Genomic DNA, 63,384 nt, shown 5'->3' on the forward strand with positions numbered 1-63,384 from the left:
CGTCATGGGAAGAATCTAATTTCCCAATCAACATCCTGGAGCTATGGGTGAATTGGCTGTCCCTTCAACATTAAACCACCCTCAAAGTCATCCTGTCTGGAATTAGCGGGACAAAACATCAGGGAGAAACTATAAGTCTTGCTGCAGCAAAAGAGAGGTTAAAGTGAATCCTGCCGCTTGCATTTCCGCCTTGTCGTCCATGCACACTCTAGGTGTGGACAATTGGCAGGCAGATTTCCTCAGCTGGCAGTGCCTGGACATTGGAAAGTGGTCCCTATACCCAGAGGTGTTCCAGGACCTGTCACAGCTGGGGGGATGCCAGATTGTGGATCTAGCTTTCAGGTTCAACAACAAATTGCACAGGTTTGTATCCAGGTACAGGGTCACTTGGTGAAAGCAGAGGATGATCTGGTGGCTCGGTGGGATCAGTACATGATTTCATGCTTCCCCTGAAACTACTTCCTCATCTGCTCCACAGGATCGAGATGCAGGGTATTCCAGTGATCTGTATTGCTCCAGACTTGCCAGAGAAATGTGGTATATCAACCTGGTAAAACTCCTGGCAGACGCTCCATAGGCGCTGCAGGATGGGCAGGATCTAATGTCCCAAAGGCCAGTTAACCATCCTGCTTCTCATTCACTGGCTTTATCGGCATGGCTGTTGAAGTCCAAGTTCTAAGGGACAGGAACATTTCTGAATCTTTTATTCCTGCGATGCTTAAAGTGTAGTTCCACTTTTGCAGTCATATTTGAAAAAAGAAACCCACTATATATTTAGGTATTTGTATTTACACAGCATACATAAAAATAATTTCAAAAAATATATGTGTCTTTAGAGGTTTTCATTTGGTGAAGGCCTTTGTGCAGATTCCAAGCTACTCTGATCTGATCCCTCTACTTACACTTTCCGATTGAGCTTCTTTTTAATAACATACAATGTGTCTTTAACCCTTTGTTAGGAAGGTATTTATATCTAATTTACAAATGATAATAAAATCTGCCAGCACAGTATAGATAGGGTTAATTAGAGTAAACATAACTTTCCCCTGCCCCCTTCTTAAAATTACATAGGGGGGAAGCTAGGTAGAATTTATAAGCAAGCAAAAGCATTTAAAAGGTGAGCAGCAAGTTTTAAATATATTTTAAAAGATATACAACGTGGATAAGGATGTATAACAAATATTTAAAAAAAAGTTATCTCAATGTGGCTGCAAAATTGGAAATACCAAGTCTTCGCTCCACAAGGTCTATCATAGGATGTGGAAAGTATACTTTACTAGGTATAATTCTCAGGTCTTCTGCCCCAGGGGCTTCTCTGTGAGACAAATCCTGTCATTCCTGAAACTGAGTTTGGATCAGCTTTTGGCTCTCAGTGCTATCAAGAGTGAAGTGTCTGCCCTGTCTATTTTTTGGAGAACATTGGCCTCTCACTCTTTGATTAGGTCCTTTTTACAGGGGATCTCCTATGTAACCCTCTTCATTCATTCCACAGTGGATCCGAATCTGGTTTCCTCTGGGCTTCAAAAACCACCGTCTGAGTCCATTAGAGACTCTGTACTCTGAACCATAAAGGGATTTTCCTTGTAGCCAACACTTCCGCGAGGTGAGTTGCCTAAGGTAGTTTCTGCCTTTCACATCAACTAGGATATTGTTCTTCTGTCCCTCTGTCTGCTCTGTGTTATCAAAATAAAATTCTTCTTTCAGAAATATGTTTTTCTTTTTGATCATCTCTGATTGGCCCTGCAAAGGTGCATCGGCTTCTTTTTTCACCATCTCTAGATGACCTAAACAGACCATCAATCACAATGCAATGTCAGGATGCAGCTACACACTGGTAAATGCCAATCTAAACTTGAACATCGGTACAGATATGGATGCATGCCCCTGGATGAAAACTTCTGTGCCTGGTTGTACAGGCAACTGAACACAACAGCCGTCACCAGCTTCAGTTTTCTGCACAGACATGCATGCTGTATGGCTCTGCATTTCCATGTGAATGAGGCCATAAGCTCATTACAATACTGATATTTTTTTTAAACAAAGATGCAATTCTCCTTTAACATACAGTACTCTCTCAATGCAACCAAATTATAAAACAGACAAATAATTGAATTAGTGTTTTGTATATAATGGTAATGCTTAAAAAAATTCTGGTATGTTACTGAAGATAACACTATTTGATAAAAATGTAGTTTGTTTCTGTGTATCTGAATTATTGTACTACAGTTGTTGATTTGAATTCAGCCAACGCTTTTTATGTTCCTTTAAATCTTCACCTAACGTTCTATTTTACTGATGCTTTCTAGTAAAGGCAAGAGAATGAAGAAAATGTACAGGAAAAAAACATATACACACACTTCTGTAACTAACTATCATTGTATTACAAATGGTTTAGCTTTAATCACAGAGCACCAAGAAAAGGAAAACAAGATAGATACATAAAAAACAGATACATTAAACGTAGAAAGCTGAGCACTGATTCATTATAAAAACAGTTCACAGTATAAGTAATAGTAATAGTAAAGGTAATTAGTATTAATAGGAATATACAATTGTGCTCAAAAGTTTGCATACCCTTGGGCAATTGGTAATATTTGTAACATTTTAAGCAGGCAAACACATTTTTTTTATTTCTTATGGGATTCATATTCATCTGTAGGTCATAACAGAATTGCACAATCAGAAAACAAAACCTGGCAACAAATACAAAAAATGAAATGACCCCTGTTCAAAAGTCTACATACCCTTAGTTCTTAATACTGTGTATTGCCCCCTTTAGCATCAATGACAGCATGCAGTCTTTTGTAATAGTTGTCTATGAGGCCCCGAATTCTTGCAGGTGGTATAGCTGCCCATTCATCTTGGCAAAATTCCTCTAGGTCATGCAAAGTCTTTCATCATCTTGCATGAACCGCGTTTGGGATCTCCCCAGAGTGGCTCAATGATACTAAGGTCAGGAGACTGTGATGGCCACTCCAGAACCTTCACCTTTTTCTGCTGTAACCACTGGAGGGTCAACTTGGCCTTGTGCTTAGGGTCATTGTAGTGCTGGAAAGTCCAAGAGCGTCCCATACGCAACGTTCACGCAGAACAATGCAAATTGTCTGCCAGTATTGTATGGTAACATCCTGCATTCATCTTGCCATCAATTATCACAAGATTCCCCTTGCCTTTAGAGCTCACACACCCCCAAAACATCAGCGAGCCACCACCATGCTTCACAGTGGGTATGGTATTCTTGTTGCTATAGGCTTTGTTGAACCCAGTGTATGCTATAGGCTTTGTTGAACCCCTTTAAACATAGTGCTTATGGTTGTGACTATAAAGCTCTATTTTGGTCTCGTCACTCCAAATTATAGTGTGCCAGAAGCTGTAAGGAGTGTCAAGGTGTTGTCGGATATATTGTAACCGGCCTTTTTGTGACATTTGCGCAGTAAAAGCTTCTTTCTGGCAACTCGACCATGCAGCTAATTTTTGTTCAAGTATCGTCGTATTGTGCTCCTTGAAACAACCACACCGTCTTTTTCCAGAGCAGCCTGTGTTCTCCTGAGGTTACCCGTGTTATTTTCTTTGTATCCCGAACAATTCTTCTGGCAGTTGTGGCTGCAATCTTTCTTGGTCTACCTGACCTTGGTTTGGTATCAAGAGATCCCTAAATTTTCAATTTCTTAATAAGTGATTGATAGTACTGACTGGCATTTTCAAGGCTTTGGATATCTTTTTATATCCTTTTCCATCTTAATAAAGTTCCATTACCTTGTTACGCAGGTCTTTTGACGGTTCTTTTCTTCTGCTCCCCATGACGCAGTATCTAGCCCGCTCAGTGCATGCACATGAGAGCTAACAAACACATTGACTATTTATACACAGGCACTAATTGCAATTTAAAAAGCCACAGATGAGGGAAATTAACCTTTAATTGCCATTTTAAAATTGTGTGTGTCTGCAACAAGGCCAAACATTCCAGAGTATGTAAACTTTTGATCAGGGCCATTTGGGTGATTCCTGTTATTATGATTGATTTAAAAAGGAGCCTAACAACTATGTGATAATAAATGGCTTCATACGATCACTACCCTTAAATAAAAGACAGGTGTTTTTTTTGGCATGATCAGTCATATTTTCAATATCAATGCCAAAATTTAATGATTTCTGCCAGGGTATGCAAACTTTTGCGCACAACTGTTCCTGGGTCTCATAATGTCAAGCGGATAAAACTGTAAATGAATAGGAACATGTAATGGTGGTTGCTTAATTTTAATTTTGAGACTATAGGCAAAATAAAAAAATCACATATATTATATAGTCTGTCCCTAGAATTACCACAGAACACTGCAACATGGAGTACTTACCTGTTGATCCTGCCAGCAGATTTATTCTTCCCCTTCCATGACGCCATTTGTCCTGCTGTGAAATGGCCAAATAGCATTGTCACCCTGTAGACAGGATAATATTATATGAACGTGTACAGTAGTTTAAATGGACTTTAAGTAAGTGTCAAATATATCAAAGCCCAACTCCAGCTAACACTTTTTAATCACAATAGTTTTTTTTTAACTAAGTAAAATATTTTTAAACCATATGAATAAAAGCTGACTATTGTAAGTACCCCCCACAGTGTTAAATGATTTGTCAAAATCCCTGTCAATCAACTGTAAATTTTGATGGACAGTTTGGCCTGCATGTAAATATGAAGAAAATATTTTAAAACAGGCATGTAACATAAATATGGGAATCCTTATAATGAATATTATCATTGCAGTTATTAACCACATTTATTTCAGAATGAAGGGTGACATCAGCAGTACTGCCATTAGTACTGAGATCCTGTGATAGATGTCAGTTGTTGGATCTTTGAAAGAGGGTAGAATGCATTTAGATACCCTTTTCATTCCAGTGTATGCACTACCAAAACAACTTGTTGGCTACTGTGCGCAGGAAGAGAAGATATTTTCCAATTCGCCACTAGTTTTACGCACTAATGAGAATTCAAAATAGATACTTCTTTGGCCGGCATAGGGCATGCATAGGACATGTAAGGAGTTGATTCGCAGAATACTTTTCTTTTTTTTTCTATTCTTGCGCCACTTACATTTAAAGGTTTTAGTGGCTGCGCTTTTTTTGTTGTTTGTTCACAGCATCACCGTTTAGTTTTTGACTAAAAATATTGTCTCTTATGATGGATAAATATGCATTCTTGCATGTATACAAGTGTGTATTGTGCTGATACCCCTGGTGTTGGCCATTAGGGCACAGTAGTTAAAGGCCAGGAAAATCCAAAGCAGATGATCTGCTTTCCCCTAATGAGAGCAATCGTCAATGGCTTATGTTGACGGAAAATGGCCAGATCAGGCAATGGTGGGAAAACAGCCTAGAGCTAGGGATTAACGTACAAACTATAACAAAAACACACAAACATTGAAAGCTGCCCCATAGATACCACCTACCAATCTCTGAAGAATCACTCTTTATCTCCCCCCAAAAAAACGTGAAATACCCAGTTCAGTACACTCACACAAAAATCTAATGAAATTTTTCCAAAAATGTTGGGGATTTCAACAGGATCTTTGCTCAATTAAACAGGCATCGAGGAAATTTTACGCATCATGATATTTTCCTTTCAAGAGGGTGCAGCAGGATGCTGTGTGAATCTATAGTCTCAGTGTTGTGAAGTTGGTGGAATCACATGGAGAACCCATGGTTTTTATCAATTTTCCAAAAGTGGGAAAAGGAGCAGGCAGAAAAGAGGAAGAAACGGATAGGATAAGAAGAGAGTTCAATTGAAGAGGGAGAAAGGAGTAAAAAAAAAAAAAAAAAAAAAGGGTTGGGGGGTTTAAACTTGTAAATAACAAAAAAAATAATAATAGCATAATGGTGGATGAGGTGTGATATAGTGTCTAAAGAGATGGGAGTAAGAGAGGGGGTGATGTTAGGTTAGGTTGTTTTAAACTGCATTCTGGAGTCATTACACAGGTGTGGCTGGTGCATTTGAGAGGTATCCTGTAGCCTGGGTTAATGTACCCAGTGAAACCAAGTTCCAATTAAATTCTCTGTTTTGCTTTTTATCAAGACTCTGAGGTTTTCCATTTGCATGGCGTCATTTACCCTTGCAAACTATTGTCCCCAGTGATGGGGGAGCAGTCTGTGAGATGATAAATGTTCCAAAATTGAATTATGTTGCACTAAGGTAAAAAAGAATTCATAGATTCCACAATGCAGCAACTGTGGAAATAGGCAGACTTTACCTCCTTTTTAAAGAACGATTGATGATTTTATTTTTCAACCGGTATGACAACAACAATCAATGATAATTGTGAGCTCAAACGCAGAACCTGACATTGCTGCAGAACTTGATGTTGCCAAAGGTCAGCTCTATAAAAAGCAGTCAGCTAGGAAAAAATTTACTATCAAAGTTAAAAGCAATGATCAGCGAACCATTAGTGTGTGTATTGTGACAAAGTAATTGCTACATCTAATACGTTTTATCGATGGAGAGAGAGAGAAACTAGGCTTGGGGAGACCAAATGAGTACAGCACTATCAATTTGGTTTAGGCTGTTTAGAGTCCAGCAGAGCTAAATTTAAGGATTAATACAATACCATTGTATGTGCAATAAACTGCATTAAGAGTACAGTTCTTCATGGGTATATTTTTTGTATACTATCTATTGCAGTCATTATAGCAGGTCATAAAAATATTTTGCATTTCTCTTAAAGTAGTGTTAAACACTCAAACGTTTTTTTCAGTAATTAATCCAGCTCAAACAAATATACATTGCCCAGCAAATCATTGCGTTACATTTTTACCTAAACACTAACAATCATCATCTTTCTGAACAGCTGCTTCCTAGTCTTTCAGCTCAACTTTCCTGTCCAGTAGTAGATCACAAAGGACAGAGCAGACTCAAGCAACTGTTCATCTAGTGGCTTGGAGGAGAGAGGAGAGAACGCAAGGGGGGAAGTAAGTAGGTTGATTTGCTGTGTTTGTAGAGACACACAGATTACTAGCACACACAAGGGTGACTGCATTGCACTCTGCTTGAGAAAGGAGTCATTCTAAAACAAAGTCAGGACCAGTGCTCAAGGAACCAGCTGATTCTGCAGGAAACTAAAACTTTTAAACATCAAGTAGTAAGTGATTTCATCAGCATTTAGTTACATAGTTAGTCAGGTCAAAAAAAAGACACATGTCCACCGAGTTCAACCTACAGGAGATGAGAAAAAAAAGAAAAGCCTAAACAGAACGCTATGCCCACAATCACCCCCTGTTGATCCAGAGGAAGGCAAAAAAACCCTAGAAAGCATGGTTCTATTTGCTCCAGTGGAAAAAAAAAATCCTTCTTGATTCCATAAGGCAATCAGATATCCCCTGGATCAACAATCTCTGATGCTTAATATACCTATAATAACTCAATATCCAGTAATATTCTGAGGAATTCAGGAATACATCCAGATTTTTTCTAAACAATTAACTGAGCTAGCTAGAACTAGCTTCTGGGGGAGTCTATTCCACATATTCACAGCTCTAACTGTGAAGAATCCTTTCCGTATGCAAAGGTTAAACCTCTTTTCCTCCAGACACAAAGCATGCCCCTTTGTCCTTTGCAATGACCTTAAAGTGAATCATTTGGCGCCAAGCTCACTATATGGACCATTTATGTATTTATACATGTTGATCATGTCCCCCATTAGTCGCCTCTTCTGCAGAGAGAGCAAATTTAGGTCAGTTAATCTTTCCTCATAGCTGAGCTCCTCCATGCTTCTTATGAGTTTAGTCGTCCTTCGCTGCACTTTCTTCCTTTACACAACATCCTTTTTGTGAACTGGTCCCCAAAACTGAACTGCATATTCCAGATGAGGTCTTACTGATGCTTTGTACAGGGGCAGGATTATGTCTCTATCTCTGGAGTCTAGACCCCGTATAATACAAGAAAGTATTTTGCTTGCTTTAGAAACTGCAGCTTGACATTGTATTCTATTACTTAGTCTATGATCTACCAGACACCCAGATCTTTCTCCATCATTGATTGCCCCAAACATATTCCCCTTAGAGTGTATGACGCATGCATGTTTTAGTCCCCAAGTGCAGAACTTTACATTTCTCAACATTAAACCTCATTTGCCAAATAGATGCCCAATCACACAGTGCATTCAGGTCTGCTTGTAGGTTGGAGACATCCTGTAAGGACTGTATTCCACTACAAAACTTGGAATTCGTTTTAAATCCTTTTCACTTTAATATCATTTAAATATTCGGCTCTTTTAAAGGAGTTGAGAACTCTGTTTGTTATTTTATTGAGCTTTAAAGTGTGCCAGTGGCCTTTTGTAATTTCTGGTAATTCTCTAGATCAACTACCCCAACATTTTTTTGTCAAGATGATGAGCAAGCTATAAATAGCTCAGTTCCTGGAAGCGGCATTCAGTTATAGTTGAGTGGTTGTCTAGGTGATAAAAAAGCTCTCCACTGATTGAGGGCGGATTCTAAGTAGAGTATAGTTAAGTTTGATTTTAAATGTAATTTATGCAATGGAAATAAATGTAACTGTGAAGCACAGTAATTTAAAATTCTACATGGGTTTGTGTAGAGATCTTGAATAGAGGTTTTTGTATACTTACATGGAGGGATGCACCGATACCATTTTTTCCAGACCAAGTACAAGTACTGATACTTTTCCTCAAGTACTCGCTGATACTAATTTCCAGCACCTATTTATTAGTGTCATGTGACAGTTTTTTCTCAAACAATGCAGACTAATTATTTTAGGACAGTGGTGGAGCACCAGGGCACAGTCGCAGCTGCAACAGCCGCGACCCTGGTGTTTCTGCCACTGATGCCAAGCTGTAGAGGGACTACAAATCCCAGCAATACATTATACAGCAATGCAGAATACCACCAGCTATAGACGACTTTAAATCCCACGCATTAAGAATAATATGAAGCTACATACTCTGTTGCTCCGGGGTGGTGGCCTGATGTCTCCAGGGTATCAGGTGGGCTATGTAGTGTCACAGGTGGGCTGTGCAGGGTCTCAGGAAGGCTGTGCAGGGTCTCAGGAAGCCTGTGCAGGGTCTCAGGTGGCTGTGCGGGCTCTTAAGTGGGCTGTGCGGGATCTCAGGTGGACTGTGTGGGATCTCAGGTGGACTGTGTGGACTCTTAGGTGGGCTGTGCGGGCTCTTAAGTGGGCTGTGTGGGATCTCAGGTGGACTGTGTGTGCTCTTTGGTGGGCTGTTCGGGCTCTTGAGTGATGGAAAGGGAAGGAAGAGGATCAGCCCTGGGGCCGTCTGTTCCGAATCTATGGTTCCCAGATACTGCAGAATTTCGACATACCATCCAAAAGACGCACCAAAAGTTTTTTTATTAATAAATGTACACTCTGACTTAGTTTTCACTTCTGCCAACGAGAGAGATCCAGGCAGCCATGCTTTTGCTCATGTTTGCTTGACCACAGTGAAACAATGTAACAACGGTTTGATTTGTTTCCTCATGAGACCCGCAGAGGAAAATGTGAGAAGTTCCTCCTAGGCCCGGTTGACACCTGGTGAAAACCCATGTTTGACTAAGGGCATGGTTCTCGCCTGCACATTTTACCGTGCGTACGATCGCGCGGTAAAACGCTATACGCCCAAAAAAGTACAGGAGCTTCTTTGGGGCGTATTCGGCTGTATCCATCTGGATACAGCCGGATACCCCCTCGGAAACTCACGTTTGCCGTGCGTTTCTTTTACCGCAAATCCCTTGCAGCGGGGGGGCTTGGGGGTTCCGGCATCCACCTTAGTTGGCAGTGATCAGATGCGCAAGCCTAGACCGGGTAGTGGGGAACGGGGGAGCTCCATTTGAGCCCGCCTGGTTTCCGAAGGGTCTCGCTGCGTTATCCGAAGTACGTGGTGACCTGGGTCGGGTGGCTACTGCTTTGGGGGTAACCGTGTGGCTGGCTGAGTGCACTGTTGGTCCTAGTGACCCCCATGCTGCTTGGAGGTGGTATGTCCGCTGAAACCCGGGCTCCTCAGTGCTGGGGGCATACGCCGCACCAGGTGACGCTGGAGCTAAGCCTTGCAGTTTCCGTACTCACCTGCAGGGGTCTCCAGGCAGCCAGGAACTGCTAGGTACCAGACCTCCACTGGGTGGTGCTGGAAACTGCAACTCCAGTGCTCTCCTGCAGGTGTCTCCCAGCTGCCACCAATCATCCACCACCTGGTGCTCCCTGGGAGGTTTCTTAAGCCCTCCCTGAAATAAGGTCTGTGGCTCAGTATTGTTTCCCGTTTCCTGTTAAGCCTGAATCCCCAGTCCTGTAACCTGCTTCTGTTCCCGAGTCCTGTATCCTGTGTATGTTCCCTGCTTGTTGTCCGGAACCATGACCTGCTTATGTTCCTGAGTCCTGTTAGCTCCCTGTACCCTGACCTTTTGTCCCTTAGTTCCCCTGGTGTTTTGCTTTGCTCCCTGGGTGTGCTTGCCTGTTACTTCTTGCATGTGGTGTTGTTTAGATGTAGTTGGTTGCTAGTACTTGTTTCTGTTTGAATTATTCTGGTTGGCATATTAAAACGGTATATCATACATTCTGCCTTGTCCTGTGTGGTCACATGTGTTTGGTCTGCCTGTGTGGGTACCTGCGCAGGTGTAGGGTCACCTGTGCCGGTATCCCTGACAACATTGCTGCCCTTCCAGTTCTTTCTCACAGTTGCAATATATCCATCTTGTATATATGCATGTTGTTTTCTAAATTACTTCAATTTAGGTTAATGTGGTTTGCTATTGAGTTAAGAATAGTACATGCGCTGCTTTGTATCACAATTCAATTCTACTAATCATACCAAAGTTAGCTCTGAAAAATACATACTTCTTTTTATACATTATATAGGTTGACTTTGTTACTTTTGTGAACTTAGCAATCTACAAAATTAGTTATCAGTTAGATATCAAACTGTCTTAATTAAAACATAGACACTATAAATGGAACTAAACTAAAAAAAAAATGTGTGCTATGTTATAGGGAATATCTATTCATGTTAATTTTATCATACCTAAAAAATATATCTTTGTTATGAATTCCTCCTGAAAATAGCAGGGCAACTCCTAGTATGAGAGTGGGCCTAGTCACTGCGCATACAGCCTCATACTTGTGTTCTGTATCTGCCATGTAACATCTAAGTCACTGCCGACCCTAACTGCTAGTCTCAGTAGATTTGCAGTAATTTTTGGTGATGTCACTACTGTGCTGCTGGCTGTTCTCCTTGCTGGAGGTCCTGACATGAGGAAATAAAGCCTGCCTCTACCAAGATCCAAGATAGCTGTCTCCACCCAGAGAGACAGTGCAGAACAAGACATGGCAAGTCAGTAATTGTCAAAAACCAACTTCATGGAGACCACAGGCGACACTGGTGACTAGTCCATTGCCCTCTGACTGCCTTTTTTTCGTGACACTACTTCCAGAGTTCTGTTCCTCTTTAACTGTATCACTTCTGAGGCATTTGTTCTCATGTTTGCAGCATTACTTCCCCTAAAACAGGGGTCTCAAACTCAATTCCCTCGAGGGCCATTCGACAAAATTGTTTCTCCCATGGGGGCAGCTCGCCAAATTTCAAACTTTAAAGGAGAACTATGAGGTGAGTGATTTTCACTCAGCCTCATAGTTCGAGTCGACATACGACAATTAAACTGTCACACGTCGACTCAATAGATCGAGAAGTGAGCGAACGCATACCGTCGCTCGCTCACTTCTCTACCTTGTCCCTGCAGAGAGCCGTGACTGTCAGTCACGGCCCCCTGCAGAGACCCCCCTCCGATCCTCCAGCACTGACTGGAGGAACGAACGGGGGAGGGGGCGGCTACAGCTGGCTCTGCCTCTAGATAGGCAGAGGCAGCTGTCACTCACGCAGCTGGGGGGATCTCGACAATAATGTCGGGATCCGTACCGGCAGCGGCGGTCTCAGTATACCACGAGCTGTAGCTCCCTATATACTGAGCTTTGGGTCATGGGAGGACGCTAGTTTATGTCCTCCCGTGACCCTGAGGAGAACTATGGGGAAAATAACTTACCCCATAGTTCTCCTTTAAAATAAAATGTAACTATATGCGATATGGTACTACGGACCCCAATACACACAATAAGGCCCCATTCATATCTGTAGGTTTAGGCGCGATTAGGGATTCCTGCGTCAGAAACTTGCGGTTTCCTGCAGCAGTAATCCCTAATCTGATGTTTACACGCGGCCGCTGTCACTCATTCAGGTTATAATATATAAAATTCCCAGTCCCCCCAAACACCCCCCACATATAACAATATAATTCCCAGTCTTAACCCCCACCCCACCGCACACCCATCCACCCGTAAGTTAAATACACAGCCCCCTCTACGGCTTACCTTGTTGAAGGGAGGAGGCTGTGAGCGGCGCCACGATCATCGATCCGTTTATCTAGTGGCGATTAGTAATGTCTGCTGCAGACATTACTAATCTAATCAATCCTTTCGGCCTGCGTTTAGCGAAGACGCTGGCCGAAAGGATCCGAGTGCCGGCACAGAAGCAGCTACAGAGTCTGCATCCGACAGAGATGCAGACCGTGTAGCTGCTCCCGCAAGTCTGGTACATGGTCCGTGGCCGTGTACCAGACTTGTGAGCGGGCTGCCAGGAAGGTGAATCTTAATATTCAATTTGTTCCTTTCCTGGGAATAATCCTCAAAATAGAAAGGCATCAGAAGTTGGCTACTGACATTAGGGACATGTACCAAGCCAAAATAAAAAATAATGTGCAGCAGGGAAGAGAGCCTTTTCAATGGTGCAAGGGTGTCAAGGGGTTACAACCACTTTAAGGGCCTGTTCACATGAGATCAGGTCCTGATCAGCAGACGTGGAGCTGCTGATGCAGTGCGTTTTTGATGCGTTTTCGGTCCGGATGCTGACAGTTCTTTTTTTTTTAGCCACGGGGCTGTCAGTTTGCAGATTCAGCCTCTGAGGTCACTTCCGCCCTCTCGGAACATCTACTTCCATTTGTGTATGTAAAGCTGGTGATCAGACATGTATCACATACTGTTTCCCCCGAAAGTAAGACCTACCCCGAAAATAAGACCTACTATTTTTGGGAATTACTAAAATATAAGCCCTCCCCCGAAAATAAGACCTAGTTGTGACCATTCCCAGGGCCGGTGGTGGCATAAGGGGGAACTTGAAGTGCCGCGGGAGAGGCTGAAGAGAATCAGCGGTGCCAACGAAGCCAGCGCTAGAGGAAGCGAGGCGGCAGCGGAGGGAGCAGAGCCGATGCCTCCTCTATAGCTCCGCCTCCTGTCACATGCGGAGTGATACCAAATGCACTCCGCCTGTGAGAAATCGCTAGTGAAAGTGCGCTTCGGTCATTCTGGTCCAGCGATTGGTTAGCAAATTGCTCTTGGAAAGGTATGGCACCCCTGATTGCCCTGATCACCACATTTTTGTACATGAATACATGTAGACATTTCTACATGAATAAGTGGATTGTTGTACATTAACAAAAAAATAAAATAAGACCTACCCCGAAAATAAGACCCGGTGTGTTTTTTGCAGCCCAAAAAGATATAAGACAGTGTCTTATTTTCGGGGAAACACGGTATTTGCAGGCATGTTGATGGTGCTGGCTACAGCAATCTGCAGAGAATGAGCCCGCAGGAGACGTCGTTATTGGGTACACTCAATCTTGAGGCTCCGGGACTCAAAGGGTCAGTTCTGGAGTTCATATGAGAATTTGCGAGGTCACCCAGATAATTTTTTTCCTTTACTCGTATGTCCATGGCAAGGTAATGGGCATGTTCAAAATGTTTGCAGTTCATGTCGTTACCTCTACCCCAACCTGTCTGTCTATCGTTGATAACATCATAATAAGTGGAGCAAGAATACCATTTTTTTTATCCTTAGCCGCGTTGCGTTTCGTGCGCGTTCGTGCGTTACCGGACCGGACAAAATGTGACATGCAGTATTTTTTCTGTCGTAAGCTGAACGGAATGCGCACGTGAGAACTGTAGCCCATAAAACACATAGGGATACATTGGGATGCATTTTGAGTGCAGCAGCGCACGGATCAGGTCAGCACACAAAACAGACGTCGTGTGAACAGGCCCTAAAGAGGAATTCCACTTTTATTGAGAAAAAAAAGTCAATCCTTTCTGGGTGATCAATGTACATTTCAAGGATTTTACCTAACTTTGTTGCAGTTTTCTACCTGTTTCTGTTCTGATGAAATAGCTGTTTGTTGCATCATGTCCTTTCCAAACGGATCCCTAAATGGAAGGGCCTGGGTTCATTACAATCAGCTGGTGGGTGTCCTGTGTTGTAATAGGGAAAGGTGCAGTGTCTGCATTCCTTTAGTAGTAATTAACCTTTAGGAAGAATCTCACCAAAAATTAAATTCCTATTGCAGAGGATGTTAAAAATTGTACTTGTATCTTATTGCAGACGTCTGGGAAAATCAGTCATTCAATTACAGAAGCAGGAAGTGGCATTTCTGGGGGAGTTCTGTACACCAACTGTTGCCTCCAGGTCACCATATTGCATTTCATTTTTTTGACAGATTTAGAACATTACAGCAGCTACAGCTTTAAATGGAAACATAGTTTTTAATAACATTAAATTACAAAATGGCTTTTGCAAACGTTATATATGCTATATTCATTTTTTAAAGATTTTTTAAAAAGTGGAATTACTTTTTAAGTATTTGGTCTGCAAACAATCAGAATATATGAAGATTTCCTAATCACCCATCACTTCCATTTAATATGCATCATTCTAAAGGATGTGAAAATAAATGCTTGGCTTATCTCTGTATCACAATGGAGAACAGCTGTTAACTGTGTAAAAGTTACCTGTGAATTTCCTAAGATTGTCTCTTTTTTATGGCTCATACACTGAGGGGTTATGTGTGATAGCTACCTTTTTTTCCTCAGTTTTCCTCAGTTTATCACCTATAAAAATTTGAATGGGTAGTCATTTTCCATACTGAAACTGCCAGTGCTCAGACCAATGTGATGTGGAAAGGGTAGTAAAGAATAACAGCCAGTCACAAATGGCATGGTAAAGAAAACCTGTGCCCAGAGTATGCACATTTACATGTTCTTAACAAGCATTAAAAGCACTTTAAAACAAGCCATCATTCACCTCTGTAGCTATAGATATTGTGGAAAAGCTCAGCTTCAAAATTCAGAACAGAGGCACTGAAATCACATCTCCTCACCCCTTTATTTTCTATGGAGAGCAGAATCTTGGCAGCCTGCACGTCCACTAACATAAACACACAGTGGTTAGAAATGGACCACATAAGAGACTCTGTTATGATCTCTGAGGATGATTTGCCTAACAGTACATGCAGCTGGATAGTTCAGCAAAGTGACTATGTCATGAGAGACATATTGGGGCTGTGATGGCAGACCTTCTTGTGAAAATGCTAGATACCTGGCTTTTTTTGGCTTTAGTATGTTTCAATCACAGTCCTGAAACAAGCATTTCATCTAGTTACTGTACATTCTACATTACCTTTGCTGCTGCTACTGCTTTATTGCAGGTATTTGGACTTATAGACAAACTAGGATAGTTCAGGAAAAGTTCTTTATTTTGTCTTTAAAAAAAAATAACAAACATCTATCCACTGACCGATACTAGATATAACTATTCCAGGCAATTGTTAATTTCTACAAGATTAAAAAAATATAATGATGCTTGGTAATAACTGTTTGCTCTGACCCCCTGATCTACACATTTCTTCTCTGGAAATTATGTATTTTCCAGTATCAGTTAACAACTTTCCTTAACGATGTAACAATAATATGAATAATATGAATAATTAATAAGAATTGCCTGAATTAGTCCAACTACTGTGAGATAAATTAATTACTTGCCATATGGGACATTATGGCACCCCTGACCCCAGTTTTATCACCTCGGTGTGTTATTTTTCCACTTTGATGAGACTACACTAAAGGTTCACATCATGGTGACTTTAAAATGTAATTTCAGAAACCTTTCTGAGAATTGAACTTATTGCTCTTGTGTTATACATGTATGTCACCATGAATAAAGAATGAAAAAAAACAATAATAAAAATAGCCCGTATTATATCAGCTGGTGTCACTCAAATTCTATATTTATGCTTCAAAAAATGCCTTTAAGCTATACTGTATATGGTTTTACAGTACAGCATCAGCTACACCATATTCTGGGATCAATTAATTTGTATGTGTAAAACATTTTTTTTACATTTTACACTATTTTTACATATAGTAGCGGCACCCCTATATGGTTAATTTTAACTGGTAAAAAAAAAGTATTTTTAGGTAGTTTTTGCTGCTATGCATTATTTATTTTAACTAGCAGTAGGTTGGAATTGAGCAGCTGAAATAGCAGACAGGAAAAATCTGAAAGCTTTTATAAAGTTTATACTTTAAAAAAAAAAAAAAAGTAAAGATACATTTTGTCAAGAAATACAAAATTACAGTAGATTAGGTCAGAGACAGGAGCAAAAAATATGAATCAACAGAATAGGACGCATTTTGAAATGGACATGCACCATGCAGATTTTCACCCCACAAATCCTAAATGACAGAAAGAAAGCATATTTGTGCACACTGCATTGTTAATATTCCTACCATTTATGATGGGTCTTAGTGTCAAAACTACATCCCAAAAATCAATTCAAAGGTTATTTTATGTTACGATTACAACAGAATTAATACACTATACACAGTACAATCTACAATATAAGGAATATGGAACCCACAATAAGTGTAATATTACATTTACGGGGAAGCCCCATTTAAAAAAAAACACTTCTTGCATGAGTTTTTGAAGATAGAGAACAAATTAAGGTGTTTATTCTTTACTGTTAAAATAAATAAATATTTTAGATAGTAGTGCAACAATACTATCAAAGGCCACATTTTGAAAATGACAGACCACATTCAAGTTTGCAGCCCAAAGGTTCACATTTACAGTAGATGTATGTATGTATATATATATCACAGGAAAAAGGAAGAAAAAGTCCACTTTTGATTAAAAAATCAACCTTAGACTGTTTCCCCCAAAAAACAGCAAAATATTTTTTAAATTTCGGTTTTAGTTTTTAAAATTTTCATTTCGGTGCACCTCTAGTAGATATAGGGGTCTATTCACTAAGCTGCCAAAGGATCTAGCCGTAGCTTCCGCTGATCCTTCGGCCCCAGGACCCCTTCGGTTCAGTAGAGCCAAAGGGCTGGCTGTACGGGCTATTCACTATAGCCCTACAGCTGCTGAAGTCGGCCAAGCGGCTCAGTCGAGCCGAAGGCATATCATTGGTCTGTGATACCTGAACTCTTCTTTAGTTCCACTGACAGGTCTTCTAGCTTCTTAATGGCTAGGGTAACTTTACCATTTGGGCCAGTGTTGTCTGGGATGTACGTGCAGCAGGTTCCTGTGCCTTCAATCATTTTGCATACACCCCCCTTCTCCGCTAGAATCATGTCTAGGGCCATCCTGTTTTGGAATGTCATGTAAGAGGTGGGGCCTAATTGATCAGCAATTCCCTGCAGGGCATCTCTGGTATAATTCACGAACCGCTGCTGGTTGTAATAGATGTAATTTATCCAATCTACGTTCTTATTGACAGTGATCATGGGAATCAAGGACTCAAAACCAGCTTTTACCTGGTCTCGAGCCTTAAACTCGTCTGGGACCCCCCTGGGGACTCCTATGGCATCTATATACACATGTGGGTCAAAACTGCCTGCTGGGGTACTCCTTTTTCTTCTACGACTGGGCGATGGTTCAGGGTGTGGGGTAGACGGGTCGTAGGAGAGAATGTGAAGGGGCATAATAGCCTTTGCCAGAGCACACTCTCCTATCCTAGTCCTCATGCGCATGTCTCCACACAACCAGTACATATCCCCAAAGGACTGAGTTTGATTATGTACTAGGTCGGCGGGGGGCGCTGCTATAAGAGGCGCAATACCCTTTTGAGAAGTTGCCCAGATGCCTTCCCTCCCCTACATGGTGAGCCGAGGTGAAAGCCGAAGTTGGCCGAATGGCCGGCGGTTGGCCGGCCGACAGCCTGCTACTGACTGCTGGGTGGAGCCAGCCGTCATCTCACGGCTGGCTCCGGCCACTTGCACAGACAGATCAGTGTCCCTGGTTACCAGGTAACCAGGGACGCTGATCTCCAGATAGCCCAACTCTCCCGGATGCTTCGGGAGTCTCCCGCTATTAGATAGCGACTCCCGGCCGCCCGGGAGAGAAACACTTTCTCTGGGAAAGTTTTACTCTGCTCGGTCGAGCAGAGTAAACCTTTCCCTGCTCTGTTGTCTTTTTTTTTTTCATCTGACATCGGAGCCGCTGGCTGCCGTCAGAATATATATTTTTTTTAAACACCATAGGAATGCATAGCTACATTCCTATTGGCTATTTCAATTTGCAATAGCAAACTAGCTATTGCACCCGCCCACTGCTGCTGTCAATCAGCAGAGGGGACCTGAAGTTCTCCATCAGGTCACCTCTAGTGATTGACAGCAGCAGAGCTCGGGTGCAATAGCTAGTTTGCTATTGGCTATTGCAAATTGAAATAGCCAATAGGAATGTAGCTATGCATTCCTATGGTGTTTTTTTATTATTATTATTATTCTGACGGCGTACATAACATGGTTATATCCACAGTGCAGCTAGCTCCGCCATATCGTTTGATATTTTATTTTTTCTATTTTTTTAACTGTTTTTCTATTCTGCTCTGTACCACAGAGGTACCAAACAAAATAGCCGAGCCGAATGCAGCTCGGGGGCATTCAGATATTCACTCACTGCTGTTCGGGAAATCTATGAGAATAGACCGAGCAGCAGCGGGTAGCCTGCCGGAGGTTCGGCTTAGCCGATCCAGATGTTGGATCGGCTGAGTCGAACTCCTTCTGCACTTCGGGTCGGCCGAACATGCTGAGCATTTTCTGCCAACTCGATGCCACCCGATGTACAGCTGATTTCTGCCGATATACGGCTGGAATCAGCCGCACAAGCCTGAAGTGAATAGCCGAACGGTTAGTCACTCGGTTGTCTACGGCAGCTTATTGAATAGACCCCATAGTTTTTAATTAAAGGTATTCACTTCATTGGACAATTATTTACTTCTCCTACCATCCAAACTTTCTGGGAAGCTCTAAATAGTTAATGTTACATTTAAAGTGAGGTTTATAAACAAGGTAAGCTAACTTGTGTTTGAGGCCTACTTGTATCAATGTGACACACCTGACATGACATTCTTTCTGTGAAGCAAATGCATTATAAATGTGTTAACCTATGTGTGAGTTTTCATCTTTGCTAGATCTGGATTAAGTCATTGAGCTCATATTCTATAATGAGAAATCTGAGTGTGTTGTGTGGAGTCATCTCTGACCCAGATATGATAGATCATTCTACATGCTTCTTCTGCTTCAGTATTATGCTTCAAGATGATTGCTCTGATCAACTTCAAAGTTGATAATGAGGACCTGTAAGATACCACAAAACTTTCATGCAGGAACTTGAAAGTGCAGGAGGTTAAAAGGCATAGCTGGAGTATGTCAAGTTCTCTTGCTCTAAAGTAAACCATCTTTTGGCCTATGTGTTGCTTCCTACATCTCTTTCGTCTCCATGATGATTGTTACACTACATAAAATGAGCAAGAGTTGAAATACACTGTTAAAGCTGCTCATGTCCACTCTGCTAAGAGGTTTAATAAAGCTTACTGGCAGGTGTTAAGTCATATTCCTAGCATCCTATATTGTAAAGCGCTGCGCAAACTGTTGGCGCTATATAAATCCTGAATAATAATAATAATAATGAATAATGGATATTACAATGATGAGTGTTCCCTTGAATGCATTTTATTCTTTTTCTTTGAGCTATTTATTTGGTAACTTAATTCATCGCTCTGTTTTCAATACAGGTAAAGTGATTAGACTTTCATCAACTGTTTACAATATCCCTATGTGTTCTTCAACTCCCTTTCCAATTATATAAATAATGGACAGAATAGCACACTATACATAATTTTAAATAGGGAACTCTATAAGGTCATTATTACCCAATAGGGTAATGGTGTTAATTTATTTTACTAACACTTAGCACCTAGTGATTATAATCCGCTCTGCACATATACGCCAGTAAATTTAGTGCAACCAATCATATCCAATACAAGATCCCATCCAATGATCAGCAGGCTACAACATATCAGAAGACAGAGCTGTAGCTCCTGACCAGCAGTTTGTTTTCCTTGGCCTTTGCTTAGTTTGTCCCCCTGCTAATGCTGGCCTATACTGCACATCTACTGTATATGTAACATAGAATATAATGTATCTTTTACTTCAGCTGTTTGTGTCATTGCTGTAGGCTGCACTTCGTAATGGGTTTGAAAAAAGATGAAAATGCCAGATGAATGACTGGGATACTTCTAGAATGTTAGCATTGAATTTCTTTCTGAAGGCACTAAAAGAAAAATGAAAAAGAAGCACAATACTTACAAAATACTGTGTCTTTTAATTTAATTTTGCTCACTATAGAGTACATGAACAGTTTACTATAAGTAGCAAAAAGAAAAACAACACAGAACATAATCTCTTTTCTTTTCCCAAGAACAATCGTTTAACAACAAAACCGTTTGTGAATTTATATAATGTCATCTCAAATTACCTTATTTCTCTAGAATATAATTTTAATCTTACAAGTTTTTAGTGTTCAAGTGTAAAAGTCATAGTTTTGCAGTTCTGATTTTGCTGCTATTAAGCCATAGGCAGGGTCAGAATGGAAATAGAGAAAATTACTGTAATATATGGTGAATTGACACTGATACTACTCTTTATACATAGGTGAATGCCTACTATAACTCTATGCCTTACGTTTGACCTGTACGATAATACCTCTGTCATTGTATACCTCCTTTGGGTCTGCGCACCGTGGGGTGCTAGTTTGATACTTGGTGAAAGCTCTGTGTTTTTTGGTGTTTTCTGTTTTTCTTTTATTATGTCTGTATTATGTAATTGTCAGTTTTGGGATCTGTTTGTGCAAAAATGTTTAATAAACACGATCTGATTTTAAAAAAAATATATGGTGAATTGCCCTTGCTTCCAAATAATAAAAGCAAAATAAATGATAAAGAATCATTATCAAAATAAGTAATTTAATAAAGTTCTATAGAGCTTGACCTTAATGATATGTAGAAAATAGTTGGTCACAATAGAAAGATTTGGGTTTAATGCATAACTGTAGACAAAGTGTGGGAAAAACGATCTACATGGACAATGTTTTTCTCCTTCTAGTGAGCTAGTGAGATTTAATATCTTGGAGGCAATAGCATTCAATTAAATGATTAGTAACATGAAATAAAAATTCTACATTAAGTTTAGGTCTTACAATGACTGGTGTCACCCCCCCCCCCCCCCCAAACAGCAGGAATAAATTGCATCAGATGTTTCTGGGAGGGACGACTGTGATTGCCAGAGGCTATATTTGGAAGGGACTACAATGTTCAAAAACCTTATAAATATTCTTAGCATGCATGTCTATTCCTTCCTTGGTATTGAAGGAAGTTCTTCATTCCATTTACAAGTTGACCTGAGGCCTGAATGGGAGTTCCTTTTAAAGCAGCTGTATGGATTACCACTATGTGGTGGTCACTACAGTGGCAAGGGCAGTGAAACTTGTAGCTCTAAAGTAACCCATATTTAAAAAAAACTTCTTATTATTCCAGTGAAAAGTGTCCATTAACCACCCAAAAGGACAAATTGTTCGAAGAAATTGTTTGGATGTTAAATAAACAATTGGCATTGAATATTGAAAGAGTAAAGAATGAAAGATACTCGGTGGAAATTAAAAAGAAAATCAGGAAAAAGTGAGGAAAAATCGACAAGAAGCAATTGTAAAAAGAAACGTTAAAAGTTGGTGTGCAATATGTGTTCAGTGGTATGTTTGTATGTTTGGAGCACAGTACCAGCAGGTTAACAGCATTCTAAAGAGACACTGGCCAATACTGAGAGAAGCTCCTATGTGAAATACACTTACCTGGCATTCTGCCAAAAAATAAGAAAGTAACCAAATTTACATCTGGTAATGTGTAAAAATAGGTCAAAATTGATCAATTAATAACTTTTGACTTAAGAAAGCGTATATACTGTATATAGGTGGGCATGTCCCAGCATCAAGCAGTTTATTGGTAGAACCACAGGAAAACTGAGATTACAAAAAAAGAATATATATTAAGATGATGTAGGAAAAACAAGATTACAGCATCCAGCTCATGTCTTACATTGGCATAACTCTGATTCAAGGGCCTAAAATGCAGTTAATGGAATAAATAAGATCAGCGGACATTGGAGAGCTGTGAACATTAAAAGGGAAATATCATTAAACATTAAAAGGGAAATAAACAGACATGGTTTGAATACAAAAATAGATCACATGGTTTAAATAAAGAAATAGATGAAATGTATTTTTATAACAGATGAATAAAATACAAATAGCTAGGAATCATGCAGGATTACAGGAAATAATATTTAGATACACTTTAAGCATATGGAGAGAGGGTGGAATGTAAAGGTGAATAAAGAGGAGTAACTGTAATGCCTGGAAATCATTTGACTAGAGTTTAATGAAAAGGGAATAGCTATGTGCAAACACAGTGAATTAAAGGAGAACTATGGGGTTAGGGCTTTTACCCATAGTTCTCCTAAGGGTAACGGGAGGACACAAACTAGCATCCTCCCATCACCCAAAGCTCAGTATACCGCGAGCTACAGCTCGCGGTATACTGAGATGCTGCAGCTGAAACGGATCCCGACAATAATGTTTGGATCCGCCCAGCTGCGTGAGTGACAGCTGGCTCTGCCTATCTAGAGGCAGAGCAAGCTGTACCCGCCCCCTCCCCCGGTCATTCCTGCCAGTCAGCGCTGGCAGATCGGAGCGGGGAGGGGGGAATCCAGTCCCTCCCCTGCCACGGCTCTCTGCAGTGACAGGATCGAGAAGTGAGCGAGCGCCGGTATGTGTTCGCTCACTTCCCGATCTAATGAGCCGACCTGTGACAGTCTCATTGTCACAGGTCAGCTAGAACTATGAGGATGAGTGAAAATCACTCATCTCATAATTCTCCTTTAAGGATTAACACATGCAAGGGAGAGGTAATATGAGCATTTGAGGAGCGTCACTGGGCAGTCCCTGTTGAAGTATAATTAAGACAAAATATCAAGTGGAGCCTTGACACTTTCAGAATCTGTGTTGAGCTTTTACTTTGAATTGTTTTAATGTTTTACTTTGAAATTTTGAATGGATAACAATAGTTTTAGTAGTGTTATCCTTTAATAGCTGCCCCAAGACCTCTCCACAAGTGTTATGCCTACTTAACTGTTTTTGCTGTGCGGCTCTATGGATTGGTGAGTACAAATGCTGGAGGGCTGTAACTTTTCCCTGTATGGACAAAGTGAAAGTGTCTCTTTAAGTTCCTAGGGACACCTGAGTACCAACGCACAGATTTAGGCCCCATTTACACAAATCCGTTAGCATCTGATTTTCAGATGTCAAAGATGCCAACGCAAGGCAACCCAAAAAATTTACGGGTGTGAATAGAGCCAGTTCACACCGCTGCACTGTGTTGCAGTGTGCTGAAAGAAAGTAGAGCAGAAGTCCACTCAGGACATGTTAATTAAAATAAAGATTGGCCAAAAAAACGCAACGCAACAGTGCTTGAAATTGCAAGTCAACTGACCTCCATTGACATTGGTTTTCTGATTTTGGTGTGAACGGGTCCTTAAAGCAACCTTAAAATTTAGCTGCTGAAGGTATGCATGCCACAGCAATGTTTATTCTAGTCTCAGCATTTTTTTTTAACTGGAATTCATTTTTCAGATAGAAACAAAGGTTTGCGTTATGTCTAGGCAACTTACATATTTCCATGACTTTCTTATATGGTAGGAAATGTAAGTACCTTTGTATGACCAACACATTCTTACTCAGTGCTCAAGCTTGGGCTGGCCCAAATCTTTTTGGAACTTCAAGCAGTGTCTCCCACAGCTATTTTGACACATTAGGCTTCCCTGGTACCATAACTTTCTATGTGTCTCATTCTGTGGGTTACAGCTAAGCTTAGCAAAGAATAATGAGCTTATTTTCACTACCAAAATAATTATACACAACAAGAAGTACTTTGTGCACTGTAAAAAAAGCAACTAGTTTAAGTAACAGCAAATGACTCACTTTTAAGATTGCTATGCAGCTGGTGTTCTGTTACAGAGCAAACCTTTGCGGAAAAAAAAAAATGTAAATAGTGAAATATTCAGGTTTTCAGTCAATTTAATTTTCAATATAATTACAATTACAGACATGTTTCATATACACTGTATATTAATTATTTGCTTTCATTCTTTATATTACAAATGGCATTTAATGCAGGGTGCAACCATGACACTCTCTTTGAAAATCCCTCTGGCTTTCTAATAAGCTCTGTGTATGTTTTGTAAAATGAATAACTAACAGTTGCATAGTTACATACATGATAGGATGATAATTTTCAACCTGTAAGATGTTTTTTTTTTAATGATGAACCTCAATTGCATCTGTCATTACAACATAGACAATATGACCGTTGCTGACAAGTTCTAATGTATTCAGTAACAAAGATTTAACATTAGGAACATCAGAAAAGCTGGCCGCACACCGGATTTTGACTCGCATAGTGTATTGAAACTTGTACCATGTCACTGGTGTCCCATCTAGGGTCCACCCCTTGACTGGGGATGAGTCGAACACCCCTGTGTTCGGTTCGTATTCGAACCGCCGAAATGTTCGAGTACGAACTCGAACTCACTGCAAGTGTATGGGGGTTGAATGTTCGACCCCCATACAGCTGACGGTACATGTGGCTGCAGCGGCCTGTGTCCCTTCCAATCCCCGCTGTTCTCCCCGCCTGTGTTGGCGGAGGCAGCGGGGACACAGACCGCTGCATTGCTCCGCTGCCCCCGTACCTCTGCTGCTGTCTTCACCTGGTCCGTCGGCTTCTCCGTTCACCTGTCCGGCCGCGGCACCTCTGCCCCCCCCCCCTGCCCCCTCTTCATTGCAGGCTGGGAGCCATACCCAGCCTGCTATTGGATATTGTAAAAGCCAATAGCAAGCTGGCTATTGCACTCGCCCACTGCCTGCTGTCAATCAGCATGGGGGGACCTGATAGAGAACGTTCTCCTTCAGGCCCCTCCTCTGCTGAGCCCTGATTGGGCAAAGTCTTGCACCTGACCTGTGGTCAGGTGCAAGACTTCAACAAATCAGAGCTTCAGTGGGCATTTTGTATTATGGAATGTCCGCGGTCGAACAAACCACCAACATCCCATAAAGTTCGGCGCTCGGCGAGCGCTCGAACTGCCGATGTTCGATTCAAACTCATGTTCGAATCGAACGCTCGGCCCATCCCTACCCTTGACGTGTTTCACCCAATCATGGGCTTCAGTCAGAGTAATTTCTATGACTAAGTCCATGATTGGGTGAAACGCATCAGAGGGTATGGACCTTGAGGTGTGTGGCCATTTTTTCTTCTGTTTGTATGGGCTCCTATTGGAGCGAGGACATGCTCCCAGTGGTAAGCACCCATCTCATTCTTTTCCTGAGCCATGAAGGAGCGGTGCTTCTTTTGTAGTATACAGAAGTTTACTGGGGGATTTGTAAGGTTTTTCGCTGCTGACTTGTTACTTACTGGCTGCTTCTAGTAATCAAGATGGGTCCTGTCTTTCCTAAAAGAAAAGGAGAGGGGTGTGTTGCCTCTCTGAGTCATTCAGCTGTGTGTGTAATCTTGTTTTCTTCTCTTCAGGTCCATTCACAGCATAGACTATTCATGCTAATCACAATTATTCAACATTAGCCACAGGAAAAGTTGTAACAGTAGCTTACTGCTCTTCCTCTGCTGGCCAGGTGCAAATTGTAAATATTACCTATAAATATGCAATATTATTTTCCTGACTACAAAAAAATAAAAAATATTCTCGGGAACATATATGCTTAAATACTGCATACAGTATTCTCTTTAAATAATTATGGATAAGCATAACATTTGGTTGGACATTTGGTTTGAGATTTAAAATTTACACATTTACAATAAACTGTTTCAGTAGTTTATTATTGTGCTAAAGGTACAAATATGTGATGTTTACCATTACGTCTGGAAAAACTGTATAAACATAGTACATTAAAGATCTGTAGAGGACAAACAAAATAGTTTCATTATATTTTAATAACGTTTGAAGCACTTTGCGGTATGGAATGAAGGGCATAAAGGTAATATAATGCATTTGAACAATCTCTTCTAGCAAGGCATACATCACAAACAAGCTCAGAGCTCAAGAACAAAAGACTGCATGAATATGTCAGACCATGGGATACAATGGATGGAGACATTTCGTCCACGGGCCTGGAACACCTTATTCTTACTGAAGTAATCAAGAATTCCTCTTTAGAAAAATGTTAAAAGCTTTCAGTCCACACATTGAAGCTGTAGTATAGCTGCATTATGCAGTATGGCAGTGATTCTGAACATAAAACCAAGTTCACAACAGAAAATAAAAATAATCAATGCTTAAAGTAACACTAAATGTAGGAGTTAAATCTTAAAAATACATTCAAGTACCATGTTTAACAAAAATGTATCTTGTTCATCACTGTTCAACAATTGGCATTGATGCTCAAATCAATGTATACTGACACTGTCCTTCCTTCTGGAGGGTGGCTACTTTTGTAGTCCCTAAGTGTGTTCTCCACTCCAAGCTCTTCTGTGATAAACTACAACCTCATACTGATTTGTATTGAAATTATAGAGCAGGGGTGCCCACAATTTTTGTGTTAAGATCTACTTTTCAAATGACGAGCTACATGAGATCTACCAACAAAAAAACCTCCCCTGGATGTCTCTCCTTGCTCTCTTGGCTGTCTGTCCTTGCTCTCTCTCCTGGCTGTCTCTTTTTGCTCATCCTCCTGGCTGTCTCTCCTCTCTCTCCTGGATGTCTCTCCTCGCTCTCTCTCTCTTGGCTGTATCTCTTTGCTCTCCTGGCTGTCCCTCCTCACGCTCTCTCCTGGCTCACCTTGCTGTATTTTGCAAACAGTGTAGTGCAACAGGCTGTGTAAACTAATATTCTTTGATGTAATACATAGCACTTCAACCACCAGTATCCACCAGAAAGGAGTCAGGGAGCTTGGCTCAGCAGACTCAGGCTAATAGGTAATCATGTGTGCACAGCTAAATAAATATACCAAAATGGAATAAAGGGGGCACCATTCACACCCTTCGTGATCTACCAGCATCAGCTTTGAGAGCTACTGGTAGATCATGATCTACCTAATGGGCACGCCTGTTATAGACCATCACAGGAGTGAGCTTGAAGAGGTGGCTACTTTCCGACACACACAGGGACCATGGGAAACAAAAGTAGCCACCCTCCAGGAGGAAGGACAGCTGAATGATGCACATATAAGATACATTGTGTTAATAGTTAAGGTACTTAAATGCAGTTTTAAGATTCAACTCCTGAGTTTAGTGTTACTTTAAATTACAATGCTGAGGTCAAGGAGCAGTCTAGTGAAAGTTCTCCTCACAGTTATTTGTGGTGAGAAATATTTTGCACAAAGATGTAAGACCTGAATCAGAACCTACAATGAATGTTTAGATCTAAAGTTCCACCTCCCTCCACCGCCCTACTAATCAATAGACATGTTTACTCCCGATGCAATGTTTACATCTGGCAGTGGGCAGAAATAAACAAAGCCTGCTATTATTGGCTGATAAAAATTGAAATACCCATAAGCAGGCTGGTTAATGCTCTGCCCGCTGCCTGATGTCAGTCACAGAGGAACGGGCCTGAGAGAGAACTTTCTCTCTCAGGTCTGATCCTGTGAGTGGGAAATAGCCATACTCTTCTTGGCTATTTTAAATTGCAATAGCCAATAGCAGGCTGGCTATAGCTCCGCCCACTGCCTTCTGTCAATCAGCAGAGGAGCGGACCTCAAAGAAAACTTTCTTTTTCAGGTCCGCTCCTCTGGGACTGACAGAAGGCAATGGGTGGAGCAATAGCCAGCTTGCTTATGGCTATTGCACTTTGAAATAGCCAACAGCAGAATGGCTGCCTCTCACTACCTTATGTTATTCCCAGAGGTGCGGACCTGAGACTGAAAGTTTTCTTTCAGGTCGGCTCCTCTGCTGATTGACAGAAGGCAGTGGGCGGAGCAATAGCCAGCCTGCTATTGGCTATTGCAATTTAAAATAGCCAATAACAGAATGACTATTGCTCATGTAGAGAAAGTGTGACTGACATTAGGCAGTGGGCAGAGCATTAGCCTGCCTGCTATTGGGTATTTTAATTTTAAATAACCAATAGCAGGCTTTGTTTATTTCTGCCCACTACCAGATGTAAACTGTTTTCTTTTTTTCAATTGTCGGCCGACGCTAGAATGACTTTGTGGAACATTTTTTAAAATGTATTTTAAATAAAGGAATTGTTAAAAATTTGTGTTTTGTTTCTTTGTTCAATTAAAGGAATTTTTTTCTAAGGTGTGTGTTTATTTACTTGTTATTTATCCCTTTAGTGAATGAGTAAGGGTACAAGTACATCTTACTCATTCACAAGGGGGGGTGGCATCTGGGTACCCCCTTTATGAAAAGGGGTACCCAGATACAGATGAGCCCCCTTCCCACAAACTACCGGGTCAGCATTGTGGGGAAGAGGATCCCCATAAAATTCCTACCAGGGTCTGGTATTAATTGCCGGGAAACCACATGCTGTTTTTTTTTCTCTTTACTTCAGGGGTCCCCCATAACATTCCTGCCAGACCTAAGGGGTCTGGTATGAATTGAGGGGGGGCTCACACTGTTTTTTTTGGTTTGTAGTAGGGTTGCACAGATACCAAGTACAGTACTCGGTACAAGTACGAGTACATGTACCGATACTTTTGAGCTCCAAGACTACACTAGAGACAAATTCAAAAATTAGGAGGCAACTGTCATTTGTAAGGAGCACACGGAGCTCCTGGGATTTGTACATCTCTGTTTTCATGTACAATTTTGTTTTATAAAAATAAATAAAGGGTACCAGTTTTGCGAGTACAAGAGTTTAGTATGTTTGCTGCCATCTGCATTCTGCATGTTGCATTGAATTTCTGCAACATTCCGGCATCAAAGGAAATAAAAATTATTTGTCAGAAAGAAAGAAGTGATTGCTTATTATCTGCTCCTTTCCTTTGTGGCTCCGGCCACTTACTGCTTTTATAATGTAGTGTAATAGACTTTGTAATGCATTTATCTATCTAATAATGGCAATTTGATCATTCTTAACACAAATTAGGCTCCATTCACAAACCTGATTTGTCCTGAGGTAAGCAGTTTTCTTATAAGGGAAATTAAACTTCTGTTCCTAGCATTTATCTCTCCAATCAATGTGAAGAACAAGGCCATGAGTAATCTTGATGTCCAGCAGTGATGCTTTGCATTCTACATAAAGCTGGGTATGCATGGTTAGAATTCTGTTTGAAAATGGTAATTTTTTGAACATTTGTTTGATTTTTTTTTTAAATGGTTAATGGGGTCAAACGGACAATTGTTTTTGAAGTAATGATAATAATGATGATAATGAAAATAATTGAAAATTTTTCTTTAATGAATGAACTTCTTACAGTGAATGCGGTTTTCATTCAGGAATCTCAATTCATTCCTAAATCAAATGTTAACATCAAATACAATTTTGAATGACATTTATCAAGTCTCTGATGGCATTATCGAATGTTCTGATGAGAATTTTCGTATGAACATATTCTAACCATGTACAGTATACCCTGTGATGTACGCCCAGCCCAAACCCTTTGTATGTCAATCACACGTGACTGCACAGTTCTGAACCGAGCGTGGCGTCACAAGGACGTGGCAATACCACTCACAGCCTCACCCTGCTCAGAGATTTCCCAGCTCGTGGGACACAATCTCAGGCCAGCAGACTGAGAGCGATCATCATCAGGGTTAGTTAACTCCACAGTTAACCCTTTACCCACAAACGTTCTCTGCCACCATGTGTTTTGTACCGGAAACACAGACCGTTCCCAGCAAGTGCTGTGACAATTTAAAACACTTAAACAATGCTTATGATATCGCTGTCCACTCAGACAGGAATATGACAGGATTCACTATAGAGTAGCGCTCTTCACAGAGGCAAGCATACTTTAAGTTTGTATTTAGAGCGTAGAGATAAGTGTAACGATTTTTAAGAATGTCCTTTAATAAAAAAAATGGTGCAGAAAATATACAGAAAAATATATTAATAAAAAGAGACAAAATATAAATACAACAGTAAAATAAAAGGGAATAAAGAGGTGAATACTTAACAGTCCTGGTTTTAGGAGTTCTGACAGAGTTCAGAGTTCAATAAGCAAAAGAGAAGTCTGAAGGGCTCTTCTTCAAGCAAGCTCTCAGCAGATGATGTCCAGAGATTAAAGGAGAACTCTTCTGCGATGTTAAGACTTCTTGATGTTACTGGAGTTCCTTTCTTGATGTTTCAAAACAAGAGCCTCTCTAGATACCTCGGCAGCATCTTTTTGTTAGCCCTCTAGGGGGTGTCACGGAGCTGGCCCATAGGGCAGGGCTGGGGAGGGAAAGCAGGAGGAACAAGCCTTTATTTTACAGTATCATTGTCCAATTCCAAATTATGAAATGGAGCTGATATCAGGTTTATGACTTTCAGGTGAATGCTGGGTCACCTGGGTCATTACCTCTACCAGACCTGCTTGTGTTTATACACTTGTCTACTGGTGACAGATGAATGCCTGCTTGCATGCTTTTAATTAGGGACAGCTATAAAACATTTAAATCGTTGTTTGGCACTCTCACTAGTGCTGGGGCAATAAAGATCACAGGCCAGATAAGCAGATCTCTGTTCTGTGGAATGTGAAGTGACCTGCAAACGATTAAATGAAGGCCTGCATTTGCTCTGAACTGAGGGACAAGAGAATGCTATTTGTAATATTATTAGACTCAAACCCGTTATCGTCGCATACCCCACTTAACTTACCATTAGAGCTCCCTCTCTGATTCTGTTTACATCATTGAGCACCGTGCATTTGCAGTTCTTGCATTGCAAGGTGCTCCAGAGCAGAGGTTGGTGGAACTGTGCGAGTGAGCTATGCAAAATCTCCAGAGCATCTCTGTGAGTATCTGCAAACATGGCTAGCTACTAACTTCATCTCCTGGGAATACTAGTCAGTAAGCTGCATTGCACTGCAACATATATTTTTTGAAATAATTTGTTTCACCAACCTGCTCATGTTGTACAGTTACATATCCTAAAAAGCTAAACCTGGAGAGTGCAGATAAAGCTTGCTTTAGGGATACCCGGTAAGGAGTGCAGCAGGATTCTGGAATACATATCTATTTACTAAACTCTACCACTTCAGACTTTCCTCACTTAACGACCGAGTTCCATTCCTACAACTTGGTCATTAAGCGAATTGGTCGCTAAGGAACAGAGGAAATCAGCTCTAAAATACAGTACATTACTTAGATTTGCAAACTGTAATTACTAATTTATAGTACAGTAGTGAATACTGACCGACTGCGGGAACGAGACTGAGAAAGGGTGATATGAGAGTTTGACCCAAGTTCTCATACAGTGTACAATACCGATTGTTTGGAGAGCTGGTCGTAATGCTGAGCAGTTGTTAAACAGGTAGGTTGTTAAGTGAGGAGTTGCTGTATTATAATGTATTACTTATCTGGTATAGAGCCTCCTCCTATTGTTTCATTGCTTCTTTCTAAAGGGTTTAATTTCACCCCTACCACTGGCCCGTATTTATTTCATCTATTTAAAGACTTGCACAGGTTTATTAGGTTCCTGACTTAAAGGTATAGTGCAGCTTTAGAAGGAAAAAAAAAAAACCCAGTATGCATTTCTTATTGTTTTTGCATTTGAGCCTACAAAGCATTGAAACTGCTTGTCAGTGTATCACGGGTGCCATGTGCAGGCTCCTGTAGACTTTTCCTTTCGACAAGTACCAGGGTACAGACTATTAGTCACGGGCGGGAGGAAGTATTAATGGTGTTGCGGTGACAACGCCACATGTGTACTCCTTAGAAAACCTTCTGCCGCAGTGGCAGATGAAACTTGTAGTCTCTCCTTTGACAGATCCTGTGAATGGATCTGTGATTGGGGGACGCGGCTGTACGGGTGGAGCCATGCATAGCCTCATCAAGTTCAAAAGATGACAGCGACCTGTGGAGAGAAGAACCCTGTGATTCAGGTAATTAGAAGGAGTGTTGGGGGTTGTTTTGCTAGGCACATTTTTACAGCTATTTGTTTGTCTGACTCTTGCAATAAAGCCAAGGAAACTGACCCAATAGTATTTTCTGTTAACGTGCTTTTACTATACAAAAGATGCTATGTGCACAAACTACTTTGTTACAGGAAAAAACAATACATAACAAACAGGCTCCTATAATTACATTTACATATACACACACTTGCCCCCACTAATCTATCCTTTCTAGTACATGCAATGGTTTGTGCAATAGGATACACTGAAGTCACTTAGCTTAGAGTAGCTGGTTTACAAGATTCCACATTGAATTGGACTTCAAAGCTATCAAGCGTTCTCAGGAAAATGTCTTCTGGTTGCAGTCTCTCTCAAAGTGTGGCTGAATGTCCTCTTCTGATCTCTGTGAAGTCCTCCTGTTTCACCTGGACTGCTGGCTTTATATAGCCCACCTGTGGGTGTTGCCCCTATTTTACTCCATCAAATTTCTATAGCAGGTATATCTCTTTTTTCCATCTCTAGATGGCAGCACACCACCACCAATGCCATCTATGGTCAGTTAAATGCCAAAAGACAGGCTATTGTTGACCAGCTTGGGTGTGTTGTTGACACAAAGCTTTCCGAAAACAATATTATGTTGTCACAAAGTTTACTACAAACAATGGAAAAACAATATAGAGCAGCTATAAACAAACAACACCTGTATATCCCATTGTGAGAATCCCCACCCATTGTCAGAAAGCTAGTCAAGAAAGTATGGTTTACCTGAACAATGGAATGAGACCAAACCCTCTATAAAACCTGTTATTTTTAAATTTAAATGATGTTTGTCTACCTGAGATTTGTGTACGTGTCTGAAAGAATCACTAGATTATATACACAGATTATATGTAAATGGGCAAGCTGTATTACTCAAGTAGATGTCAACAAGATGTCAAGAAAAACAAAAACATAGTATGGCAGTATGCAATGTGTATTATTAAGGGCGGATATGACCCCTAGCCAGCCGTATCAGCAAACACACTTTTATTCTTTTCCACAAACAATCAAATAAAGTGGCTTATATTCAGCAGAATGACAAAATCAACAGGGCTTATTGTCAGCAAATACAAGATTCGGCTCAGCACCTGTATACTAAGTCCCACCTCAGAGTTAGAGTCCCAGCCTGCTCACAGAGGGTTCCAGTATGGACACAGGTGCCCCAGCAGTATCTCGGAAGACTGTATTCCACAGCTTAACACACACAGCCATGTGTCCTGCTCCAAACACTCCTCACAGACACTCACTGACTGGCTTCCTGTTCCTTTTTAACACACTCTCTGGCTGGTGGGTTAACCCTTTCATTACCAGAACTGGCTGTAGTCAGGGATGGAGGCTCTGTCCCACCCAAAAATCTCTCTGAGCCTCCAGATTCCGGGACCCATGTATATTTAACAACTCTGGGAAGACTGCCTAGCAGTTTCTCTTACAAGTGAGAACCCTGAATACAAGGTGACCTTAACGGGACCACCACCTAAACAAGGGAGGGATATACCGTCCATCCAGGACCCATTCCCGGCATCCTGTACAAATTATACATTTCTTATTGGACCTACATAATATTTAAAAGACAGGCTTTTGAGAGTTGACCTCTCTTCTTTAGTTTTGAAGCAATACTAAGCAACACAACAGAGTTTATCACTTAAAGCAAGAGAAAGTTGTTAGCGAAGCGGAGGGGAGGTGTCATAAATGTTGGACCTGGGAGTGAAGAATGCATCCTGATAACCAAAGGCCAGTAGAAGTAAACATAGGATGACCAACAAACATCTTAACACACCAGAGATAGGTATAGTAATAAGACATACATAGGACATCATGATGTAGTGTATATTCATATAAAGTTCTGGTCAGGTAACCAGAATCCACATTAGGTCCCTCCTTTATGGTCTTGAAATGTGTAATCGTTTCCATCTCAAATGCTTTCCTTTCATGAGAGTCTTTACAGTTCCCTACTTTAATTTTGAGGTTTTGGATAGAGTGATCCTTCTGGGAGAAATTATGTCCTACTGGGGTGCAATTTTTGTTTTCCTTGTGGTTATTGATCGAGCTCCTGTGTAGGTTCATCCTGAGATGCAGCTTAAGACCAGTTTCCCCAATGTAACAACCTTTTGTCACATGCTGAACATTGTATCATGTACACCACATTAGCAGATGTGCATGCGTATGGTCCCTTAATGGTGTATGTTTTGTTATTGTGACTCGCTGTATTTTTGTCACATATATGTTGGCAAAGTTTGCAGCGGGATTTATTGCATCGTACTGTGCCATTCTGTGTAAGCTCCTGTTCTTTGGTGCAGACCTCAATACCATCTTTATGGGGGATGTTACTATGTAAAGACTCACATGCATGGGTAAGTATAGTATTAGCAGGTAGGTTAGACCCCAGCTATCCCAGGTTGGAGTCCTGGCTATGGAGGAACAAGTGAATTACATGTGGTCAGTGCAATAGATCCCTTAACTAGATCCCTTAACTAGAGGGATCCTGCTGTACGGCCAGTGGTCTTCTCCTTATTTCCCCCGCAGCTCGCCCAGGGGAAGCTGGGGTCTGATGGTTTGCAGCATTGGAATGTTTGATGTTTTGCTTTAGTGGTACAACATGATTTGGCTTGAAAGTCTCTGAAAACTACCTCCTGAGGAAGCCTGGAAGAGGTAAAATGTGTTGAGGCAGTTAAAGACCACAATTCAATCCTATCAATACAGCAGGACTTTCTGATAGCAGTAATCTACTGCAAATTCCAATGGTGTTATACTGTATATACTGTGTGTATGTATATATTATACAGTATAGGGGTGGGGGTTTCGGTTGAGTCCATGCTTCAGGTTATACACTGAATATGGATGAAACATTAAACACAGTCTGAAAAGTAAACTTATCCTTCAAATGGCATTTTGCTAAAAACACCCACTCCTCTTCTCGTCTTTGTAGTTCGAAGAACAAAAAACAAGGGAGTGTTCCAAGTGAGGATCACAGAAAGTGGTTGCTTAAACAGACCGAGACCATTTAAATCTTATAAAAATATAAACTTTATTATGTTTTACAAAACATCAATTATTTGCAACAACAATTCCGCTTCTTACTGATGCAATAAAAAAACAACGTTGTTCGTGACACTCAAAACATTCATTCATACAAGCTATGGACCCCACACACACTGCAACCAAGCTTAATCCCTGCAGAAACTAAACGGGGGAATGCTCCCAGGTAAAGCACCTGATAGTAATCAGTGCTGATCCCCTTGACAGACGATGATTTGGAGTATGGACAAAATAGATCAAGTTGGAAAACTCTTTGAACAGGTATCCCAATACCTAATGGATGCTATCTATCAGTTGGTGATTAATATAGGAAGTCTCTGTGATTCACCATAGATTGAAAGTGACACATTCCTGTATTAGGTAAGATGTAGTCATGGACTTCCATATATCTGTGTTCTTTATGGATCTCTTTAAGGAGAAAAAGTCCTCCACTTGATTTCCTGAATCATCTAAACCTTCCCCAATATCAATAAATTCCTCCCCCAGGACCAAGTATTTTTCGAGGGGGAGACCTGTGATGGACTATTTCAAGTTGTTTCATAGTCAGCCGTACTCACAGTTGGTTGTCTCGTTCCCCTCCTTTGCGAGTCCAGATATCCAGATGGAAGTCCTGTGATTTCAACGTTTGTTGTTGGTGTATGGCTCATTTGTAGGGGGAAGATTTTGTAGGGGTTTTTTTATTTTTTATTAGATTCGTGGTTTAGAGGAAATTATGTCTCTCCATCGTTGATTTTTCGGGGTTGAAGTCAGCAGTTTCTCAGGGAAGCAGTCGTCTGTGCAGGTCACATAGCGTGTGTAACATACATTCACGGGTAGACGCGTTTCGCTCCGCCCACCGGAGCTTCGTCAGTTCCCCTAATATATTTGGAATGAGTGTGATTTGGAGGGTTTAGGTATTCTTAATCCTTTCCTGGAAGAAAACAGACATTGTTCTGCTTCTTGTTATAAACATGACATTGTTCATTAGCAGTTTAAATCACAATCTGTATTCAATCCTATGCACAGTAAACAACCATTTATTTCTTCTAGAAATGTCCCCAAAGATTTTAATTTCACATCTGAAAACACAGCCCTTAAACATAGAAGGATAATTCAGATCTCATTATTGAATAGGCAAATAAACTTGAAGTGATTGTAGTGCAGACTACAGATGATTATATATCAAGCCTTGGTTCTCAACTGGTGGGTCGCGTCCCCATGTTTAGTGGGTCGCCACATGCCTTCCACTTTTCTAGGTGAGAGACTCAGTCTCATCCTAGCACAGCACCGTCAGTTCTCGTGCTGAGCAGCCATTCCAAATATGCTGCCAGGCCCTGCGTGCCAGCTTGAGATGGGGTGGGCTGGAAAACACAAATGGTCACATTCTCAGCAGGACACACTTCAAACCAACAGGTAACAATTGTGCACCTGCACTGGGCTTTTTCTGACTGGCTGACTAGCACATGCCCCACACCTCCTCTGTGGTCATTGGTTGCTAGGACCACTGGTGTCCTAACAACCAATGATGTCAAGTACCACTCCTCTGTACTCATTGGTTGCCATAACCACTGGTGTCCTAACAACCAAGGATGCCATGTACCCCCTCCTCTGCAATCACTGGTTGCTAAGACCACCAGTGTCCTAAAAACCAATGGCATCACATGTGTCTGTTACCCCCAGCATTACAAGAGAGCAGAAGAGTAAGTTCTTTCATCCAGAATTGCACACAGCCACATCTCCGCCCGTTGTCTGCTGAGGAAAGGTATTTCAGAGTGCCCCCTTACATTAGTGTCCCCATCAGAGTGGGCAAGAAGGGTAAGAGGGGCACTCTGATGGGGACACTTAATGCAAGGGGTCATTCTGCTGGACTCAAAGAACAAACATGAGATTCAGACCTCTGCTCAGTGGCGACTCTAGGAACAATATATAGGGGGGGCACAAAAGATACCACTAAAGAAGTATATATGAATAAGATTACAAAATATGAGAGTAATGCGGTATGCGGTGATACCTTTTTATTGTACTAACCTAATACTTAGAAGACGAGCTTTCAAGAGTTTTTCTTTCTTCCTCAGGTATTGCTTCAGACTTGAGAAAGAGGAAAACTCTCAAAAGCTTTTCAATTTCATCAAACACCAGGGCTGTGTAAATAATCACCTATAGCCATAGAGGACTACAAACCGCAGCAATACATTATACAGAAAAGCAGAATACCACCAGCTATAGAGCACTACAAATCCCAGCAATACATTATACAGTAATGCAAAATACCACCAGCTATAGAGGACTACAAATCCCAGCAATACATTATACAGTAATGCAGAATAATACCACCAGCTATAGAGGACTACAAATCCCATCAATACATTATACAGTAATGCAGAATACCACCAGCTATAGAGCACTACAAATCCCATCAATACATTATACAGTAATGCAAAATACCACCAGCTGTAACGGGACTACAAATCCCAGCAATACATTATACAGTAATGCAGAATACAGCTAGCTATAGAGCACTACAAATCCCAGCAAAACATAGAGCAATGCAGAATAATAGTATATATATTTGCCACATACCCTGTGCTGCTGCTCTACTCTGGGGTTCTGGCCTAATGTCTTGGGCAGAGCTTGTCAGGAGGGGTGGGGAGGGTCTTAGTAAGGGGAGATGTGCGGGTGGCAGAAGCGCTGTAAGCAGGCATTGCGTGGCTCCCCAGAAGGCTGTCGCAAGGTCCCCAGCCGGACCTAAGACACCTAAGTCAATTTGAAAAATGTAAGTGCTGGTATCGGTTTTTAGTATTGGGACAGAGGTCCCGGATGACAGCAGTGTATGACAGCAGTGTAACGCAGAGTGCGGATGACAGCATTGTAACGCAGAGTGCGGATGACTGACCTGTGCCTCTGCTGGAAGAAAATTTTACTAACCAGACCTCCCTGAATTTAATTAAATATTTCTGACCTACATATATCACTAACATATAACCTAATAAAGTTAAATCACAAGTTTTAGTTAATTTCTCTTCCTTGTCTTTTCCTAATAATGTATAAAACATCAAATGTGGGAAATGAAATTGTGGTGCGTGTTAATTTATTCTTCATTGGAAAACCACTTATATTACTTGGATTACTATATGACTTATTCTTGTGGTCTTAAAGAGGGACTTTACCCATACCTTTAAAAAAACAACCTTTAGAAATGTTAGGTAATGACAATCTAAAAACAATTGTTTCTAAATAATTGCAGGCTTTTTATTTTTTCCATACATCATTTTTTATTTTCTTCCCCATTTTTCTCACAGTGGCAATTTTTACTAAGGGCAGATTAATCCATCTCCCTTTACTTCCTGGAACTCTGGAACATGTGACTAGGACCTGTGACCGTGCACAACATCTCAGGGGAGGAAAATTACTTTCCCTGAGATTGTTAGGTTACAGATGAGATTTTCCAGCAATGCTCTGATAATGTAAACCTCTCAGGATGTAATGCTTGGGCAGGATTATATAATTTGTGCCAAAGTGGACCAGGAAGAATAAAACAAGAAATTGTAAGTAAAATAAAAATATGTTTGTTTAGCTAATGAATGTAAGATTATTTTATCTTTTAACTATATAGGTTGCACCATCAGGTTTGGAGAACACAAAAGAAACAAAATTAACAAAAGGTTAATCACAGTGTACCCTGCCATTTCCTTGAGTATCATAATAGTGATCCTAAGCATTTATCTGTATTTGGTATCGAAATCAGAAGCCTCTCTAGACTTTGCGAGGCCTTAGACGAAACTTAAACATGAGGCCCCATTCACACCCATAATGGAAAATTGATGGCTGTGTGGGGTTTTAGGAGGTTGTGTGGGGTTTCAGGAGGTTGTGCAGGGTCTCAGGTGGCTGTGTGGTGTATTAGGAGCTTGTGTGGGGTCTCAGGAGGTTGTGTAGGGTCTCAGGAGGTTGTTTGGGGTCTCAGAAGGTTGTTCGGGGTGTCAGGATGTTGTATGGGGTCTTAGTAGGTTGTGTGGGGTCTCAGGAAGTTGTGCAGGGTCTCAGTAGACTGTGCAAGGTCTTAGGAGGTTGTGCAAGGTCTTAGGAGGTTGTGCAGGGTCTTGGCTGTGCAGGGTCCCAGGTGGTCTGTGTGTAGTCTCTGAAGGCCGTGCAGGGTCTCAGGACGGCTGTGCAGGGTCTCGTGGGCAGGTGTGGATAGCACTGTTTCAGGAAGGAAAAGGTGTGTGGCTGGCACTGTAAATTGGCACTGCAGTTCACAGGAAAGCTGTTGAAGTCCTGTGCTTGCTGGGGACCGCAGCAGCCTTCCTGTGAACTGCAGCACCTGTTTAAGGTGCTGGCTCCAGTTTTAAAATGCTTAGCAGCAGATATGCAGAACAAATTAAAACTTTAATTAAAAAATGCAAAAACATTAAAAAATTGTCAAATAGACAATTACTTACCTGTATCTGCACCGCTCATTCCCGGCTGCAGAACACATCTTCCAAACGGCCCGTGTAGCAGAATGTGTAGGTGGGCGTATGCGCAGTAGAGATCACCAGCGCGGAGAAGTGGAAATACTCAGTAGAAGTGAATGCACGCAGCGTGAGCGTGCACGCTGGTTAGACTCTGTGAGACACAGAAGCCTGTGCTGGATCAGAGGCCGGCGCAAGGATTTTTGCCTACACAGGCAAACATTTATTTCTGCCGCCCCCCGGTGCCCTTAGTTGGCTGCCTATACATCCTTACGCTAGCACTAGTCTGGACCACATAGCTAGTGTGTAACATGGTCAAATTGCAACACCCCCCCACCTGAATCGCAGGGTTCTTCTCTGCTTTTTTTAAAAAAGTTGTGCGGCTGTGCGTGGCTCTGCACCTGCCCACTGCATGCTGTCAATCAGCAGAGAGGGACCTGAAGGAGAAAGTTCTTATTGGCTACTGCAATTTAAAAGAGCCAATAGCAGGCTGGCAATAGCTGCCAGCTGCTGGATAGAAGACGGATCGCAGCTGAGAGCAGGAGCGCAGCATAGTGGGAGGGGGTGGAGGGGGGGACTGGCGGCACGGGGAAAGGAAACTCACGGACTGTCAGAGGTTTCTCCTTACAGGCTGTAATCGGCTATCTGTCCCCTCATGCACAGATCGCTGCAACCGATTACAGTCTGTAAAGAGAAACCTCTGACAGTCTGTGAGTCTGCAGCAGGGAGAACAGGACGGGCAGAGTTATCTGCGTGGACAGTGCTACCATTTCTCCACCCCCCCAACTGTACCCTTCGGAGGGGACGGGGACCTTAATGCTGCTGTGCACAGGCAGCATCAGGAGCCCTGTCACATTCAAGCGTGCATCACAGCCGCCGAGCATGTCATGATGAGATGAGATGTTCGGCGGCTGTGATGCACACTTGAATGTGACAGGGCTCCTAATGCTGCCTGCGCAAAGCAGTCTTAAGGTCCCCTGTCACTTCAAAACTGAGGTAATGCAACAGGCAAATTAGGTGGCCGCGAGGCCCTTGTGAGCACGAGGCCTTAGGCGACCGCCTAATTTGCCTAATTAGAGAGCCGCCTCTGATTGAAATTATAAGTAACAAAATACCAGAAGGTGGAATATTTAAACTTATGCTCCTGTGAGACCTTCTGGTATTTTAATATGAATTTTTAGTCCCCTAATGGTTTGATCGAGAATTTGGAGATCTGTACTATCTTTACTTTCTTAGAAACAATTTCTTTGTAAGATTCTTTTAACCTGCATAGTTCATTCATTGTTACAATGTTTTTTTTTAAATTATTATTACTATTATTACACTGAGATCATATCTGTACATCCAGGATCCCTAGTGACATCTAGTGGCTACTGGCTCCCATTTCATATCCTTATTTGTGCAGTAAACCGTATTGCTTTTTATACTGTTTGCTATAGTTTTATTATTTGAAACTGAACTCCAGGATTTTTGTAAAAAAAATAAATAAATACCCTTGCAGTGGGACCCCACACTGCAAGGGTTAACTGCTTGCTAAAGCTGGATATACATGGTTCTATTTTTTTTTTTTCGTTCAACCTGCGGGCTGATCAAAAAACATGAAACATATTCCTCCGCCAATGCATAAGCATTGATTGAGGAATTCCCTGCTGTTTCTTTTATATTCTGACACCAGCCGCCGGTCCCTGTCTGAATACCCAAACGGAGCATGAAGCTAATTGGCTGCTAGCTCCATTCAGCTTAGAATTTTCCACTCTTTGATCAGTAGATCGAGGGATGCCAGGTGGAAGGGTGCCAACATGCAGCGAATTTCAGCCGCTTCATGAAGAACCAACCGAAATTCGCTATGTGCCAAGTGGTAGAGGAATAAGCTGTAATACTTACCTTATTCCTGGTTTTGGCCGGTTTCCAGCAATCTCCTCTTCTCTGTGATGCGCTGGGCTGTAAGAGAAGATGCTTCAGGGACCAGTTACACAGTGTGATGAAAGTTATTCCTCTACCCCTAGACTTAATGAGCATTTAACCCTTGCAGTGCGGGGAGCCACTTTAATTTGTATTACCTAGCCCAGAGGTGGGCAACCTTTGAAGTTTTATATATTGTTATTTTTTTCATATTAACTTTATATATATACATAACAGGTGGCAGTTAATGACAATTAAATAAACAATAAATGTTAAACATATATGGATTAGAATATATAATAATATGATCAATAAAATAAAAATATAGTAAGTACAGTTTTTCTTGATGTGATGTGCCTGTGATCTGGAGGGCTGGTGATAGAGGCAGAGTTGAATTCATTCATTCTTGTGTTTGCAGTCGATGTTTTAGTCTCTCTGCTCATCGTTGGCAGCTCTCATTGTGCATTGCTCAGTGATCTGGAGGGTCATCATCTGTCACTACAGCTCAGTGTTGCCTCCTTTCTTCCCCTCCTTCCTCTGCTGATATTTGCCAGATGCTCCCAGTTCTCCTCTGTGTGCCTATAGGTATTGCTGAAACCTCCTGTCCTCCACTCTGATGAAGGGGCAGGACCCCAAAACATGTAAGTGGTGGGACTGTTTTGCAGGTTGCCAGCTCGGTCCCCATTTAGGATCCACCATTCTGGACTAGTATTGCTGGTTTTACCACAGTTCTATTCTCCTTTTGTTGGCTTTCTGGAAGTGACATTTCTTGCTTCATGTGCTAGTGACCTGACATCCCATGGGAGTTGATCTACTTGGTTATATGCTCTGATCAAGTTGCTTTTTTTGTAAGTGCAATTTATTTACATTTTATTGATTAACTTAACACTTTATCTGCATTCCAGTGTCCTCTGTTTTGTTGGCTGCGCTCTCATTTTTATTTGCCGTAGATAACCTAGGTACCAGTGAGGCACTTTACATTTGAAGATTGAATCCTAAAAACAATATTTAGAGAATATATATTTTGTTTAGCCTTGGGGTATGTGTAAATCTTGTGTTTATAATTTCATTGATAGTCATATTTATGTCATACAGTTGCTTTGATTGTCAGTGTGGAAAGTTGTTTTCCACAATAATACAGTTTATAATTTATTCACAGAGGGAGAAAGATAGAGATATAAAGAGAGGAAGATAGAGAGATAGAAACATATAAAGAGAGAAGGCTGGAAAGTGATATAGACAGATATAAAGAGAGAAAAACAGAAAGATTATAGAGGGAGGGAGGGGGAGAGGGAGAGAGAGAGAGAGAGAGAGAGAGAGAGGGCAGTATGGGGAAAGTTTCCTTACCTTCTATTTGTTTGATGTCACAAATCCATTCTCCTGCGGTTTAGGATTCAATGTCAGAGCAAACCCTATTGTTAATCGCTGTGCTCATCCTTGTGTTAGAAGGAAGATTAAAGTGATTAATGAACTGTTTGTAGCAAACATAACTATGCACCTTATATTGATTTTTGCTAATGCCTGCACTAGATTGTCCAGAAACCGACAGCAGGAACAAATCATTTTTGCTGTATTGATAGATAACAGTTCTTTCATTTATCAGACATAAGCTATTTTCTGTCATGACAAAATACAATTTTATTATTTCTAACCAGAACTACTATAGACTTTGTGGCACCTGAACACTGTTAACTGCAGTAGAAACTAATTACTATCATTTTACAGAAATGAATGACAGAAAGTTCAATTCCTTGAATGAGTGTCATCATGTGGTCTCACCTCAGCAAAATGTTAATATGTATATGATAGAAAGGTTCCCCTTCCTCCATTCCTGAATTTGTGTCCTCTTGCGACAACAACCCCTGCTGGCTTCACCCACTTTACTGAACCCGAACAGCTGATTTACTAGATCTAGTTTTCATTCACGATGACAGTGGTCACATTCTCAGCAGGAAACACTTCAAATCCACATTTAGCAACTCATATCTTCCTGCTAACAGCTACCATCATGCCAAATGGATCAGTAGTTTACCTTATAGGCAGTTTTGCAGTCTTGGCAGAAACTGGTTGAATGATTGACACAAATGTCTATTTTATTCAAGTGAAACCTTATTTGTGCAGACGGAATTGTGGTTGGAATTAACTGCCATTTGTAGATTTACTCTCATATGATATTATATGGGATAACTATTCCACGGTGTAAAATGTATGGTTAAAAGGATTTCACCAGAGGTTCAGTAATTCTATCAATGTACATGACTGTAGGATAGGTTCATTTATAGAGATTACAGATCTCCAAGATAAATCTTATCATTAAACAGTTTACTTCAGGCAGTAGCTTATTCCCTAGACTCCATCAAAACTAATGGAGAATATTTGACATTAGCAGACTGCGTTCTACACAGTTTCAAATGGCAGGTTGACTGAGGTATGCAGTCAGAGCCGTAGCTAAGCGCCCGAGGCAAGAACAGAAAATTGTGCACCCCAAAAGACGTGTGATGTCACCTCACGCCACACACGCGCGGCATCATGTGACATCATGCGCCCCGCCTGCAGGATCTAAAATAGCATAAAAATTTGTTTCGTTTGACAAACTAATGAAAACATTTTAAGTTTCTGTTCATTTTGTCCGAAACAAACTTCTTTGCACATGTCTAATAATATGTGTGCATGAATCTGTGAGTGGGGTGGGGGGACTTTATTTTATTTTTTTGCGATGTCACTTCAGGATGGTCGAGCAGTGAGAAAAGAAAGATCCGCCGGCTGTCAGATCCTGGCCGAGCGGCTCTCTCTCTCCTCACCGCAAGGCTGCCCTGAGTGACAGCTCCCTTCTCCGCTACCCCACTGCCTCTGTCCATACAGGCGGGGGAGAGCAGCTAGGATCCAAGGAGAAGCTGGAGCCTGTGCCACCCCTCTTCTCCCTGCCGAGCCACGGTTGTGTTGGAGCCTGTGCTTGCCATGGCAACAGGGGCGAGGGGGCGCTGCCAGGCCGGCCCCAGCTGTGCCTGAGGTGAGTGCCTCACTCGCCCCATGGTAGCTTCAGCCCTGTGTGCAATGCCAGTTGTTTTCATGGTTTCAAAAGTAGTAAAGTAACAGTCACAAACAGGGCTAGATTGGGACAAAAAATAGTCCTGGGCATTTTCTGGCCCTTGTGTCTCCCCCCAGTCTGGTCCCCGTCTCCTCTTTTTGGAGCCTGTATCCCTCTGGTGTTTCCCTGTGTGTCCAGCATGGGTGGTGGCGCTCCAGTCCTTCCTCAGTGTGTGGTATTGATTCACCGCCCCATCACCTCTCTCAGCTCACTTTCTCTGGGACTCTGGTATTCTGCTACTTCTCTCCAGCACAGCGCGGTGTCCCGCACAGTTCTCCCGACTCTGTCCTGGACAGCAGTCTGAGTCTGTTGGTGAGGGGGGAGAGGCAGACTGTGTTTGTTCTGCCTGGCCACTTTGAGAGCACAGAGCAGGACATCGGGCATAGCGGGCCGGGCCGTGTAGGGCAGAACACAATCAGGCTGGTATGCCCAATGGCCAGTCCAGCCCTGGTTACAAGGTTCAGTTCATCAAGCTATATTGCATGTGTTATTTTTTATCTGCTATTTTGCATACAATACAGTGGTTATTACATGTAACTGAAGCCTATAATAAATTGTAGACACTTTTATTGAATGGGAATTACACTGTACTTATCGGTGGAGAACTGCATTATAAAGTGAGCTGTGAAGATACACAAGGACTCTTGCACATGTGCTTGGGTGAGATGCCTTGGAATTCATGGGGTTGATGCATAAAGGCTTCATCCAACATATTGCTGGGCAAATTAACATGATTCTATTAAAGTGGATTTAATGCCAAAAATTGAAGATTTGCTATGTTATAGGGAACATCTAGAAATGTTAATTGTGCCTAAGCAGTGCCCTGGAAAATCTGCAGCTGTATAGTGTCTTTAGTGTGAGATCATTTAAGGCACTGCTGCCTCTGACTGTGCCTCAGGAGATTTGGAATGAGTGTTGGTGTGGTTACTACTGTGCTGTCCACTGTTCCACTTGCAGGAGAGAAGTCTACACTTAAAGGAGAACTATGGGGTCAGGGCTTCCCCATAGTTCTCCGAAGGTTAACGGGAGGACACAAACTAGCGTCCTCCCGTCACCCTAAGCTCAGCATACCGCGAGCTACAGCACACTCCCTCGCAGCTTCCCAGGCACAGAGTACTGCGGCTGTTACATGAGAAATGTTAGTGGCAAGTGCTGCTGCACTCTGTATTGCTAAGCCAGTCACAGAGAGAGCTTTGTGATCTCTCCACCGGCTCAGTGACTAAAAACATGGTGCCCGATGTTGCAGTTTCAGTGTTGCACTTGCCATAATAGGGTGTGCAAAGGCACACCCCATGTGCATGCCTATGCTGGTGACTAGTCCTTTGCAATCTACTTGACTTTTCTTTGCACAGTTTCCACAGGTCAGGGCCTCTTTATTGCAGACATCGCTACAGCCCTGCCTACTGCTTACTTTATGGACTTCAAGTAAGCATCAGCACAGCAGCTTATAGAATAAAAGCAGCAGCTTTTGCTGCAATACTCACCTTTAATCCAGAACTGTGCCCTGTACTATATTTACTTTCTGACACTAGATATCAGGTTTTGCCACTCAGTCTTCTAGAATGAATAACAGGCATTAACATTCAACCCACTTCCTCTGAGCCCTGACTGTCATAGACCCTTCCTTATCATGTAAAAGAGAAGCAGCAAGGTGATGAGCTTATCTCACTGTCACTCTTCTTTGTCCTCCTATCATCATGCTCCTTGCCAGCACATGATTGCAGTATTGTTCTGTTTCTTTCTCTATCACTTTGAGCACTGCTGTACAGTAGATTGTAAAAGGCTGATACCAAGTCAAATGCAGGTACTGCAGATACTGCTTACTAAAATTCCTTTAGGCCTTGTTCACACCAAGCGCGTTCCAGGAGCAGAGCAGAGCAGTTACAGAGCGGATCAAAACTGCGTCCAATGTATTCCAATGGTATTTTGGGCTCTAGTTCACACCGCAGCGTTCAGTTCCAGAGCAGGTAAAAAAAACTGCAGCATGCCCAATTTTACCTGCTCTGGAACGCATGCAAATGCATCAAAAACACATGCAAACGCCCTGGAACGCACTACAAACCTCCCCAAAAAATTTTAAACCAAAAAACGGCCTGCAACGCATCAAACGAGGCACAACCCACTGCACTGCGTGTGCAGAAACTCATGCAGATCTGCTCTGCATTTGGTGTGAACAAGCCCTTAAGCATGCCACTAACCCACCGAGAATTAGGCCTTGTTCACACACAGCGCATTCCAGGAGCAGAGCAGTTAGGCTGGGTTCACACCTGGGCGCGTTTTTTAGCACATTTTTTTGTTCAGTGAAACGCGTGTTCGACGCTCGTTTTTATACCTCCCTGGCGGTATGATTTTAATTTTTTTTCCCCCTTTATTTTCTCTATCTTTTTTTCGTTTTTTTTTAAAACTTTAAAACTTCCCGCCGGTTCCGTCCTCCTGCGATGCGGCCGCTCGCAAGGGACGGAACCCGGAAGTCGGCAGCGGCCGGAGGACACAGCGGGATCGCGGACAAGGTAAGTCCTACGCTGTATTCCCGAGTGTGGCTCGGGGTTACCGCTTTGTTAACCCCGATCCACACTCGGGAATACCAATGGAAACGCGCGGAAAAACGACCCAAAGAAGCTCCTGTACTTCTTTGGGCATAGGGCGTTTTTCAGCGCGTTTCCACGGGCTGAGATACGCCCAGGTGGGAACCATGCCCATAGGGATTCATTGGATTTCACTTGCTGAGCGTTTTTCAGCGCTTCGATCAGCGCTGAAAAACGCCTAGGTGTGAACCCAGCCTTACATACCGGATCAAAACTGCGTCCAATGTATTCCAATGGTATTTTGGGCTCTAGATCACATGCAAACTCATCAAAAATGCATGCAAATGCCCCGGAACGTACTAAAAGCCCAATTCTAAACTAAATTTTAATTTTTTTAACCAAAAACGGCCCCGAACGCATCAAAAACGCAGCACAACCCACTGCACTGCGTGTGCAGAAACTCATGCAGATCTGGTCTGCATTTGGTGTGAACAAGCCCTTAATGATCTATTAACAAATACAGAAATGCATTCATTGTGTCCTTGATCAGTTTACACTGTGGGTGCTCACCTTAAAGGCTTGAGTCTATCTGTCAACCGGCATCTTTCAACATGGCTTTTCAAGGAATATGTAGGGTAACTCAACAAAATGTTTCCTTGATCTTCTTGAGTGGAGTTATGATTTTAAACAATCAATGATGCCAGAACATAACATCTTATTTGCAGAGACTTGGGCTGCAGCGTTGCTCAGGGCAGAGCAGTCATTTCCGATGACTATAAGTATGGCCTTGGGTATGATTAAATGGATCAATCATGATGTTTCTGTATCTGTAAGAAAGTGTGGGCTCACGTTTGACTTATATGCTCTTGAATAGATGTGTGTTGAAGGTGAAAAGTCTGCTCTTTTCCAGCAATGCACATATGTATCTGATTATACAAAAGAGCAAGCTTAGTATTTGTGCATCCATCATCTCTGCTAACTGAGCTTCCATGACTCACTATTTGAATAGGTAACCTGCATCTGTATGGTCCCTGATTTCTGACAAAAGACTACATTTCTAATCATTACTGTAATTCAGAAATGGCATTGCTCGTTTCCTAAGTTAGAAACAATACTAAGCAAACATATAATAAATTCTCCTGCTGGTATAGGTAAAATTAAATAGGAAGTAGAATGAATTGCTGTTGACGGGGAATACAGGAAAATAAGATAAATGTATCATTTCTATTCTTTTTATGAAACGCTGAACTTTAAAAACTAGGAATGACTCATTGACAGTGTGGTATAAATAGACAAGACAGACTGGCTTAAAACTGACATCACGTCTACAATTTCTCTAACTCTTCCCACCAAATTATGAAAAGAAAAGATCAGTTTAGGGAGCAGTCCTTCCCAAAAGTCATATTTACGTTATGGATGGAACCTGGTGGGCTGAATCCGCCCTTTGAATCTTATAGACCTTGAACATCATAATAGTGAAGTCTCCTTGACAAAGTTTCCAACTGGGGAAGTTTGAGTCCCTGCCAACCTTTTTTCTGTGACTGTGAAATTTCCTTTCACTTCCTGTCCTAAAGACACAAGAGGAAATCACCTCTTGGAGAGCTGTTACTAGACCAAGTATCTCCATTGGATGATTTCCCCTCACATCCTGGCTTGAAGACACAAGAAGAAATCCCCTCTTAGACAGCTGTCACCAGAATAAGTGTCCCCATTGGATGATTTTTTCCCCTCACATCCTGTCCTGAAGACACAAGAGGAAATCCCCTCTTAGACAGCTGTCAGAGAATAAGTGTCCCCACTGGATGAATTTTCCACACTTCCTAACCTGAAGACACAAAGGGAAATGCCCTCTTAGACAGCTGTTACCAGAACAAGCATCTCCATTAGATGGTTTCCCCGCAGTTCCTGTCCTGAAGACACAAGAGGAAATCCCTTAAAGTGACATTAAAAGGATACTTGTTTATCCTTTTTATCCTAATTACATCTTGCATGAAGCTGAAGGATATAATCAAGGATGTACTGCCAAGAATAAGTATCATCATTTACAGGCAGACAGTGACAGTTATAACTGCGTAGAATTTATATTTTTACTAGAAGTTTCATTTAAACTAAACCTGCAGCCAAAACCTTTTTTTTTTAAGTTTTGGAAGGATTACAACAACAGTCAGCATAGGGGAGATTTCCTTTCACTTCCTGACTCACAGTCACAACAGAAACCGAGAGGAAATCCTTTCAAAGTGATGAAAGTCCCTGGTGGTCAGCAGTGTCATCAGAACAGGTGTCCCCATTGAAGGATTTCCTATCTATTCCTGTTCTGATGACATCCCAAAATGCGGGATTCTTTTTCACTTTTTAGTGCTAATGGTCACCAGGATGAAAATACAGGGTGGATCACAGACAGCTATAAAAACCTAACAGGCATTTCAATCTTTCTCCACTCTATACAAAGCTAAAAAAAAAGTTTTGGCTTTAGTTGTAGTTTAATTATTTGTGAGGACCAACCTATTATATTTGGTTCTCGAAGCCTACTCTCATTTTCACTGCTGCTCCCTCCCTATACCTGCTATGCCCTCTGTAAATGTCCTGTCACTTCTTTAATTACTCAGTGGTGAGTATCTCATCCATTGTGGTTTTAATGAAACTAAACGTTCTATAAACCCCTCTTTATAGAATAATGGGGGACATACAGCAGCCTCCACCTACCATTCAACATTTTTCTCTACCCTGTCCTCCTTCCTGGGTATGTACGTCCTGATGAGTATGCTCCCCTACTGCACAGGTGTTTTTTTAATAACTACACAAGGTACCAATTATAGCTCAAATGTCTACAAAGCTTAATAAGAGTAAAAGTGTATCAAACCAAATCTAACCTTTCCAACTGATCTAATGAAATCTTCCAGCAAGCCTCATATAAGGTTTAATAACCTACAACCTCTTTATAAACAAGAGCTCCTTTTTAAAGTGACCCGACTTCAAGGAAATTAGAATTGTCATTTGAGCATGCCATCTGAAGCAGATGAAAATCTAATTTTCCATGTTATGTCTGAAATTAATTTTAGCTCAGGCTCTACAACAGTGGTGGTCAACTGTCTTGATATAGCGGGACTCAAGTGCGGCCCCTGACATCACCCAAGGGCTATACTTAGTATTCAGTAAATGTAATACTACAGAGAGATATAAAAGACTGCAGATGAGCAACATAAGATGCTCACATTTGCGTGAATGGCCTCCATAGGAATACATAGGATTTTATGTTGCATTACAGGTGAAAATAAAAGAAAAAAGCCTAAAAAAAGAAAACTAACGTAGCCACCGCTCCTAGGTATTGGTAAACTACAATATACAGTATTAATGTTTTGCTTTAGGGTTTAGATACGCTTTAAAGCCAAAAAATATTGCATGGCAGCCAACCAAGAAGTATTTTCAGAAGGAGTGGTCAGTCATTGGCAGTCTATATACAGTGGCAAGAAAAAGTATGCAAACCCCTTGGAATTAACTCATTTTCTGCAGTAATTTGCAAAGAAATGTGATCTGATCCTCATCTAAATCAAAAGAAACCCATCGCACACCTGACGGGATAATACCCTCAAGTATCAGGCCAAGCGACCACGGACGCCTCCGCAAATCTGTATAAATATGAAGTCACTCGCACTGCAGCTCAAGTTCAGTCAATATTTTATTGACCTCTGTGGTGTCACAACATGGCGATGTTTCGGAACCCGTTTGGTCCCTTCATAAGGCAAACAAATAGGCAAACTTGAGCTGGAGTGCGAGTGACTTCTTCATATTTATACTGATCCTCATCTAAGTCACAACAATAGACAAACACTATGGTGGGAATTTATCAAAACTGTAGCAGAATCTGGAAGAGTTCTTTGAAATATTGATTACCTATGGTTTGAGAAATGACATGAATAGGATAAAGCACATTGTAAAATGAAATATTTCCTCTTTCTGTATCTCAAGTTTGATTTTTTTGTTCTCTTGTCTTTATAGGCTAGATATGTCCGAAAGCAGTGTCAATTCTAGCAGAACATCCCATAAACAACCGTCCAACTCAGAATACACATGGGAATATGAGTATTATGAATATGCACCAGTTTCATTTGAAGGGCTAAAGGCCCACAAATGTGAGTATGTGTAATTTAGTCATGATGATTGTCATTCTGTTGAGACATGCCTTTGTAAAAATAACAGCATTCATGAATATAGATGAGCTTATAATAGAAAATCCTCTAAGATGCTGATCTAGATACGCTTCTGTGATCGCATCCTTTACTGGCATGTAATACTGCTGGTTGGTGGTTGGTTTTTAATTGAGTCAAGATGTTCAGCTCCCCATCCACCCAAAAATAGGATCTCAGCCCAACAAATGTAGCCGCTGGAATGCCCATACCAAGAGGACTACAACCAGGCCTCCTGCCATGCCCAGCAGGAGTGGGAAAATGTAATGATTTTTTTCTCTATGTACTTGCTCCTCATCCTCCTTAGTAGTGTTCTGTGTTAAATCCTTCCTGTTCCAGCGGTCCGGCAGTGTTACACAGCCTTTAATGCAGTGGCGGACCTAAGCAACAAACGGCCCTGGTGCAAGATTTTTTCTCGGGCCCCTCTTCTTCCTGCCCTCAAGGTCACACATTATTATTTTTATGCAAATAAATAGCTCTGACATATACAGTAGTGCTGTACAGAGGAAACTAATGCAGAATTACAACTGCTGTAGAGGGACTACAAATCCCAGCAGTACATTATACACCAATGCAGAAAAGTATATAAATACAGATGGAGGGTCTCACCAGGGGCAGATGCAGAGGATTTCACCAGGGGCAAAAGCTGAGGGCCTCAGCAGGGGCAGATGCGGAGGATCTCACCAGGGGCAGATGCGGAGGATCTCACCAGGGGCAAAAGCTGAGGGTCTCAGCAGGAGCAGATGTACAGGGGCAGATACGGAGGGTATTACCAGGTCAGCAGGGGTAGATACTGAGGGTCTCACCAGGACCTCAGGAGCAGATGCAGAGGGCCTAACCAGGGTGGCAGGGGTAGATCTTTTCCTAAACAAGGATTTCCTCTCAACTTGCAGAGGCTAAGGCTGGGCGTTGGCAGTAAACTGTTTGACAGTATCCTGGAATGCCTTCCTCATTAAGGATACCACCTGGAGAATATCCCTTGTGGCTTCCCGAAAGCATATTTTAGCACAGATACTTTGTGCTAGAAACACTAACTCTATCCACACTGATATGATAGCTCTTTTCAAGGAGGTGGCATTACGCCAGAGAATGTACCAGAGGTTTAGAAAGCAATATCAATGTTCCAGTCTAGAAGTAAGTTATTTTCTCAGGGTAATTAAAGCCAGTAACTGTAGCTGGCGGTGGCACCTAGAAAAATACATAATATAGGCACAGGCAATTACTGAGGCTCAGTTCAGTACTGATATAAGTATTTTTTACCTTGCTTTTCACAGGACATTGTAACATGTTGTGGCATGTTCACCACATGACAAGTTTTCTTGAAAGGTGTTGGTATTACCTTCACACATATTGCCGTCAGTATATTATAAGAGCCTCCTGTTCCATCCACTGAGAGTAATGATGAGTGTGATGTGAGTGGTACTGGAAATAACCAATACTTTAATTGACATGTGTTCTGCATTTGTAATAATGCCTACAATAAAACATGTCTCAGTAAAAAGAACTGAAACATTACATAAAAGCCCATTTATTTACATGCAGGCTAGAGCTGTCATTGTGCAGCAAGTCTTTGTTAGGTTCAGAGGGGTCGTCTGAACTTTTTTTATTTCGGCGAGTTGGCGGGCGTCGTTCATCGCGATTGTCATTGGATCACATTGGTTGATCCTTTTTTTTTTTTTTAAATAAAAGACTTGTCAAAAACTGACTTGTGTTTTTTGTTCAATTAACCCCTTCACGACTAACAGTGTACGTCTCATGCATCAGGGCTGTTTAAACAGACTCTGGGCGGCTTTTGCCACCGGGACTCTGTTTAAACTTGTAAAGCCGACTGTCGGCTTTACAATAGAAGCAATTCTGGCGACTCAGCGGTCGCCAGTAAATACTATCGTTGTCGCACTCCTTACCGATATGTCCCTTGTAGTGGGGAGTGCTCGCAGCTAATGGGGATGGCGACGCAAATGGCAGCTGAATTGTAGAAATGTCACCAGCACACTAGTCCTTTTAAGATGGCAAAAGATTCATTTATTGAAGTTTTTTGTCATATGAACAAAAAACATTTCTACAATTCAGCTGTCGCCAGATTGCTACTACGGCCCGGTGAAGGGGGCTTGTGAGCCCCCCTATGTGATAGCAATTAAAGTAAAAAAAAAAAAAAATAACAGTTTTTAAAATTTACATTACATAAAATAAATCTAAAAATAATAATAAAATTTTTTTAAATTCCCCCCCTCTTTGCCACGTAAGCTTGCTTTGGGTGCGCCTACGTATGAAAACGATGAACGCGCTACACGCACGCCGGAGTGAGCGCAAAAATTCTAGGGCCATTATTTTGGGGTATCTCTAAATGGATGACCTGTGGGTTTTAAAGCGTCGTCTATGGACTTTTTGGGGTACTGAAGGTTGTCGCCGTTTCACGGATGCACACAATTTTTAACCTGGACATGTTGGGTATCCATGTAACCTCATCTTTTATATCTTATTTAAAAAATGGGTATTTTATTGTGTTTTGGGGCATTTAAGTACATTTGTCACTACGTTTTGGGGTTGGATAAGGAGTTGCGCTAATATTGTGCAACATAAAAATGTGCAGTTGCCACCATTGCATTCTATAGGGTCTTGGCTTTCAGAAAATATATAATGTTTTGGGGGTTTTAAGTAATTTTCAGGCCTAAAATGTGGAATAGAACATGGATGCAAAAAGTAAAAAAAAAAAAGGCCTCAGTCATGAAGGGGTTAAATACATTTTTGTAAGGTGTGGGGTGTTTATTTACTTTTAATGTAACCCATTAGTGAATGAGTAAGGCTAAAAACTACCCCTTACTCATTCACAAGGGGGAGGGGGTGGCTTCTAGGTGTCCCCATTATGAAAGGTGATACCCGAGATGCAGATAAGCCCCCCTGACCGCAAACCCTCCCAACCACTGGGCCAGGATTGTGGGGAAGAGGCCCTTCTCCTCACCGCCATGGGGACAAGGTGCTTTTCCGGGGTCCTCCCTGGCAAAGCACCCTCCGCATGTCGAGGGCATGTGGACTGGTATGGTGCGGTGCTCGCTTATCCCCCCCCCCCCCCTTCCCTGGCCTACCAGGCAAGTGCCCAGATTAAGGGTCTGGTTTGGAATTTTAGGGGGACCCCGAATTTTTATTGGCACTGGGGTGCCCCTTAAAATTCCTACCAGATCTAAATGGTCTGGTATGACTTTTGGGGGAAACCCCACCCCCTAACATTCCTACCAGACATTTTATTTCTTTGGTCTAATGTCACTTTGCTGCAACAAAAATGTGTTCATACATACTACCGCTAACGAAAATTCCGATTTGTTTTTTTAAAAGTTGATGCTTAACACAATAACACTTCAATTGGGAAAGAACTTTGGGTGCATCCAAAATTTAAGTTATGGGAAATTTGGATTCATACGAAATGCATCCGAATGTGCGAATTTCCGGAAAATTTGCCTGAATTACAATTCAGAAAGAAATGATTCGCACATGTCTAAATTTGTGTAAAATGGTTCCAAAATGCACCCAGAGTGCAATATATTTAGTGCAACTAGTAGCAACATACTAGTTCACATCTGATCACACTGATACACATTGTTGCAGCTGGTACTTTAATTTAATTTTATTCACCTTCCTAGCGCAGTCAATTTTAGATAAACAATATATTTAGGCATGTTAAATGCACAGATACATGTCAACAAAGGTCATATTTGAATACATTGTTTATAGCGTACATGTAAAAAAATATATTGCTGTACTGGATGATTTTTTTTTTTTTTTACAGACACAGGCTGGTCATCAGTGGTCTCTGCCATCTTTCTGCTTTTATGAAACTGTATGGACACGTCACTCTAGTCCCAGCTAGACATGCTATTCATGGGCAGAATATTTGGCAGGAATTACAAATACCTCGTTCTCCAACAATTGCTGGATGTGTGTTGCAGCTGTAGATTCTGCTAATAAATTAAACTCCAGATAACACTTTTTAAGCAGTTACAGCAACAGTTGTTTTCTTCTGTAAAAACGGTTTAAACCATATTAATAATAGCTATCTGTTCTTTGTACCCTTGACAAGGGTCTCGCTTTCCCCCCCCCCCCCCTTTCCTGGCCTACCAGGCAAGTGCCCAGATTAAGGGTCTGGTTTGGAATTTTAGGGGGACCCCACATTTTTATTGGCACTGGGGTGCCCCTTAAAATTCCTACCAGATCTAAATGGTCTGGTATGACTTTTGGGGGAAACCCCACCCCCTAACATTCCTACCAGACATTTTATTTCTTTGGTCTAATGTCACTTTGCTGCAACAAAAATGTGTTCATACATACTACCGCTAACGAAAATTCCGATTTGTTTTTTTAAAAGTTGATGCTTAACACAATAACACTTCAATTGGGAAAGAACTTTGGGTGCATCCAAAATTTAAGTTATGGGAAATTTGGATTCATACGAAATGCATCCGAATGTGCGAATTTCCGGAAAATTTGCCTGAATTACAATTCAGAAAGAAATGATTCGCACATGTCTAAATTTGTGTAAAATGGTTCCAAAATGCACCCAGAGTGCAATATATTTAGTGCAACTAGTAGCAACATACTAGTTCACATCTGATCACACTGATACACATTGTTGCAGCTGGTACTTTAATTTAATTTTATTCACCTTCCTAGCGCAGTCAATTTTAGATAAACAATATATTTAGGCATGTTAAATGCACAGATACATGTCAACAAAGGTCATATTTGAATACATTGTTTATAGCGTACATGTAAAAAAATATATTGCTGTACTGGATGATTTTTTTTTTTTTTTACAGACACAGGCTGGTCATCAGTGGTCTCTGCCATCTTTCTGCTTTTATGAAACTGTATGGACACGTCACTCTAGTCCCAGCTAGACATGCTATTCATGGGCAGAATATTTGGCAGGAATTACAAATACCTCGTTCTCCAACAATTGCTGGATGTGTGTTGCAGCTGTAGATTCTGCTAATAAATTAAACTCCAGATAACACTTTTTAAGCAGTTACAGCAACAGTTGTTTTCTTCTGTAAAAACGGTTTAAACCATATTAATAATAGCTATCTGTTCTTTGTACCCTTGACACTAGTATATGGTTTGTGCCAACCCCTGTAATTGTCACTTTTGCTGGGCAGCTGGGTCTGCATAAGAATGTGGGGAAGAAAGGCTGCTTGACCAGTCTAGAAGCCAGGCAGGCTCCACATTCTGGCGACTATAACTTTGTTATTTTAGCTCCCTAGACAAAACAAGCACTTAACCCTTGCAGTGCAGGGGTAGCCCAAGGACGACCAGTTATATACTTTCCCAAATTGAAAACTCTGTAGGCTGCCCTTCAATGCTGAGGCAGACGAACTCACACATGGCAGGGAACCTCATGAGCTTCATGGCTGTACTGGGGGAACCACCAGATCTATATCTGACCTATTATCCAGTCAGCAGTTGGGGAAAAAAAACAAGGAACTAAATGGCAACTGGGAAAATGAGGTTCAAATTTCTTGACACTAGGCAAAAACCAGAACTACTCATGAATTTATAGGGGTTTGCCCACCATCAAGGGCTGACCATAGGCTGTAGCTTTTGTTTTATACCTAGTGTTCTACTTCTGCAAGTGACAGATGTTGCGGCCATTGATGGCACCATACAAGCAGAAAATAGTGAAAAACTCTGCACTTCACAGAGTCTAAAAATTGTGTTTAATAACTATGCTACCAGTCTACAGCCAACATTTCAGGGACATGAAGGACTCCCTTACCAAGATGAAATGGTCCCAAAACAGCTGTGGACTAGTACTATGTCTGGTTAAATAAAGGGAATTATCAAGCTTCTTCGAGGGTGCCAGCCCTTTTCATCATTTTTCTATTGAGGATGTTTTCCTACACTTTCTGTTCCTACGACAAGCAGGTCATTGCTATATGCTATACTTCCTGTTATCTCTCTCTGGGGTGCAATGCTTATATAGTTCTTTGGTGAATCTGCTAGGGTAGAGGTAATACTCTTACAACACCTAATGTATTCCCTAAATAAATATCTAATAGGGCAAATACTGCAATGCCCTATTATCTCCACAGTGATTGTGACGGACTGAACCGTCACTGGGGCTGCTGGCGTAGCCTGAGGGCTAGCCTCCTTCCTACAGACCTAGGGCTGCATAGATTTATTACCCCGGAGAACTTTGTTTGCTGTGTGTGCTTTCCTGTTCAATATTTTATCTAGAGAGAGAGCTTTTCACTATTGTTTGGATACCATCTCTGCTAAACGTAATTTTGTAAAGGCAGCAGGCTGTCTGGAGTGGCCATTGTTTGGCATAATGGGATCAAACTCTCATCTAATTAAGGACATTCATTAGGTTCAAAGAGTGTCTGTGCTTAAGGAATTCCAATGCGGCACTCAGCTGTCTGGGGGAGTGGATTGGTCAATGTAACACACTGAACTCTTATCTGATTCTGTGAGTTATAAACTCTGTGTGCTTTCTTCAATAAACCAGTTCATGTTTCCAAAGTCAGTGCTGTCTGATTCTTGGGGTAAGCCCATGATATATTCACTTGCTTCTGGTTCCAGCACCCAGGGAACAGCCTAAAGACAGATATCCAGTCGGGGTATCAGGGAGTCCATCACAGTGATGACTTAGCAATATTCCTTGGCAGAGGATCTCACCCTTCTCCACTCTATCTGAAACTATTTTAAAAAGGTAAAGAACAGAGTGAACTACCAGGTACAGAGATAATAGATTGTCAATTACACCTGTAAACAGAGAGTTGGTTGAAACCACTGATGTCCCATGACTCAAAGCAGCTTTTTTTTAGCTTATTATAGTGAATGTGATCTGCCAAACAGCTTTCAGAGACCTGCAATGATTGCAAGTGATCATGCGGCGCTGCAGATGTTCATAATTAAAATGCCTCCTTCAGACAAGGGACAATTATTATTGGTTCTTAGGTCTGTCAATCATCCAAGTAGCAGATTCCTGTCTATTGCTTATAGGAGATGCAATCAAAGTTACAGAAGGTCTTTCTAGAGAATACCTTTTCTATAAAAACCTGAGTTTCTAATATAATATACATGTTAATGTGTAAATCACATCAAATGTTTCTCCATGTATTGTTAACATCTGTTTTTTTTTCAGATTCAATTGTGATTGGATTCTGGGTTGGCCTTGCAGTCTTTGTAATTTTTATGTTTTTTGTTCTGACATTACTGACCAAGACGGGAGCTCCACATCAAGAGTAAGTTTAGAAAAATGACAACTTAGTTTCAAAATGTGTTAGAGAAAAAGCTTTTCTTCACACTTATATGCTTTTGAATATGCTTCTAGATGAGTGGAAAGCATCTTTTCAAATGTTTTTTGGTCTATGTTACCATATAAGTAATAATTACATTTTAATAAGTGAGATTTTCCATATATTTACATTTATTTTTCTAATAGTACTAAACATCCATTTTTTATATAAATATTATTCACGTTAAAGCCTCTTTTATTTCTATTTATGCTGTTAACATATAGAAACACTGTTTAATAACATTATTATGGTTTTCTTTTCATATAAACGTTGATAGTACTCCATAAATGCATACACGCAATAGGTTGGACTTGATGGACTTATGTCTTTATTCAACCTCAAATACTATGTAACATTTTTGTTGCTATGGTTTTGACTATAATGTGGTACATCTCCTGATACTTGAATAACTATAATTATACCATTATGGTCTATTCTTTTCTTTTTAAGTTTATAGTACTCTAATCATTACCTATAATATGGTGCATCTTCTATTCTTTTTCTACCAGTTTCAAACACTTGTTTTTTTTTTGTATTTATATTGATGGGTACTGCTGTGGAAAGTTTGTATCTATCTGTTATGTGGTGCATGCGCATAGTATAAACTATGCACCGTTTTTCCCATATTCATGGCTCTCATGTCTTTTATTTTTACTGATTGATACAAAATACTGTTTAATGTTTATACATTTGCTGTTGCATTGCACATTTCTTTCATGGTGTTTATATTCACTCCTGACAGGGTAAAACAAAAAAAGATTAATGGGTTTTTAGGGGCAAGAACTATTCCATAAGAGTAGGCTGATGAGGGGAAATTCTCATCCCAGAAAGGAGTTGCTGTGACATATCCTGCAGGAACGATACATGTACAATCTTGCTATAATAAGATAATCAGCAATGTCCAAATTATAGGGAACATTGCTGCAGCAATATCTGGGTCAAAGCTGCAATCTTTTTATCCAGCTCCGAGGAAAAGGGTGGGCATGCATGTTGTGATTTTGCTTGTGGAGGCTGCCAATGGCAACTGGGGAAAGCAGGGGTCAAAGGAGGGCTTTTTATGCAGAGAATAGATATTTGTTTCTCCTGAGAAACATGCACAGTGATGAGACTGCGATGAAAACTCCAGACTATAGAAGTTATACTCCTGTTCACATAACTGTTAGGGTGCGTTTACAAGAGTCTAAAGATGTCAGATCATAATGCTGCCTCTCCTTTGCAGACTTAGACAGCTGTAGATCAGATATGTGCATTGCTGGTCTGCAAACAGGAGGGGTGTCTTGGTAATAATTTCAATCATAACAGAGATGAATGGAGGTCTGCCTACGACCACTGATGAATGTCTTTCTTAGTCTTCATAGAAGATCTTGCATCTTCATGCCTTTGTGAGGGCACTTTTAAACATTAACTTTCTCTTTTCTATATTAGAAACGTGGAGCCACCTGCAAAGAGATTCAGAATGAACAGCTTTACAACAGACTTTGGTAGACCGACAGAAGTCAACAGAATTTTCTCCCATGATGGAGTTGAAGAATCTAGGTCACTATTCCATTGCTACATCAATGAAATTGATCACCTTACCGGTACAAAACGGACTTCCAAAACTACAGACAATGGTATTCTCATCCAGCAGACTGTTCGGAACTGCAAAGTGGAGGTAAATCCCAATGGCTTTGCTAAATTCAACATCCCAAACTTTGTAAGCACCGACCAGAATTCTTCTTCAGCTGATGAAGATCTTCTTATATATGATCCTCCAATTATATTGGAAAGTAATCCTGCTGGGTCCGACCAAAATAGTTTTATAGGCTGACCGGTCTCATCTTTTGCACTCTACAGAGGCAATTAATTTTATACTCCATTATACACAGTGACAACTTGAATATATTTAGTGCTTTTCTGTATGAAAATAAATGCGTTATTTATATGTTTACATTGAAATGGTATTTGCTATAAGCTGGTGTCTTCTCATTTTGGTTTGCCATTGAGAAAAAATGTCCATTTGTAGATTTCAGCTGCTTTACATTTAAATCACATTTTTTTCTCCAATTGATGAACAGCAAAGTGACGTAATACTATCCTGATATAACTATTAAATACATTAAAAACTTTCCGTGCTAATCTCAATAAGCCCTACACTAAAGCAGCTCACACTTATATGTGAATCACACTATAAATTAAATAAAACCAAAATAAATACCATTAGTAAAAAACAAAACAAAACAAAAAAAACTACTCAATATAGTGACAAAACAAAAGTGAAATTATACAACACCTATGCATTTCAATTCAACTGTAAGTGATCAAATCTACGTATTCCACATACATATATAAAGTTAAACAATGTGAATATTAAAAAGTTACATTAAAGTCAGGATTCAAATCTTAAACATACATTCAAGTACCCTAGCTATTAACAAAAATGTATCTTATTTGTGTATCACTCAGCTGTAGATACTCAAATCATCTCTGAATTGGTGCTGACACTGTCCTTCCTTCTGGAGGGTGACTACTTTTGTTCCCCATGGTCCCTGTGTGTGTTGTAAAGTTGTCACCGCTCCTGTGATGGACTACAATCTCACTTTTAGTTTACTAATTTGTATTGAGATTGTAGTCCATCACAGGATTAGGTAAGTATGGTCCCTGTTTAATGCTGTTAATTGACCCATGTATGGGGTGTTCCCAACAGCGAAGATCAGCAAGGGTGGAAGATGCTGTCACACAAGGACCACATCCTTGCTTGCAAGCAGGTCTTGTGCCATTTCTGTTCCCCTTGGTGCATACATCTCTTTAAAAACATATCCACCTGCAGCTGACTTTTAGTGTCCGGCAATCCAATCTGATATTATAAGTGTTTGTTTTGGGTAGTATGGGCAAGGTTTGCAACCTCATACTTGATTATTATTGTTGTACGTGTCCCTTCTGGGGGGATTTCATTCATGTCCTCCCTCAGTGACCTCACAAGAAGTGAAAAGAATTATCCCAAGTAATCACAAAGTAGAATCTGACAAGTGTTCTAACCCATCCTCATTGTCCTGAAAATAAGTGCTTTTTATTGCAGTCTATGTTAATGAAACTGAAAGCATCTCTTGGCACAACCTTCTTTTAGTTTTGGAGAGAGTAGCGAAGGGTTGGATTGCGGACTGAATCTCTGTTGGGGAGATTTACCCCTTTATTTGCGATGATGACCATGGTCACTGAATTAGAAAATTAGGGGAAATCCAAAATTTTATACATTCACTTGAAGTTAGAACTATTAGTCGCGATACTAGAATTTCCAGAAGGAGAGGTCATCCATGGCAAGCTGCATATTTCTCTCGGTACAGTATTTATGAAAATACAACAAGGAAGAACATTGCATGGTGAAGAACGTATTTGGATGACTTGACCATGCGTGCATTTTCATACCCTCTTCTTTCATGCATAATATACATTGAAAAACTAGCAAACACTGACTAGGTTACTTGTATGGCAAATATACAGCATGACCCCTCTTAATATGATGGTATACAGATAGTTTGGTTTAAATGCATTTATATTGTTCATTAAAGTATATTACTTTTTTCTTTAGGGTAGAGTAGAGGAAGGTTAGAATCCATGTCAGTTTTTTTGCTTTATCTCAAATCTGTTGAGAACCATGACATGTTTTTATTTCTCATCTCTTACCGTCCTGAAGACAGCGGCAAATAGAGTCGGTTGATCTCTCCATCAGGGGCACAGCAACACATATCTGATAGGGGCTCCATCCAATGCCTATACTAGAAATACACATTAAGGCGTGGCTTACACTAGTGCACACTTTATTAGTGAAATTTGCACTAATATTAAATGGCCCCATTATCAATGGTCCTATTAATACTGCAAAGTTTGGAGGAGAGGTGCATTAAAAGTAGGCGTTTTACAGCATACATCCTGCCTACAGCATTTGCATTCACTGAGCTGAAAGGCATACCAGCTTTCACCACACAGAATTGGCTTATGGCCAATATTAAACAAATTTTAACCACTTGCAGTCCGGCCGTTGTGAAAAAACGGACAGACGGCAGACTCGCATTTGCGGGTTGCTTTCTCCAGACGGCATTTTTTCCCTGCGGGCACACGGGCAGAAAAAAAAAAAATCACCCGTTATTTACAGACGTTACCAGCGGTTTCACATACAAACGATCAGCGGCTCTATAGCCTGCCGATCGGTTGTATGTCGCGATTTGCCCCCCCTGCGATCTGTCGAGTGTTGCTGCCGCTGCCTGGAGTGCCCCCCCCTGACCCCTCACCTTCAATCCCAGGATCTGCTAGCCCATCTGCGGCCTGGGAGGGCGTCAGGAGGTAAAATGGGAGAGAGCTCAGCATCTTCCTCCTTGCTGATCTCCCTCCGAGGTCTGAATGCAGAAGTGATGTGTATTACATAACTTCCGCATTCACCTGTCAATCATCTGGCTGCTATAGCCAGAGAAAAGAAGCTGATGAAGCAGATCTGTGCTTCATCAGCTTCTTTTGGGGTCCCCAGGTGACAGGGGTCTTAGAGACCCCTAATGTCTCCATAAAGAGGACCTGTCAGTGTGCCTTTGCTATTATATAGGGGGACCGTTATCCCCCTGTGATAGAAATAACAATAAGTGTAAAGAAATTTTATATATATATATAT

General features: G+C 41.2%; 1 protein-coding gene across 1 annotated transcript; it reads left to right on the forward strand.

Moving 5' to 3' along the window:
• Positions 1–42,343: 42,343 nt before the first annotated feature.
• On the forward strand, positions 42,344–60,592 carry MRAP2 (melanocortin 2 receptor accessory protein 2). The gene is made up of 4 exons (XM_018556647.1): positions 42,344–42,506; positions 51,269–51,402; positions 58,592–58,691; positions 60,171–60,592. Exons 2-4 carry the CDS (start codon positions 51,276–51,278, stop codon positions 60,553–60,555), a joined length of 612 nt encoding a protein of 203 aa, XP_018412149.1. The 5' UTR covers positions 42,344–42,506; positions 51,269–51,275; the 3' UTR covers positions 60,556–60,592.
• The last annotated feature ends 2,792 nt before the right edge of the window (positions 60,593–63,384 follow it).

The sequence above is a fragment of the Nanorana parkeri genome, unplaced genomic scaffold (genome assembly GCF_000935625.1).
Source record: "Nanorana parkeri isolate BGI_ZX_2015 unplaced genomic scaffold, ASM93562v1 scaffold244, whole genome shotgun sequence".
In the NCBI taxonomy this organism is placed as follows: domain Eukaryota; kingdom Metazoa; phylum Chordata; class Amphibia; order Anura; family Dicroglossidae; genus Nanorana; species Nanorana parkeri.

Bases quoted from the DNA above. Each gene is read 5' to 3' on its own strand.
- MRAP2 (XM_018556647.1), top strand. From the start codon at position 51,276: ATGTCCGAAAGCAGTGTCAATTCTAGCAGAACATCCCATAAACAACCG. The intron at 51,403-58,591 runs GTGAGTATGTGT...TTTTTTTTTCAG, and splicing joins AGGGCTAAAGGCCCACAAAT to ATTCAATTGTGATTGGATTC. The intron at 58,692-60,170 runs GTAAGTTTAGAA...TTTCTATATTAG, and splicing joins ACGGGAGCTCCACATCAAGA to AAACGTGGAGCCACCTGCAA.